The 72,089-nt window shown below is 38.1% G+C and overlaps 2 protein-coding genes and 1 long non-coding RNA gene across 12 annotated transcripts; 1 reads left to right on the top strand and 2 right to left on the bottom strand.

Moving 5' to 3' along the window:
• Positions 1-16,923: 16,923 nt before the first annotated feature.
• On the bottom strand, positions 16,924-21,753 carry LOC104085591 (uncharacterized). Of its 2 annotated transcripts, none has more exons than XR_683885.3 (12): positions 21,600-21,753; positions 20,520-20,682; positions 19,870-19,941; positions 19,686-19,754; positions 19,532-19,603; positions 19,038-19,147; positions 18,874-18,953; positions 18,723-18,794; positions 18,547-18,618; positions 18,369-18,440; positions 17,360-17,478; positions 16,924-17,243 (listed from the first exon to the last, which is right to left on the bottom strand). It is a non-coding gene; the product is annotated as an uncharacterized lncRNA (long non-coding RNA). The 2 variants fall into 2 exon arrangements; XR_683886.3 differs by having other exon boundaries at positions 17,360-17,435.
• A 71-nt stretch (positions 21,754-21,824) lies between these two features.
• LOC104085592 (histidinol dehydrogenase, chloroplastic-like) lies at positions 21,825-32,626 on the top strand. 8 transcript variants are annotated; one of them, XM_070197453.1, is made up of 16 exons: positions 21,825-22,033; positions 22,321-22,396; positions 23,787-23,905; positions 24,118-24,239; positions 24,352-24,404; positions 25,391-25,463; positions 25,655-25,756; positions 25,867-25,968; positions 26,072-26,143; positions 26,220-26,282; positions 26,424-26,465; positions 27,559-27,618; positions 27,757-27,867; positions 28,105-28,275; positions 28,462-28,552; positions 31,925-32,626. In XM_070197453.1, the coding sequence occupies exons 3-16, from the start codon at positions 23,794-23,796 to the stop codon at positions 32,206-32,208; spliced, it is 1,458 nt and encodes a 485-aa protein (XP_070053554.1). In that variant the 5' UTR covers positions 21,825-22,033; positions 22,321-22,396; positions 23,787-23,793; the 3' UTR covers positions 32,209-32,626. The 8 variants fall into 8 exon arrangements, 7 of the variants coding, with proteins under 7 accessions (XP_070053554.1, XP_009587960.1, XP_009587961.1 ...); XM_009589665.4 differs by having other exon boundaries at positions 22,321-22,403; XM_033653253.2 differs by lacking the exon at positions 22,321-22,396 and having other exon boundaries at positions 21,844-21,861; positions 21,980-22,033.
• Positions 32,627-49,989: 17,363 nt separating this feature from the next.
• Positions 49,990-54,161, bottom strand: LOC104106806 (plant intracellular Ras-group-related LRR protein 1-like). Of its 2 annotated transcripts, XM_009615437.4 has the most exons (4): positions 53,116-54,161; positions 51,025-51,191; positions 50,262-50,916; positions 49,990-50,180 (listed from the first exon to the last, which is right to left on the bottom strand). In XM_009615437.4, exons 1-3 carry the CDS (start codon positions 53,875-53,877, stop codon positions 50,268-50,270), a joined length of 1,578 nt encoding a protein of 525 aa, XP_009613732.1. In that variant the 5' UTR covers positions 53,878-54,161; the 3' UTR covers positions 49,990-50,180; positions 50,262-50,267. The 2 variants fall into 2 exon arrangements, with proteins under 2 accessions (XP_009613732.1, XP_009613731.1); XM_009615436.4 differs by having other exon boundaries at positions 49,990-50,916.
• Positions 54,162-72,089: the final 17,928 nt, after the last annotated feature.

Raw genomic sequence — 72,089 nt, 5'->3', positions numbered from 1 at the left:
CGACGTCTCTTGTGGGATTTACGATCCAATTCCAAATTGGATACTTTATTAATATTTATATATCATATTTATATCTATCTATCTATATTATTATAAAAGTACGAATATTTTATACTAAATATTGACCGACAAATATATCCCTGAAATATTGATCGACTTTTATACCCTTTAAAAATTAAAATATATTTTGGAAAAGATAATTGGCTTTTGGATAAAACCTTCACCCCAAAATACTTATCCTAATACGAATTCACTTGGAATTCTTATACGAATTAAGTGTCCTACTCATTTTTGAAGTTCTAAAGCTATACCAATCCCATATCCACGGAGGCGGACCCAGGATTTGAGTATGACGGGGGCACCATTATCATTAGAGTGTATTATCTAAAACTTTATTATATTAGCCAGTAAAATAAGTACATATAAACTCTAGGATAGACCAACAAATAAGTAGCATATTCCACTATATAATATAAACTTGCTAAGCAAAAAACTACAATAAAGTAAAAAGAACTTACGCTTTAATTTCATCGGACTCCCCAATTGACCCGCGATCACAAGCTCCAACTTCATCGTACTCCCAAATTGACCTACGAACACAAATTTTAAAATAAGTATTCCAAAAAAAAATTATTGCACATCCTTGCGCACACATGAACTAAACTGGAATAAACTTTAAAATGTAAAACAAGCTTAGTGGCCTTAATAGCAATTCGCGACATACAAACCATAATCTACTATTGTCCCAAAAAGAGAACTAAAGAATGCACAACTTAAATCAAAATACAAACTTCAATATTATAGAATATCTTTAATTGATACTAATATAACAAAAGTACATCATCCACTTATACTTGAACTCGACGCGTTCTCATACTCTGAAAATGGTCAATAATAACATCATTGCTTATATTTGTAAATACTTCTTTTTCAAAGTAACAAACTAAACAATCATTTAAAAATGCATCACCAATACTACTACGCAATTCATCTTTGATGTACTTCATGGATAAGAATGCTCTTTCTACCGTTGCAGTCACGATTTCTTGTGCACAGGCACTCACAATGTGCACAAGCACTCACAATATCCTTTTGAATTTAATCACACCCCTTTTATCAAGAATAAAATAAATACAAGTATACAACTTATTGAATACTAATACTACAACTCTATAAAAGGACCACTTGATATCTTCACTAACATTTACTTGTAAATTTTAGCTATGTTGCATAATTTAATTATATTTTAATACTTGATATTTTCACTAACCTTTAAATATAGTGTTGGTTGCTAGCACAGTATAATTGAAATTGCTTCTCAAAATACTTAATTGATTTCTTTTTGTATATCAACTTATCAAGAATCAGAAACTTAAACATAAATTGAAAAACATGGAGACAGTCATTCTTAAACAACCATTCTTAAACAATTTGGAGCGTCTGAAAAATAGAAAGAGAAGTCATTCTTAAAGTTAAATAGCAAAAAATTAAGAGACCACTAAATTTCAGAAAAAATAGAAGCTCAACCTAAATAAAATTATTTGAATAATAGATTTGGGGTTTACCAAGAATACCTTTACTGGATATTCTTGAACCAAAAATTTTAAACCAATTGCCGCTCATTACATGATAACTCTGCACTATTACACTATATATATCTTTATGAATATATAACTCGTTATTCTCGCCGGAAAGCTTTAAGCTTTCTACAGACTACAGTTTTACTTTAATATCTTTGAAGAGGTCAAGTTGGTGGACTGGCTGTAAATTAACATCCATCTCCAATTCTCCATGCTCTTAATTTCTTATAATTTATAAATAAAAATAAGTTTCAAAGTAAAAGAAGCACTAATCAAAGATTTGATGCCTACTACTTTTTCAAAGTAATGAGAGGAATTGAGATTGAGGAAGAAGGGTTCTCTATTTTAAAGTGAGAAGTGACGGTCTGAGAGATGAGTTAACGGGAGGCGAGCTTTGATTTTTGATTGAGGAAGAACCGAAGAAATGAAGAACTGGAGAAGGGTTTAGTCTTTAGGAAATTGACATTTGGGGCTTTTGATTGGGGTATTGACTATTATCTATAACTATTAAAAAATTAAAATATAATTGAATTGAGAAAGGGTGAAATAAAAAATTATAAATTAGTGAACTGTTGAAAAGAAACTTAAAAAGAAAAGTAAAAGGCGGGTTTCGAACCCACATCGTATGACAAGAAGCAGAGCTTATGCTTAGAGGCGGACCATTGCTCCAGGCGTAATTTCGTTAATGAGGGGGCCAAGAAGATTATTTAAGGGGTGCCCAAAGTATATACAGCTATACATAGAATATATATATATATACAGGGTCTTTGTCAAAGTTAACGGGTTCACGTGACCCCTCAAGGACTGGTGTAGGTCCGCCTATGCACATATATAAGAATACCTTTTTACCAATATAAAAAGGGTTATAGCATGCCTATTTGCCCCGTATCTTTTCAGATCACGTAAAGCCGATATAGTAAACTTCATATTTGAATGCATTCCTTTACTATGCTATAAGCATATGTCCAAATCTTCTTCTCTTTAAGGTGCATCCCAATAACGTTTTTTAATTTGCCAACTAAAGATAATTTTTCTAACATGGTTTGATTTTGCTTTTTCTTTATTCCTGTATTTCTTAATGCTAAAAATTTTCAGTTATGTTTGTTTTGGCTTTACTTTTTAGTGAATTTTGTTTTTAATGATATACTTGATTAGTAATCATTATGGTAAATAAAATAACCCAGTATACATATTTCTTGTAAGTAGCTACATGGTTGCACGGTAGAGGTAGAAAAAGTAGTTCATGAAAATTTGTTATGTCACCTTATATCTTGCATACATAAAAGATGATTTTTATATCTTTCATCAATTATGATTAGTAATATAGTTTCCTATATCATGGTGCATATTAGGGCTTAACCTAATAATTGAGACTTTATATCAACTAAGATTTTTTCTGCTGGATTTTAGTAAATCACCGCCGCCACAAACGTTATTTGACAATGCTAGATAGCCTGCTTTGTAAGGACAGTGCTACGTGAACATTGATTTTGATAATTGAGATGAATTTGTTTAATATGAAGCATAGAGCAACTTGCAAATAGAAAGCTTGAAGATCGAGAGCTATATCAATTCCTGGTTATTCGTTCAATATATTCTGTTGGATAAAATTGTAATACTTTTTAAATACGTGTTTGAACTAAATCCAGAATTACCCAAAATAAAATCTAACTAACTAAATTAAATTGATCAACTGTGTCGGTTCAAGAGACATGCAATCATTTTATGAATAATGTATTAGCACTAATTTTCAACATCCTAAATAGTGTTAATGTCAATTGCTTCATAATTGTTTTGAAAATAATTTTTTTGATTGAGGTGATTTACTCGTGCAACACACGTATATAGAAACTAGTATATAAATAAATATCAATTATGACTATAAAGTATATATCATATATATATTTCAACTAAGAGAAATAATTTAATTTCTATTCCAAATAGAAAACTTCAATTTGTTCACAATATTAATTATATCCTTTGCATTATCAAAGAATATAATACTATATTTCATTTGGACTAATAACTAAATCTATATGACTAATTAAATTCTTTAATTTAATTATCAAATAATAAAGTAACTAATCCTTTAGCAAAGATCAGAACACTCGTTAGTGTGCGACCCCATAGGTTCAATACTAATCCGGTAGTAAATTGATCATATCAATATACTAATCAAGGTTGGCGTCTAGCAGCACTCCTTAACGACCAAATATCGTGAAGTATACAATTTAATCTCAAGAACCAGTAGAAGAATAAAGTAGTATTTTCTTATGTCCTTATAACTCTGAGTCACCCTAAGATATGGTTCAACTGTCAAATCTCAATAGGCGACCAACTATATATTCATGTCAAATATAATCGACCATTGAATGACCCAAGAGACTCTTTCATTCAATTGCCCTGGCCAAGGTTTTAGTTTGGTCGTTTATAATTCATGACAACATGGAGCTTAAACTCATTACCAAGAGTTGACAGATTCCATCTTGATCAATCATTAATTCTACAAGTGTTTAATCGTACCCAATATTCTTTCAATTATCGCCCTAGGGCCATATGTGTCTAGTATCAAAGTAAAATAAATAACTTGTCAATTACTATGCTGATCGCAGGTCAAAGGAAACTCTTACATCACATTCTTCAAGAGAATATCCTATTGGCAGTTTATGATAATTCTAACAATTAGGAATTATCCAATGAGTCGGTTCAATGATCATATCTCTACGTGCATCATCTATCTATGTGATTTAGTTAATGAGATCAACTAATCTTTATATCATAAAGACGGTCACATAAATATTGACCTAACGGGATTATTAATGTCCAAATTAATAATCCTACGATCAAGAACAAATTTAGATTAAATTATAAGAAACTTCACTCTTATTATCACGATCTCCATCATAATGTCAAGTCTCAAAATTTAATCAATGACCTTATCAAGTTAATCAAATAATTAATAATAACTATGATAAAAGAATATCAGATGCCATATATGTTTTATATCAAATAACGTTCATAAAATATGTTCAAATCATCAAATGTGGGATTGGATCTAGGGCACATCTACTATATCCCAACAGAGGTGACACCCCTTCCAATAAGATGGCTCCGCCAGTATGTACAGGTACTTCCGTTAAAGGCTAAACTAATAGGAGTACCATTTACCTCAACACTAGGTAACAATGGACAGCAGAACTATTTGTTACTCCTATTTTTAAAACTGATTACCATAGTTTGGCTTAGATATTTTAAGGAGAATAATGATTTAATATCTACTACTTTATACTTTATAGCTGAAATATATAACATGGATTATCAAACGACGAGTAGCTTCGAAGAAAAATGTGAAATGATAGATTACCTTTTTTTATTCTGTTTAAGTCTTGGGATCAGTAAAGTGCTAGACATAACATTTTGGAATTATAAGCTAGGAGTAAAGGTTACATTCAGGAAAAAGTGAAGTAACCTCGAGACGACCTAAAATGGGAAGGATGACATTCAAAAGGCAGTATTTTGAAGAACTAAAATTTGATTAATCATTTAGAGTAGTTTAGAAGCTCACAGTCCCAGTGAGCTTCTCAGTCACTAAAATGCGCACTCAAACATAGTTCGCACTAAAATGCGCACTGTGTTTTCTCCTCGTCATGAAGTTTAGCCAGACCAAAGTCAGATCTTTGCATTTAGGTCTTTGTCAAGGAGTACATTGGTTCCTTTGATGTCTTTGTTAACGATTTTTAGGGGTTATTCTTCATGTAGGTAAGCCAAGCCTTTAGCTATGCCAAACACATATCTTTTGCTTAGTTGACCAGTCTAGTTTTGGTGGACATTCTTCCCGACCTGCAATTTACTGTAAAATTGAAACTAGGCACATATTCACACACAGTGACACACACACACACACATATATATATATATATATATATATATTTATCCCAAAATTGGGTAACAATTAAATTTATATATGGTTTTAAGGATATGTGATTTAATCTAACACGAACAATTAAGAATATCAACTAAATGAGTTAGAAGTGATATAAACGTTCAAACCAGTTGCAATACTATGATCAAGCCTTGAATTTAGATTGATAAATGACCTCGTCCACAGTCAGACCCTTGGTTCAAGTCCGGCCGTGAATGAAGAATAGAACAAATGAGCAAAACTTTAACAATAGCGGAAAGGCAGAAAATGAACTTGTATTGCTTTGATTCACGTGTTACAATGTTTCTTACAAAGAAAAACTTTTCCTTTATATAGTAGGAGAGTTTAATCCCTAGTATAAGTCTAAAAAGGTAAAAATCTTCCCTTCCCAGTAATTACTGATCCATAATCGACATCGAGCGAGATCCGCGTCGTGATATCCAATTGGGTGCGAATATCACGGCCCTCTATCCATCATGCGTAACCATTTACCGTATTTTCCGAAGTCTTAGAACTCATTCTTGACCTGGGATGCGTCGCTTTACCATACCCGACGGCAAGCACATCGTTCATTCTCCCAGGATCCCGATACAAAGGGTCTTTAACCTCGATTACAATCTCGTGCGTTTGTACCCTTCCCCTATTTTCTCACCGGGAAATCAGGGTAGACGTAACCCTCGATTTTACTTGTACAAAGATAGCCCCCTTGTTTTTCGGAGAGTAGGTTTACCGAAACGATGGGAAGCGATAGATGAACCCAGGTTCCTTCCTTCGTACGTTACAACCGGGATGACGGGTTAATCGAAAATATCCCATCAGTCGCGTCGTTCTGACCTCAGACACGTGTCAGCCGCCGGTTGACTTTTCTCGAATGCTAAACGTCGCACATTGATTGTTCTTACTCTATAAAAGGCTCTGACCCTTTTTCACTTCTTCCACTTTCTAATTCCAGAATTTACCCTCGAACTCTCTAATTGCTTTCAACTCCTCCAAATCTTCATTCATTGCTCCTTAAACCTTCATATCTTCATCTTCAATACCCATACATTCTCTTTGGATCTTCAACCTAGACCTTCACACCTTCATCCCATCTTCAAATCTTCATATTATTTCTTCAAACCTTCATATTTTTTCTTCAAATCTTCATATTTTTCCAGATTACGATGACAAAAACTTCCAAGTTCGTGCCTCAGCAAACTGCTCATTCATCTTCCAACCTGGCCATGGATGCCAAGGTGGCCCAAGATCCCCCCATGAAGAGCTTCGTACCTAGGGGCTGCTTTATCAGGAACGACTTCCACGCCGAGAAGGACTCTAGTCAACAGGACCGAGGTGAGGGAGCATTGAGATACATATGCTCCATTACTGAGGAAATACTACCCATAGTCCGAACGGACTGTAATTGGGAGGGTAAGGAAGTGGTCATCCCCGGCCCCCATGACGACATCACTACTTACGTGGATGTGTACTTAAGTGTTTACACTAACCCTTTCACGCTCACCCCAATGGATCCCATAGTCCTTGCCTTCTGCAAAAGGTACGACGTATGTATTGGGCAAATCCACTGCCCTTTTGAAGGATCGTGATCCTCTTACGACATTTCGTGAACAATACTGAAGCCCCTTGGTTCACCCTCGACCACCTGCTTCGCCTATACAGTCCACGTATCTTTCGAGGGGGCTGATCAAGCTCGTCCGCCGAGCAAGCAAAGCTCCATTCTCGAGCATCGATGAGGACCGAGATGAGGATGGCAGGGGAGGTTCGTTCGGGTGAAAACCGAAGATCTCATCCCTTCCGAGTTTCCGCCGTTCCCAAAGAAGTGGAGTGCATCCCGTAAGTATTTTCCTTCTCGGGTATTTTTCATTTCCTTTTGTTGTTTCTCGCATTGCTTATGTTTGTCGTCGTGTAGCTGTTGCACAAGTTCCCAATGCAGTTCCCCGCTTCAAGGAGTGGATCGAGGGGATCTACAAACAGATGCCATACTCTGAGCGCGCATGACGCAAGCTTTCAAAGGGCAAATAGGAAGCCCGTTCCCATGGTGAGGTCCTTTCCCGAATAGTTACTTTTGTACTTTTAGCTTACGCATTGATAAGTCTCCTTCCTTTCTTACAGGTTTGCCTGAGTTCGGTGGTTTTAGGCAAACCGGTGTCTTTGACATCGTAAAGACACCCTCCTACACCAAGTCCATGCTGGAGGAGGCTCAAGCAGGCAAAGAGAAATCGAGCAAGATGTCGTAGGGCCCGGATGATGCCCTCAACACGTTCTTCGATGGCATGGATATGGCTGCACTGGAGGACTTTTCCGGGCTTGGTCACCTGGAGGTCCTGAAAAAAGGATGTGCCATTGGGAGCAGGCAGGCTGAGTTCGAGCTCAAAACTAATGAAGCATTTCCCTGCTTCGAGAGTGGACCCCGAGTGCAAGGGAACAGTCGTTCTCACAATCCCGGCGGACACCCGGGTACTGTCCGCTCCGGTGGGCATAGCCAGCTACCTTCGATGTCTGGTGACTGAGGAGGATCAGGCAAAGATGAACGAATGGGCACGTTGAGCCTCTTCAACGAGGCGCAACAGGCGCTAAATCGAGTAAGGAGTTTACCATTCGTACCCCTTTGTGAACCTTGCTTAGTTTTAAACTTGTTCTAATAACTTCATTATTTTTTAGGATTTAGTGCTCCATCATGAAATCTTTCTTCGTTGCCGCTTGGAGATCAACCAACTCGAGTTCGAGCTCAAAGAGCAAGTACGGAAGAAGGGCATATACAGGGCTCTCAGTGAGCAACAAGACGAGGCCCTCAAGGACCTCCCGATTCTACAAACTGAGCTGGAAAAGGCTCAGAAGGAGGCTTCATCCTTGAAGCGGGATCACGATGACCTGGTAAAAAAGGTAAGGATCTTTGAGGCTAAAAATGAAAAGCTAGTCATGGTGACTAACAACACAACTTCGCAGGTCCAATAGAAGATAGACCTGATCGACCAGCTTCGGGCTGAGATGGATGAGGTCAAGGCCACGACCGAGGTGTAGAAGGGTAGGATGGACCTACTGGCTTCGGAGAAATAAGCTGCAAAAGTAGAGCTGGCATCGGCCGAGAACCAACTCCGGATGGCAAAGAACAAAGCTGATAAATGGTCTCGGCTAAATGACGATCTCCGGGCACAACTGAGCTCGGCCGTCACGGAACATGATGCCCTGGACAAGAATAAACCGCACTGAGGTCCAAGTTGGATGCAACCTCTTCTGACGTCGAGGAAATATTGGCCCAGTATAAGGTTGATGTGGAGGTAGCCGGGGCCCACTTAAAGTCGAAGACCGAGTACGTAAAGCGGCTAACCCAGAGAGAGACCCTCAAAGAGATTCATGCCCGAGGTTTTGACCTGTCGGTCGAGATTGAAGATTCCAAGAGACTTGAGGTCGAGGCAAAGGAACTCTATGATCCGGAGGGTCCCGAAGGCTACGAGGTTTCCAAGGGTGTCGATGACTCTGGTGATGAGTCGGGTCCCGGTGAGGACCAGGTGTAAACGTCTTAGTTATTTTCTAGTTTTTCTTTGTGTATTTTCTTTTTTGTTTATTTTGAGGCCGCTTTGTCGTGTCTTTGTAAATATTTTCTGGAATATATAAAATTTTCCCTTTTTTAGCAATATCGTATCTTTACTTTACAGCATCTATCTGTAATTTTTTTATTTGCGTATTGTTTTTAATGCCTTCGCATAAAATCAAATGTAGCCTAAAGCGTTCGTTCTTCGGAGGCCCAAATGATTTCGATGGCGACTTCGAATTACTTGTGGCTTCAAGTGTTTGATAAAGTCGAAGACCTTTAAGATGCTTAAGTATTTTCGACAATGTCTATGCAAGGGTAACCTTTTAATAGGTTTCGATTTTTCATAAGGGCCTTACTTTCTTAGTACGGACTCCGGACGTCTCCGAGCCATTTTTGGGGTGGCCTGGGTCGTCCGAATTTTTATCGGACGACAGTCCCCGAGTAGGGGTAGCCCGTGGACTTCAGGATCGAAGGAGCAAAATGTGCAATAATAAAGTGTAAGAGAAGTAGAATTTTTTTTCTTTGCTTTAATATGTAAGGTACATGATCGGAGGCGCAAAAACCTTGTGTTGTGGCTAGAGTGGACTACGTGGGCACGATTTGCATGACTGTTTAACCCTTACAACGAATCATAACCACCAACCCTTAGCTTTTGACACATAAAATTTTCTTTCCCCTTGCTGACGATCTTAATCTAAGGGTAATAGCACCCAGTATTCGAGGTCGAACTTGTGAGGGCTCAAATACTTTTGATCTGATGACAATTATCACTAATTCCAGCTTACAGCCGGTCTTCAAATCTAAGGTAGCATGTTTTACCGTTGCCTCATTAAAAACCTTGCCGAAAAACCTATTTCGGGACAAAATCGATTCAAGGAAAAAAGAGTGCAACTCGTGCTTTAAGTCCTAATAGGCACATATGCCCATGGAAGAGTATCTGCATACGTTAGTCAGTAATGTAACAAAATTAAAAGGGATTTAAGTCCGTACTTTAACAGTAGTACCATTTTAGGTATGCCACGTTCCAGTTTTTTGGTAGTTGTACATTATTTCCCGCTTCGAGTTTATATGAGCCTTTGTCGGTTATCTCGATAACTCGGTATGGTCCTTCTCAATTCGGGCTCAGTTTTCCATCGTTTGGGTTCCTGGGGTGTAGTGTTACCTTTCTCAATACCAAGTCCCCGACTTGAAAGTGTTAGAGGCTGGCTCTTCGGTTGTAATACATTTCTATTCGTTGTTTGTGGGCGGCCAATCGGACCAGGGCGGCCTCCCGCCTTTCATCCAATAGTTCTAGGCTCGTGATCATGGCCTCATCGTTTGACTCTTCGGTAGCATACTGTGCCTGAGGCTCGGTTCCCCTACCTCAACTGGTATTAAGGCTTCAACTTCGTAGACCAAAGAAACTGGGGTGGCCTCGGTGCTTGATTTCGAAGTCGTACGCTATGCCCATAAGACTTCGGGCATGATTTCCTTCCATTTCCCTTTCGAACCGGTCAATCTCCTTTTTAGGTTTTGGAGTATAGTTTTGTTCGTCGATTCCGCCTGCCCACTCCCATTAGGGTGATAAGGCGTCAATAGTATCTTCTTGATCTTGTGATCTTTGAAAAAACTTACTCACCTTGCTGCCAATGAATTATTTTGGGTTATCGCAAATGATCTCGGCTGGTATCTTGACTCGACATATTATGTGATCCCAGATGAAGTCAATGACTTCTTTCTCTCGTACCTTCTCGAATGTCTGGGCCTCGACCCATTTAGAAAAATAATCGGTCATAAATAGTATGAATTGAGATTTACCGGGTGCCCATGGCAGGGGACCGACGATGTCCATTCCCCATTTCATAAATGACCACGGAGACATGACCGAGTGGAGCATTTCTCCCGATTGATGGATCATCGGGGAGTGTCTTTGGCACTAGTCACACTTCCGTACGAAGTCTTTCGCATCCTTCTCCATTTCGGTCCAGTAATAGCCAGCTCTGATTAGCTTCCGAACCAGTGATTCTTCCCCCGAATGGTTTCCGCAAGCGCCTTTGTGAACTTATCTCATGGCGTATTCGGTCTCTCCCGGTGGCTAGTGGGCCAAAGAAATATCTCCTGAACAATGCCCCTTCGACCAAGCTAAATCTGGCAGCTTTGGTGCACATGGCTCTCGATTAAGTAATCTATGTATTTATTTCTCCAATCCCAACTTAAACTCGTTGGGTTCACTTCGGCGTGACCTTCTTCTACCACCGAATTCATTAATTGCACTACTGCTCCCGAGTTGAATTCATCAGAATCAACCGACGACCCCAAGTTAGCCCGTGCATCGGCCTCACTATTTTGATCTCGGGGTACATGTTGTAGGGTCCATTCCCTGAATTGGTGTAGGGTTACCTGTAATTTGTCCATGTACCTCTGCATCCGTTCTTTTTTTTTTTACTTCGAATGCTCTGTTGACTTGATTGACCACGAGGAGGGAGTCACACTTGGCTTCGATCACTTCGGCCCCAAGGCTCTTAGCCAATTCTAGACCTGCAATCACGGCCTCATACTTGGCCTCATTGTTAGTCAATTTCACAGTTCTAATAGACTGCCTAATTATACTTCCCGTATGTGGTTTCAATACGATACCAAGCCCGGACCCCTTCGCGTTGGAGGCACTACCCGTGAAGAGGGTCCGAATTTCCGAAGTAGTCCCCGAGGTGAGTAGTAGTTCCCTTTCGACTTTGGGTATTATGGTCGGCGTAAAGTCGACCACGAAGTCTGCCAAAATCTGAGATTTTATGGTGGTTCGGGGTCGGTACTCGATGTCGTACCCGCTAATATCCACGGCCCATTTGGCCAACCTACCCGAGAGCTCAGCCTTATGCATGATATTACTCATCGGGTAAAAGGTTACGGCACATATAGGGTGGCATTGAAACTATGGCTTCAGCTTCGTGGAAGCGCTTAGTAAAGGGGGTGCTAACTTTTCCAAGTGAAGATACCTTGATTCGTCCTTGCCTAGAGTTCTACTAACATAGTAAATAGGATATTGCGTACCTTCTTCCTCCCGGACTAAGACGCCACTTAACGCTACCTCGAAAATCGCCAAGTAGAGGTACAACTACTCGTCCGCTTTTGGAGTATGTAGCAGTGGGGCTCGACAGGTACCGTTTGAGTTCTTCCAAAGCTTGATGGCATTCCGGGGTCCAGGAGAAGTTATTCTTCTTCTTCAATAGCGAGAAGAATTAATGGCTTTTGTCCGAGGACCTCGAGATGAACCGGCCCAGTGCGGCGATACGACCGGTCAGCCTTAGAACTGCCTTGAAGTTGTCCACCACGGTGATGTCCTCTATGGCCTTTATTTTGTCGGGGTTGATCTCGATCCCCCGATTAGATACCATGAACCCGAGGAATTTGCCTAATCTGACTTCCGAATGCGCACTTCTTCGACTTTAGCTTCATGTTGTATTTTCTTAATATGTCGAAGGTTTCCTGCAAATGTTTCAAATGGTCCTCTTCTCGCAGGGACTTGACCAGCATATCGTCTATATAAACCTCCATTCATTTCCCTATTTGTTCTTCGAACATCCGGTTTACCAGACATTGGTAGGTGGCACCGGCGTTCTTTAATCCAAATTGCATTACGTTATAACAGTAGGTGCCGAATTTGGTAATGAAAGAAGTATTTTCATGATCGTTCGGGTCCATTCGAATTTGGTTGTACCTGGAGTAGGCGTCGAGAAAGCTGAGTATCTCGTGCCCGGCTGACGCGTCGATCATTCGATCGATGTTAGGCAAAGGGAAAGAATCCTTAGGGCATGCTTTGTTTAAGTCCTTGTAATCCACACACATTCTTACGTTATCTAACCAGTCCGGGTATTTAACCTCCTAGATGGATCCTATTTTTACAAGTTTGGATACCTCATCCTTAATTAACCCATGTTTGATCTCAGATTGTGGCCTCCTCTTCCGCTTAACCAGATGGAACTTCGGGTCCAAACTCAGCTTGTGAGTGGTTACCTCCGGTGGAATCTCTGTCATGTCAAGATGGGACCAAGCGAAACCATCGACGTTAGCTTTAAGAAAATTAATAAGTTTTTTCCTGAGCTCGGGGGTTAACCCCGTGCCCAGGTATACCTTTCGATCTGGTAGGTGCTCGATTAATACGACTTGCTCCAACTCTTCAATAGTCGATTTGGTGGCGTCGGTGTCATCAAGAGCTATGAAGGATCTCGGGACGTCGTACTCGTTCTCTTCGTCTGCTCCTCGTTCCTCCAGTTTCTCCGGCTCGACCGAGGCCGGTATTAGTGATTCCTATTTAACCCCTGCCTTTCTGGTAGGTTCCGCATTCCTCGATGTTGAAACCGCGGGCACCGGAACTACCCCATCGACAACAAATATCTTATTTGCAATTGGCTGTTCTCCGTAGACAGTCTTGACTCCCCCCGGTGTGGAAATTTCAACGCCTAGCGCAAGGTCGAGGGTACCGCCCTCATATTGTGAACCCATGGCCTTCCGAACAGAGAGTTATACCTCATGTTCCCCTCGATCACGTAGAACTTTGTTTCTTGGATTGTCCCGGCGGTGCTCACCGGTAAGGTTATTTCTCCTTTAGTGGTCTCACATGCCATGTTAAATGCGTTCAACACCCGGACTGCTGGTACAATTTGGTCCGGTAATCCCAATTGCTCTATGACCTTCGATCTGATGATGTTGGCCGAGCTACGTGAATCAATCAGCACACATTTAACTTGAGATTTATTGATAAGTATGGATATTACCAACGCATCATTTTGAGGCTAACGATGCCCTCGGCATCTTCGTCGCTTAACGAAATGGCTCCTTCCGGGACATAATCCCGGGTGCATTTTTTCCTTGTGATAGATACTTTAATGCGCTTCATCATTGGCCTTTGGGGGACATCGACTCCTCCAATGATCATGTTGATTGTGATGAGGCTCCTCTTGTTCGACCTGTTTGTTGGCGTCCCTGCTCCTGAAGTGGTTTTTGGCTCGATCACTCAGAAATTCTCGGAGGTATCCGTTGTTGAATAACCGGACAACTTCTTCTCTTAACTTTCGGCAATCTTCGGTCCTGTGGCCGTGAGTACCGTGATATTTACACATCAAATTGGGATCTCTCTGGGTCGGATCGGACTGCAAAGGTCGGGGCCACTTGGTCTCTTTAACACGTGCTATGGCTGACACGATGCTAGCGGCGTCCACATTGAAGTTGTATTCTGACAATCTCGGTGGTTCCCTTCTCCCGAGCGGCCTATCGAACACATTTCTACTCATCAGGCCTCGACCATCGATCCCTCGATCGCTCTCTTCTCATGACGCCCAGACCCATTTCCCCTTCGGTCCGTTGTATGGTTGATACGATCTCGGACTGGTCTTGGCTCTTGATCAATGGCCCTCTTAGACCTATCGTCGGCCCTGATGGGGTAAACAGAACCAGAAGGGTCCCCGAGTTGGTTGTCCTCGACCCTGATCTTTAACTGATACCTGTTGTGGATGTCCGCCCAGGTTACCGCCGGGTACTCCACCAAATTTTATTTTAGCTGTTGAGAGGCCAAGGAACTTCGGGGGTTGAACCCCTGAGTGAACGCCTGAACGGCCCAATCATCTGCAACTGGAGGTAGGTCCATCCGTTCTATCTGGAACCTTGACACGAACTCCCTGAGCATCTCGTTGTCCCTCTGTTTGACCTTGAAAAGGTTTGACTTCTTGGTCTCGACCTTGATGGCCCCGACATGGGCTTTTACGAAAGCATATGCAAGCATAGCAAACGAATCAATGGAATTTAGGGGCGAGTTGTGATACCATATCATTGCGCTCTTGGACAAAGTCTCCCCAAACTTCTTTAGTAATACCGACTCGATCTCATCGTCTTCCAGATCATTCCCCTTGATTGCGCATATATAGGAGGTCATGTGCTCATTTGGATCCTTGGCCCTGTTATATTTGGGGATGTCGGGCATACGAAACCTCTTTGGGATCGGCTTTGGTGCCGCGCTCAGGGAAAAAGGCTTTTGGATAAATTTTTTGCAGTTTGGTCCTTTCAATATCGGGGGTGCCCCCGGGATCTGATCGACCCTGGAGTTGTATGTTTCCACCTTCTTGTTATTAGCCTCAATCTTTTTCTCGCCTGACTCCACTCGTTTTGTCAACTCCTCGAACATCTTCATCACTTCAGTGTTTACCCCGGGCTCGGCTTCACTCGGTCTCTCGATAATTTGCTCATCTCTTCGAGTGCTTTTCCGGGATCGTTCGGGCTCGACCCTGTTGGGGCGTGACTTTGATTCTGCAGTTGTGCTATCGTCGCCTGCAAAGCCTGCAACATTTCAAAGATTAGTCGCAGGCTTACCCCCATCACCTTCGCCTTCGGGCGCTTCTCGAGCCGTTGGTCGAGGTCACACGAACATTATTTTCGAGATTAGTTGGCAAATTGATGTTGATGTCCACCTGCGAGTTAGCATCGACCGGATCAAAAATTGGGACACCGTTGGGATCGGCAGGGGGCACCTCGTTACTGGGCACCAAATTATTATTTTCGTCGTGATGGCCAGACTTAGCGTCAACGTTCAAGTGAGAAGACAGAGAGCTTGACATTTTTGGGCTGACCTGAAATTAAGACTTCAAATAACAAGCGTAAAATAGGGTGTGTTATGAAGGTTCCTATCGAATTACCACTATTATCCTTATCCCCACGGTGAGCGCCAAACTGTTTACCCCAAAATTGGGTAACAATTAAATTTATATGTGGTTTTAAGGATATGTGATTTAATCTAACACGAACAATTAAGAATATCAAATAAATGAGTTAGAAGTGATATAAACGTTCAAACCAGTTGCAATACTATGATCAAGTCTGAATTTAGATTGATAAATGACCTCGTCCTCGGTCAGATCCTCGATTCAAATCCAGTCGTGAATGAAGAACATAACACCTAGCGCCACGGTCCGGCAAGCCTCCCATGACCCCTTGGACGCGCCCCGTGGCGTCCCGGCAAGCCTCCCAACGCCTAGCGCCACGGTCGGCCCCGTGGTCTCGGCAGCGCCAAGTGACAAGCGAGCATGCGCCTCTGTCGCCCCACCGATAATCAGTGCCAGCGCCCAGCGGCTGGCGAATTCCATCAGCGTCGCGCGCACCGACAATGTCGCGCGCGCAGACCCAATGCCAAGCACCAGCGCCCCGCCGCTAGCAGATTCAAATAGTGCCGCGCGCGCCCACAACAATGCGCGCGCAGACCCTGATGCTCAAGACAAAGTTGCTGCCATCGGACTTGCTTCCATAGAAGACTAAGTCCTTTTCATTGTAATTATAGAGTAGTTTTACTTCATTCATTTTCAGTGTGCTTCTACAGCTTTCTTAGGTCAACTCATGTAACTTTGGTTTATTTTTTTAAGCATTATTAAGGGGGACCAAAGCATTCAAACATTCAAGCATTCAAACAATTCTCTGTACTGGTGTCTCTCCCCCCCGACACCGCATTCCGCATTGCATCTTGTAATAGCTTTCATCATCATCAATACAATCATCAGCTTTCATCATCAATTGCTCATTTTTCGCGGCTCAATTGCTCACGACATTGGTTTTCCCGTACGGCACTGACAATCTAGTCTAGCGTACGGCGAGGACCTCGGTTGGCGCATAGCAACCGCACTGACATCGGTTGCTTAGCCTTACGTCGCCCTTCCAAGGAATTTCAGGAAGGCGCCGCGTAACAGTTACAATGTGTCTTACAAAAGAAAAACTTCTCTTTTATAAAGTATGAGAGTTTCATCTCTAGTATAAGTCTAAAAAAGGTAAAACTCTTCACTTCCCATAAAAAAAAAAAAAAAAAAAAAAAGGCAAAACTTTAACATATATGCATGTACATATTCACACAGATGAATATATAAACTTGAGAATTATGCCCAGTTACTTGGGATTACCAAACTTTATTTTTCTTTCATTTTTTGGCTTAGTGTCCTTTATGAGTTGTACCTTAAGTAATCCATCAAGAATACTACTTACCAAATAATACATGGGAAAGGTTATTGTTCTCCATGTACTCATAAACTAGTAAAAGTTGGTTTCGTTCAACACATCCGTAGAGTCGAATGAAATTTGGGTGACGTAAACCTGACATCATGCCTATTAATACTTCATTTACAAATTCATGGTTCCCTTGTCTTGACTTGGATGAAAGCTGCTTGACAGCAATTATAGTACCATCCGCTAGTGTACCCTGAGCATTAACAAAAAATGGATGAAGTTCATAGATGATTTGCGATATTAATCAATTAGGAATTCCACAGGGAGGTGTAAGAAGGAAGAAGTATGAGATTTCTTATGCATATTCACCATTTAGACAGATCCAAATCCACCTTCACCAAGCTTACTTGCAGCATCAAAGTTACTTGTGGTAGCTTTAATTTGTCTGAAAGTAAATACACCAGTTTACAGATCTAGTCCTCTTAATTCTACACAACAGTACAAGAACATGTTTAGAATGTTAGTTTACCACAAGATAAATAAAAGAAAATTTTACCTCGAAAAGCATACAAAAAGTAACGGAGAGTTTGCACTTTCAAACCCATAACCGCCACCCTTGTCTTTCCCACACTTTAACTAGTGAAAGCATGAATTATGTTTAATGTGGCGGGGAAGTCTTCCCTATATGTTGTGGTTTCCCTAGAAAATTTTAATTACACCTAGTATTTCATAAGTTATAACGATTCCAGTGCACTTCAATTTGCAAAAACCACTCCAGTTGTCACTTGATTTTGCAACTTCAAGAATTACACAGAATGTAACAGATGAAGGTTTTAGATGCAGCGTTAGTCATTAACTAATGGAGAAAAAGAGAGTGGAAAGCAACTAGAGGAAATGGCATTGTATTGAGGGGTTCATCCTATTAGCTTATATTTTGGGTTTATCTACACTTGTTGTGTATGGAAACACCCTCATTTGGATTCTTTCTACTTACCATATTGGTGGAAGGAAGGAAGTACTTGCTTGTACGCTAAATACTTATGCAACTCCAAGTAGAAGGACCAACTATAAGTGCACTGACCCCGAGTCTTTCAAAGTTGACAGTCAGTATTTTTCAAGGCTATTGCAATTGGACACAAGGTTTAACATCAGATATGTAATGATAATGAATGTAACACAGAATATTGAATTTGCCAAATTGCATGTGAAACTACTTGCAATGCTTGTATAGTTTTCAATTGCCAAATATATTCAGGAATTACTCCAGAAAGGTTGCAGTTTCTCAATATCATGAATCCGATGATAGTACAGCATTCAGAAGAGATCCATCAAAATTTAGATGCCAATGTTAATTGGCATTAACTACTAAGTAACTTACAGTATCACTAGGCCTGTCATGTTAATTGGAGGAGGAAATTCCTGCATTGGTCCATTTATGTCGCTAATCCTCCTGAACAGGAGACTCAACATTAGAAGTCTTCACAATGTAATGAGATCCATAAACTAAAATAAAGAAGCAGATTAGTGATCTCAATATTTCAGAGTTCCGTACTCACAGGTCGGTTAGTATATTGAGGAGAGATATGCCTGATGGAATGGGACCCTCTAGACGGGAGGCATGCTGCTCTCTTCATTGATTATCCAAAATAAGTAATAAATACTTGAGATTACAAAATCATTGTGCTAGCAAAGATATCTCAAGATCCTCTGGCATAAGAAGAGAGATTCTTACAATTTTGCAAGTTGTTTCCAATTCTGTATAAAATCTGGAATTGGCTCACTGAGATTGTTATCACTTATCCTACTGCATTATGAAACAAAATAGTGTCAAAAAAAGTTTTTAGATGCTAGCTAAATGGATAATGGAAGAACCATGTGCTTACAAATCTATTGAATTTACAAGTCCAGACAGTGATGTTGGCTTAGCTCTCCCTCCAGTTGGTTGGAGGACAATAGCCTGAAACTGTGATCCATTGCATATTCAGGAATTTAAATCACAACTCATGTCCAAAGGCCCAAAAGAGAAAAAGGAAAAGAACGGTCTTACAGTGTCTTTAAGTTTATCAGTTTTCCTACTTCAGGAAGAATAATGCCTGAGAATTGGTTCCCTGCGAAGTTGCTGATGAAAGATTGACATATAGATTCGTGCACTGCTGACTTTTTGGGAAAATAATTGAAAAACATGAAAAACAGAAACAGAAAATGAGATGATTCTTATTGTAATGAAGAAGAGCATGTCCAACACTGCATCAAGGGGAAAAAAAAACTGTAGCATAAAAGCTGGTAAGCTTGCATTGATCATATAAGAAAGACAATTTTATTAACTTAGAAATACAACAACAACAACAAACCGAGTAGTTTCCCACAAGTGGGGTCGGGGAGGGTAAGATGTACCCAGTAGTTTCTAATAATTTTATTAATTTAGAAATGATTGTGCAAAAATATTATTTTTAAAAAAGCTATTTTCCAAAAGCTGTCCAAACAGCTACATCAGCAATGAAGAAAAGAAATCAGATCAGATAATCAATATTTGATACATACATATAGGTAAGGTTGATAATGTTTCCCAGTTCCTTCGGCATTTCTCCTGACAACCGGTTCACAAGAACAGAGCTGGATAAAACATTTGCAGTTACAATTGATGATTGAGAACATCCATAACAGCTGGTTTAGTAAGATAATAGATGAGGCTTACATAGAGTTTATCTGGGTTGACGACCATTCGGCTGGTATACTACCACTGAGGTAATTGTATGCAAAATCACTGAAATTCGAGAAAAGTTGAACTCAGTTAATGGTGTTCATCAACATTTGGGCATTGAATAAGATTCTAATGGGATATAAAAGGAATGTGATAATGGAATTCAAAAGGTGCTTACATTGGTTGAATCTAAGGAACCTTTACCAGTTCAGGTGGAAGAACTCCAGGAAGACTTATGCCCTTAAGAGTACTGCATAAGTAATTTCAAGAGTCAACAATGTAATTTAATTATCTAAAATAGTTTGAATAAGATATTATACTCACTTAGATAAAACGAAACCAAGTACAGTCACAACAGAAAGCATCAATAGGAACCGCTCTATGATGGTGATGTAAATCACTACTTTTTACTCAAGTGAAAAAGCCAATGATGTCAAGCTGCAATTCATACATCTCAGGAAGCCTAAGATTTAATCAAATATAATACAATCTCAATCCATAAAGATAAAAGAGGTCTTCGGCAAAGGCACAGCTTATATATGGCAGAATGAAACTCCCTCCATTCTTTTTGTTTGATCAGTAATTTCCTCCTATAATCTTGTTTCTTTTAATTGTCCGAGAATATATATATATATATATATAAGGATGTTGTGAAGATGTAGGAAATGGATACAACTTAATTAAACATGGTTATGGGTTCTCTAGCAGTAAAGACAAGACATCAGTAACTTAGAACTTAGTAGCTGTATTCTCTAAATCATCTATGCTGCTCTTCAAACAACACGAAGTACTAAAGAACTGAAATCGAGCAAGAGGACGAAAGATTACATAGCTACTACGTGGCAGAGAGTATCCTTTCCTATACTGCAGTTGCATTTAACATCAGTTTCGGACCAACTTGGTCAATCAGTTGTCACTCTGACTGCTTCAATCTGGCACAATTCACCATTGAACTTCCAGAGTGTCGCTCCCATTGTAACGGCAATTTGTTCTAGAATGTCAACAGAGACAAATTGCCAAAAGAAGATGTCAAACAACAGATTGTTGGTAAATGATGCAAACCTTAGTAGCAAGACAATTCAAAGTGGAGATAACTGCAAGTCTAATGCAAAGGCAGGAAGCAGAATTCCTACATTTGCTCAGCACCAGCATAAACCCCAAAATATGACCAAACAAAATTCATTTTCAAACACTGCAAACCCCACTTCCCCACCAACAATTTGGAATTGGTGAGCAATTTGCTAGAAAAACCTCTAATATCCCTTTTTAATATATTCTCATCCTGTAATTGACCCCATAAGGTTCAACATTTTTGAGTTAGGCTATAGAGTTGCAGAAAGTTCCCCTAGCAAACTTGCAGAATCCATGTGAAATTCTGCATCATTTAAAGAACCAAATTCACCAGATTGTATTAATTCCTAACATAATAGTACTAAATTTCCAGCCTTTTCTTTTTTGTAAGTCCAAAACTTCAAGCCCTAAGTAAGATTCTATCTCAAGGAAGCTTTTTTAAGTAACGCAGTGCAATTGAATTATGACGGCCCACAAAATCCTTACTCCAACAAGATACTATCGTTAGAGTCATTTAAAGACTAGTATCACTTCACAGCAAAACTAACAGTGATACTGCTCAAACCTAGTCCTCCCAAAATCATGTAAAAAATGTACTGCGAACCAAAAAACTCAACTTTTTCTTTTAGCATACAAAATTTTAACAGGTCCTAGCCTTCTACAGTTCTACTCTTTTAGAGACTCATATTGATATTTTCTCAATAAACTTTGCTGAATAGGTGGGTGAAAAAGTAATAAGCTCAGTATTTCAGAATTCTTGATTTATTGCACAACTTTGTAGACTGTAGTTAAATCTCACCCCAGCTCAACAACTATAAAAAAGGAGCAAGAATTTACCTTCTTTTTGGGCAACTCTTGACTCACCCAAATTTAACAACATGAAGTAGTTCACTGCAAGAATCCGTGAAAGAACACCTATTTTTGCAGGCAACATTTTTTTTCAAGCTCCAAACATGTACATGTGGTGCGGGTTAGAGAGTTCACGGTGCAGGTCGGGCGGGTTCAATTTTTTTTAAAAAGAATTTCATGCGGGTCGGATAAAGAAAAGATAAAATCCAAGTCTAAAGACCTAAAACGCTAAAAGCTACTGAACTAAAACGTAAGAACGTAAAAGCTAGAATCAAATGTTCTTTCTGCCTCTCTCAAATCTCATCTCTCAAAACTCAATCTCAATCTCAATCTTAATCTCTGACTGACGAACTCAAGCTGCACCACAGGTCCACAGTAGAAGCTTTCTCCTTTCGTGGGACAATCTCATCTCTCCATCCCTGGTACACTCTCACTTTTCACTTAATTTTAAAGATTACGGACATCAGATAACACTTTCTTTCTCTCTTTTCTTTCTTTTTGGATAAGATTCGAACTTAATTTTGAATCTTAGCCTTGCAAGTTATGAATTCTATTGAGTTTTTGTTTTTCTATCCTTCCCCTGCTTCCTGAGTTCTTGTAATGTTATCTGTCATTATTGCTATTTTGGATTAATTATTGGCTGTTTGTTGAATGGTTTTTAATAGAAGTTATTTTAGATTTTCAATACTTGTTGTGATAAAACTTTCAGGTAAATATGAACAATTAAGTCACCGGACAACCATTTGTGATTTACTGCCTTGGATCATTGATGACTGCATATGAGAGTTACTGGTTTCTATTCAATTCATTCTATTTAGGAAAACAGTGATGTTTGTCCTTAAATTCGCTTTAGTTTTATTTTGGTCTTTCTGTTATTTGCCACTAGCACATTTGAACTTCAATTAAAAAATATGTGCTATTTAGTCTAATCACCTAGTGAAGCTAATGTTTATGCATTGGTGATGTGAGACTGGCGTATATATTATAGTAAGTTAAAGCTAACAAGTACAGATTGTTAGAAAAATAAAATTGTTACTTCAATACTGGCATTGTAATTATAAGATGCTCCATCAACTCTATGTTCTCATAAAGGAACCAAAAATAGTTTGTAAGAAACACAACTTTAATTTATAATAGACAGCTACATGAAAATTTGAAAATATGAGGTAACATAGAATTACTCCATATGCACAAAAGTGAGTGGAGTTAGCGTCAACGAAAGAAGAAAAATCAAGAAAAATTGCATAAAATTTCTCTAAAATGAAAATATAATGCATCGTAATATGGTATCTTTTGATAATATTCTAAAATTAGAAAAAATTTAAAAATATTATGCGGGGCGGGTTTAAAAACAGTAAATAATTTTTTGGGGGTGGGGCTGGTTGAAGTCTTCGCGGGTTTACCCCGCAACCGCACCGCTCCGCCTCGTTTAACAAACAACAACAACAAACCCAGTATAATCCCACATAGTGGGATTTGGGGAGGGTAGTATGTACGCAGACCTTACCCTACCTTGCGGAGATAGAGAGGTTGTTCCAATAAGACCCTCGGCTCAGTAAAGTATAAGCACCACATTAATAAAAAGAAAAACAAGTGACAGAAGCGAGAAGCCATGTAAAAGCATGATAAGTAACAACAAGATAGTAGGAAGACCAAAATGAGCCCCGCACTGGTTGCCATCCCTAAATTTATGTTGACTAAGAATAATTGGACATGATGAAGAATAGAGCATATTTTACAGTAAGATACACATGCATACCAACCAGCTAGTTGGAGTGTTGTCGTTTCTAACCCAAAAGATATTAGTACTAACACATTCCTGTGACTTGGGATTTGAAATGACTTGGGCTTGTAATTTGAATATTACATGGCCCAATCTTACAATAATTACTGTTTATTTTCGTACTTCAGCTTTACTCTGAAAATAAGATTGGTATGGACTATCCGCTTCCACTGGATAAAGAAAGCTTTTTCATTTTTCCTCCCAAATGGACATTTGAGTGAATATAGGTATCTTATTAGTTGTAGAAGATAATAAGTAGAGTATTGTTTATTAGAAGTAGACTCTATGTTGAGTTTGTTTTAGTGCATTGGCTCTAATAAAAGAATTTATCTTTAATTTACCGAGATTATTGATTTGTTAGAGAGAAGAGTCTAATTTTGGTTTGTTGTCAGAACATAGATGGACTGCAGAATTCTATCATTGAATAGGTCCTGTAGCTTGGCTAGTAATCTTCGGGCCATTCCTACACGCAATACTGTATATTATCGGAAATGTTCTTATCTGCCTGCAGGTATTACTTTCAGTAATTCCTTTTGCAATAAGTTAATAGACCAATGAAATTGTTATTTAGCATTTTTACACATGAAATTTTTCCATCAATTGCTTGTAGTTGTTCTTATTAGTGAAAACCATCACAAAGTGCTATACTTTAAATTAAATGTGTCTTCGTAGGGATTTACTGTTGGGTTAATGTGTCATGTTGTTTTTGATGGTTATTAACAGGGTTATTTCATAAGTCAATTAGGTGCTCGATGAAGTCATATAGGTTATCAGAGCTTAGCAGTTCTGAGGTTGACAGCCTCAAAGCTCGTCCACGCATTGATTTCTCCTCCATTTTCAACATAGTGAGTTTATAGTGCTTTTTGAACTAATTTGTATTTTCCTTTTTCCTTCTAATTACTTACTTTTCAGTTTAATCAAGTAGACTTATTTTGAATGTTGAATGAATCGCATCAGGTTCAACCCATTGTTGATGATGTCCGTAATAGAGGTGATGCAGCAGTTAAAGAGTTAGTGCCTGTTTGATATTATGCCTTAGTTGCAGTGTTTGGTTCATCAACAATTCTTACCCTGTAGCTGTTATGTGAAAATTCCCTTATTTTCCGCCTTCCTTACCATAAGAATGCAGAACATGTGTTTACCTTTAACGATTTAAGGGGGAATTTAAGGGGGGAAAATAGAATGCGGAACATGTGTTATTGATCCACATCAAAGGCCAAAGATATGCTCCAAATGGAGGTGTTAGACTGTATAATATTAATGAATAGTGTAAAGGGCATCTCTCCTAACATATTATATTGTAGAAAACTATGTTAGGTTCTCATTCCTCTTGCATGGACCAAAATGATCTAAATATTAATTGACATTAAGATGAGCTTTATCACATATTCACACTCCACATTTCAATCTCTGATCCAGTGCTCTTAAAAGCGAAAAGAAGCGACAAGGTTTCGTATAGCAGATCCAACTTGGTGACCTTTGTGTCTTTGCAACTATAAACCTAAACATAAAATATGATTCTATTGTGCCTATTATCAGATGCTCTCTCTCCCTCTCTTTTTTTAATTCGTTTGGGAAACATTGTACCAACATTTCAAACTACTTCCCGTTGTATCGACTTTTTAGATATGCTTTTATTAATTAAAGCTAATAATCTAGTTTCAACCAAAGATGAAGGTTTGCTACCGTGCTTTTGCAGCTTGTTTTTACTCTTTCTGTAATTGATTCTTATCAACTTTAGTTGCCACTTTTTTAATTTGCTGGACAAACTAAGTTCAAACTTTCAAACCTTCATACTATCCCTAAGTTTAGATTAAATAGTTATAGAACTTACAAAAATCTTCAGTTTTTTTTCTCCTTGTCGGCTTGTCCATCACTTATCATTCTTTAAGAGTTAATAGTTCCGTTTGAAAGTAAAAGATGCCACTATAGAAAAGTTAACCTGTCTTTTTGTCTTGATGTTACTTTGGTATGATGTCTATAACTTCCTGGGCAGTTACACGTCGCGGTTTGACAAAGTTGTACTGGATAAGATAGTTGAAGATGTCAATGAACTTCCAGATCCTGAGGTATATATTTAAATACACATTTTCTAATTGATGAGGGGGATGGGGATTAAAGAGTGACATTTTAGAGTTTGAATTATGTTTAGGATTTTTTTGTCCCCTTTCCTATTCCTCTTTCTTTAATTTTTGTCTTGAAAGACAATTGACTTCAGTTTGTCTTATTTCCAATCTAACTGCTTCTTCCTTTGACTCAGCTTGATTCAGCTGTTCGAGAAGCATTTGATGTGGCATATAACAACATATATGCCTTTCATGCTGCTCAAAAGCCTGTTGAGAAAGTTGTGGAGAACATGCATGTAGGTTATGGATATTGTATAGGATTGATCTCAGTTGTGTGGGTTTGTTTAGCAGCATTGTGTTGGCACTCTTACTTCTCCTTTAACTTCCATAGTTCCTACTTTGTCAGGGTGTCAGATGTAAACGTGTGGCTAGGAGCATTGCCTCTGTAGGGCTTTATGTTCCTGGTGGAACTGCTATTTTACCTTCTACAGCTCTGATGCTTTCAGTTGTACGGTGATTCAATTTTCCATGTTAATTTCATGCTCTCGTTAATCATTTCTTTCAATGCTAATTCCCTGAGTACAAAATAATCAATTTTTCCCTTTGGCCAGCCAGCACAAATTGCTGGGTGTAAAACTGTTGTACTTGCAACTCCACCGTCTCGGGATGGCAGTATTTGCAAGGTATTTGTTTACAATCTCACTTTGTTGGTATAAGTTTAAGTATCAATGGCCATTTATTTGGATGCATTTCTTGTAGGAAGTGCTTTATTGTGCCAAGAAAGCAGGTGTGACCCACATCCTTAAAGCTGGAGGTGCTCAGGTATAAGATGATATGCTTCCGTGGTCTTGCGTTCATGAGTGGACATTGCATCTGACTCATTTCACTTAATTTCTTACTTTTTTTCCGAATTTAAACTTTTTACTTCATGGTCCATTTACTGTGACTTTTTAAAATCCACAGGCAATTTCTGCTATGGCCTGGGGCACTGAATCCTGCCCAAAGGTACAACTTTCACCTTAAAAGTTGAAGCCTGCATATTGTATCATACAAGCACTAGTATACTTCTATTGCTTTGCTGAGTTTACGCACACAACACAGAATAAATGTTATTAACATGAGTACTTTCAGGCAATTAATCCTGGCTTAAGTAGACGTGCATGTATTATTTATAGAGTACTCTTGCAATGGCACACAAATAATGAACCTTCATATAGATGATCCTAATTAGTTTAGGATTGAGGCATAGTTGTTTTATTCATGCAAAAAGTATAACTTTAATAATTGGACAAGGGTTGATGGAAAAGAAACTATGCATCCCTTTCTTCTATTCATTTTTCCTTTAAAACATGATGTCTTTGCTATTGCTTCAAATAGGGAAGGTGATGTCTAAGCATGTGCTGATTTGATATTACTAAAGGAACCAATCTCGCTTCAGGCCTTTGGTTTAGTGATAAGGACACAACCGTGAAGTGTGGGTTAGGTGCATGTTACGAGTTCGAACCATGTTATTGACTGAAGTCTGGTATTTCGGTAGAAGCAGGGTGTATGGATGAGTCCATACTTCCCTTATTTTCAAACCTGTGAGCCCAATTGGATGGGTTAGATAACTCACTGGAGATTTCTCGGTTAGGAGGCCCAAATAGGACTGAGAATAGAAAGAGGGCAAAGATTTTCTATAGAAAAGATAACATGGACTTAGTTTCTTAACTATTTTCTTAAAAGAAGTTTTGTGATACTTGACTGAAAATTTATATTTTTATAATGATTGCAATCACTAATCAGAATATATATCAAGTAAGATCCCCCTGTATACAGTGAATGTTAATCCTTATTGGTTCATTGGCTATATTTCTTACAATGGAAAGTAATTATGGCATGTTTTAGCAGACACATTGCATCTGTTCCTTGTACGTCTGTAAGGCTACTGCCCTGGTTGTCCTTGAAACCTGTGGTTAACTTGTAGATATCTTAATGAAGTGGGTTTTCTTTCATATTGGCCTTTGGATTTTTGTTTTCCTAAATATGGCAAACTCTCCTTTTCTTTCATTGATAATATATAAAGGGGAAGAATTATATATGTTACCATCTATGCCAGGTTGAGAAGATATATGGGCCTGGGAATCAGTATGTCACCGCTGCAAAAATGATTCTGCAGGTATTGGTTTCAAGTAAGAGGCAATCTTAGGTTGATATTAGCAATGTAAATAAATTTCACTTGAAACAAATATGCTGCCAAAAGACTATTTTCCTCGCCTCTAGTTGTCTTTTGCTAAGTAGTATTCTCTCTCAACAGAACAGCGAAGCTATGGTTTCAATCGACATGCCGGCTGGGCCTTCAGAAGTCCTTGTTATAGCTGACAAGCATTCCAGTCCTATCCATGTGGCAGCAGATTTACTTTCACAGGTATTAGCTCCACTTTTCACTGCTTGATTAAGTTTTCATTCCTACATTCTGTGTCTGAATCTGGTGCTCTTGTTATTTCACATTGGTAGTGCTTATGTCTCTTCTGAGACCAAAATAGGAAGATTTAATGTTTTCGGAGTGAAGGAGATTAACTGTTAACACAGGCTGAACTGAAACTTACAATAATTCCCGTCATTCATTGAGGCAAAAGCTTATCACCTCTAATGCAATTTTCAGGCAGAGCATGGGCCAGATAGCCAAGTCGTACTGGTTATTGCCGGGGATGGTGTTGATCTATATGCTATTCAAGAGGAAATAAGGAAGCAGTGCCAAGCCCTTCCAAGGGAAGAAATTGCACTTCAGGCACTTAGCCACAGCTTCACTGTGTTAGCACAGGATATGCTTGAGGTATGTTTGTCGATCTTGGCTGGCAGCAATTTGCATACAGTTTGATGTATGCTTGCTGTCATTATATAATTCTGCCTGAAACATATTTAAAAAAACTGAATTATCATTAACGTGAACACAATTTCCTTATAAATTTCTGTCAGCTATAGCCTTTATCTCGTGGACTTAAATCACGACCTTTTTCAGGCAATTTCCTTCTCAAACATGTATGCACCTGAGCATCTGATAATCAATGTGAATGAAGCTGAGAAGTGGGAAAGTTTAATTGAGAATGCAGGTACTTTAAATCTCTGTGTTTGCTAAGTTTTACCTTACTTTTCCATTTAGCATATCTACTCTTCTGTTAGTTTGTTTTGGCAATTGGGGCTGCTGATTGTGATGTATCCATGAAATATTTTCCTCAAGCTTCTCTTGATTTTAGCAATGTTAAAGTGTGATATACAGTGGGTAATATATTCATCTTTATTCTTCTTATCTTTATATTCCTTTGAGTGAGTTTTCTGTCCTGCCCTTTGTGATCCTCCATATAACACAACTTTTCCATACAATTTAACAGCATTTTTACCAGAGATTTCTGTTTCATTTTCTATTTTCCCTTGTCTTCATCATCCAGGTGGTTAATACTTTAGTCTTGTGGTATTTTTTGTCTATTGACGTCTTTAATCTCTATGCCTAATTTTAGTGGTTTAAGGGTGTGTATGTGTATTGAACACGTAATGTTATTATCTCAGCTCTTGACTGTATAAGGTTGATAGTTTCTTCCCTTTTATTCCTTTAAACTGTATGATTAGCTCTGCAAGATGTCAAATAGAAGGTTCAGGTTCGCTGGCCATTGGCAAGGCGGACAAGTTTCTTCACTAGTGATCTATGCCATCTCCTTTTCCGGTAGGGAGTTGAATATACCGTCATTTTTCTATTAGATGACGTAGTTGACTAGCCTTCTGTTTTCTTCTTTGGCATGGTTATTTCAGTCCGCTTGGGTTCCTAGGAGAAGCTCTTAACATATTTCACTACTGATGGTGGCTGGAACCTAAGTTGCTCCGACATGGCAGTTTAGGTGCCGCACCCGTGTCAACACGACACTAGTGTGGGCAGTGTTTTGAAAAGCGAGCGTTTCGTCGCTTTAAGCGAGAAGCGAGGCGAAGCGAGAAGCTGTCGCTTTTTCCTTACCGAGGCGACACGACCAGCAGAAGCGATCGCTTCAGCCAAGAAAGCGAGAAGCGACCCAGAAGCGAAAAGCGCAGAAGCGAGCGCTTCTGCCCAAAGGGGTCATTTTGAAAAAAAAAAAAGTTTGGGTCTTTGTTTTTGTTATACAAAACAGACCCAAAGTGAAAAGACCTTTCTTTGTCTTGCCAAAAATTGAACGTTAGCAGCAGCAGCAGCCAACTAGGGTTCCAGCCTCCGGGTAATTTTTCTTCTTTTATTCTTCTTTCTTCTTCTTCTTTTCTCCTTTTCTCTTCTCTTTTTTAGTTTTTCTCGTCCAGTGTCTGCGCTAGGGTTCTTCTTCTTTTCTCCTTTTCTCTTCTCTTTTTTAGTTTTTCTCGTCCAGTGTCTGCGCTAGGGTAGGCGTTGGTTCTTCCCCCCCTCCCTTTATTCTTCTTATTTATTAATTTTAATATGTATTTTAGTTTGTAAAATTAATTATTATATATATGTTATATTTTCAGTTTATTTGATTTGTTTAAGGTGTATTTCAGTTTATAAAAATAATTATTATATATATGTTATATTTTCAGTTTATTTGATTAATTTTATATGTATTTCAGTTTATAAAATTATATATATATATTAATTATTATATATATATATGTTATATTTTCAGTTTATTTGATTTTTTTAATGTGTATTTCAGTTTATAAAATTAATTATTATATATATGTTATATTTTCAGTTTATTTGATTTTTTAATGTGTATTTCAGTTTATAAAATTAATTATTATATATATATATATATATACATATATGTTATATTTTCAGTTTATTTGATTAATATTATATGTATTTTTAGTTTATAAAATTAATTATTATATATATGTTATTTTTCAGTTATTTTCATTAATTTTATATGCATTTTCAGTTTATAAAATTAATTATTATATATATGTTATATTTTCAGTTTATTTGATTAATTTTATATGTATTTTCAGTTTATTTGATTATGTATTTTCTTATATTAATAGGGATTTAAAAATGTCCCAAAGTTTTTAAATTGAATTTTGTGATTATTTATATTGTGTCTTTGCAAGGTTTACATTATGTTTTTTTAAAATTGCGCTTCACTTCAATGAAGCGTGCGCTTCGCTTTGCGCTTCGCTTTTGAAGCGAGGCAAGTCCCTGTCGCTTTTTTGCGCTTCTCGCTCTCAAAAACACTGAGTGTGGGTGTGGGTTTGGGATCCGTACCGGATTTGGTCAAACGATTTTGGGTACTTTGACCATAACGGACGGAAAAATTCGAGACGAGATACAATTTGATTCCCAAAATCAGAACCAAAAGTAGAGTAAATTTGAAGAAAATAGCATATCTTATCTAGAAAATCAATCATTTACTAATCTACAACTTGAGAATAAAAAATAAATCACACTTTACAAGCTATACGTAAGTATTCCACAAAATTTCAAAAGATAATTTTATATTTTTATTTTTTTGAAATAATTTTAGCCAGATCCCCGCACCGTATCCGTACTAGGATCCGTATCCCCGAATCTTACAATTTACATCTCGAAGGATTTGACCTCTAGATCCGCACCCGTGTCGGACGCCCGCACCCGTGTCCAAGCAACTTAGGCTGGAACTGCTGGTTCCATTTGTAATATGGTTCTTATGATAGCTATGGCATATTTTTTTTACTTCTGGGCTTAAAGAAATCTGGATTTACAACGTTTAAGGTAAGGCAAAAAAACAAAAGTACTCCCTGCAGTACTCAACTTCCACACACTAATAACCTAACTACATCAGAAAGAAGGCTCCTCTTTTTATATGGCTTACAGTTAGCTGAAAGTATATTTTATTGAGGGAGCCTGGTTTTTCAGACAGACAGATCTATATTTCAATTCTTGAGAGATTGGACAATGCTACTTCCTCAAGTTAAAAGTGACAGACTTCCATTTCTCCACAAAAAAAAAAGGTGATAGACTTAGCAAGTATTATATAAGCAAACTCATTTATTATAAAATCAACTGTATGTTCATTGTTGTTAAAACCGGAGAACAATCTCAAAATATCAAGAGAAATTTCAGAAACTAGAAGAGGGTATGATGAATATTGAATTACTGACCTTTCGATCTGTGTTTTTGTGTGTGTCTATTTGTGTAACTTTGTTTGTTCCCCTTACGACGTTGACACACTACCAAACACCAACTATTTGTGTTGATCAGTGGTGACAATTGCTTTTTCCAGAACTTCTTTATCAAAGTGGTTTGTCTGACTTGTGGAAGCTGTCTAATGTTTGTCCCGACTTGGGCTCTTTAGTATACAGCTCAAAAATATGCATGTTCATGTGTTATTTCTGAAGTCTTCTGTGTTCATATAGATACCGGGAAAGTTAGGTTGTAGGTTCATATTTTACCATCAATAGCAACTTACTGCTAATCAATCATGTCTCTCTTTGGCAAATCTAACTTATAAATAATCTACTCTGAATACTTGCAGGTTCTGTATTTATGGGACAGTGGACACCTGAGAGTATAGGAGATTATGCAAGTGGAACTAACCATGTTCTGCCAACTTACGGGTATGCACGTATGTATGGTGGGGTCTCTTTAGACTCTTTCTTGAAATACATTACCGTGCAGTCTTTGACAGAAGAAGGGCTGAGGAATCTTGGCCCCTACGTGGAGAAAATGGCCGAAGTTGAGGGTTTGGATGCCCACAAGAGGGCTGTAACCCTCAGACTGCAGGACATAGAAGCGAGGCAAGTATCACACTCAAGATGATACCATATGTGGATTCCATTTGTATTCGTAAAAGAATAAATATTGAGCAATTCAAATCTAAGGCAGTTTATAGTTTGTTGCGGCTTGAGCTCTATATTTCCTGCACTCTGATTTTTATCCTTAAAGTGTTGAACTGAAAGCACACCTGGAAGACAAACGGTAATGGGTACCAATGGATGAGCGAGTTCATCTGCTGTATTTGTTGGAATAAATTTAAACCAGATATCTTTAAAGATGTTTTCATCAAATCTAGCAGTACCAGATTTGACAGTTGTATCTTAATTGGGCTTTTGCCATGTTTTGTAACAAAAGTTGTAAACTTGTAATGTTTTGATTAGATGTAATTATAGTGGTGACAAAAGGTTGCTTTTGCTACAGATAATGAAGAGCTAAAGTCTCTGATATCATTTATTAGTAATTCTTATCTTGTAATTGCTTGAATTTTAATATCATTCAATATTAGTAACGTTTACTCATTATTCAATTGAATTAAAAGAGAAAGATGTAAAATTCAAGTCATGCATTTTGTTGAAATTGAATCATAGACTCGTGCATGTTTAGATTCAACAAAAGGGGTCTTGCTTCACCCTCTTAAAGACTTGAACCTCTTTTAGTTCATACTCCAGTCTAAATTACCTTCCCAAATTCCAAGTCAGTAAAGCACGTACAGATTCCTAAGTGGACGGTCCAAGACTCCAAGTCGTCTATTTGCACTAAATTAGGGGCACCTACTCAAAGTGTACATTGGGAAGCAATATTGAAACTTGATACAACATAACACCTTGGAATGTAGTGATTTTTTAGATATCCCGGTATCTGAAAGACATTATCCTTATTGTTATAAAATATAACTCAAAGTAACAATATGAAATAAGGAAAAACAAGTTAAGAAATATATGGAGAAAGAGAAAAGAGATTCTTATTTCTTCTTTAATTGTGTGTATTTTCCTATCTATTACAAGGCCTTTATATAAGCATGAAAAGTGAAGAAAATATGTCATTGAATATGTCATTAAACATAGAAAATATGTCATTAAGCATTTGAGATGAAGATCATGGAAGAAGAGTAGACATCCACCATAATTTGATATTTCTTATAACACTCCCCCTTGGATGTCCATAGATAATGTACCTCGTTAAAATCTTATTAGGAAAAAAAAATCTTAGTGAAGGAAAAAGAGTACACATGTTTAGGAATACGCTTTTTGGTTACCTCATTAAAAACCTTATAAAGAAAATCCAGTGGGACAAAACCTTGTAAGGAAAAAAGAGTACACCGCATATTAACTCCCCCCGATAAGAGCGTCAATTCACATCTTTGAGCATTCGCATCCCAATATTGTACACTAGTTTCTCGAAGGTTGACGTCGGTAGAGATTTGGTGAACAAATTAGCCATATTATCACTTGAACGGATCTGTTGCACACTGATATCACCATTCTTTTGAAGATCATGCCTTTTATGAATCCTCCCTTCAATTGAGCTATGCATGCTGCATTGTCTTCATATAAAATTGTGGGTAGTTTGTCACACTTCAAACCACATTTGTCTCGAATAATATGTATTACAGACCTCAACCATACACATTCTCGACTTGCTTCATGAATAGCAATTATTTCAGCATGATTAGATGAAGTAGCTACAATTGATTGTTTAGTCGATCGCCAAGATATTGCAGTGCCTCCACATGTAAACACATAACCTATTTGAGATCAAGCCTTGTGTGGGTCAGATAAATACCCAGTATCGGCATAACCAATAAGATCGGGACTAAAATCATTGCCATAAAATAAACCCATATCGGTAGTCCCTTTTAGATACCGCAATATGTGTTTGATTCCATTCCAATGTCTCTTTGTAGGAGCAGAGCTATATCTTGCTAAGACATTAACTGAAAAAGTTATGTCAGGCCTTGTAGTGTTAGCAAGATACATTAGTGCACCAATTGCACTAAGATATGGTACTTCAGTACCAAGAAACTCTTCATTCTTTTCTTGAGGTCGGAACGGGTCCTTATTCACATCAAGTGATCGAATAACCATCGGAGTACTTAATGGATATGCTTCATCCATGTAAAACTGTTTCAATACCTTTTCTATGTAGGCAAATTGATGAACAAAAATCTCGTCTGCCAAATGTTCAATTTGTAAACCGAGACATAATTTTGTCTTTTCGAGATCTTTCATCTCGAATTCCTTCTTCAAATAATAAATTTCCTTTTGGAGTTATGTAGGAGTTACAATAAGGTTTATGTCATCAACATATACGGCAAGTACAACAAACTCCGATGTTATTTTCTTTATAAAAACACATGGACAAATGACATCATTTATATAACCTTCCTTTAATAAATATTCACTAAGGCGGTTATACCACATTCTTACTGATTTCTTTAGAACATACAAAGATCTTTGCAATTTGATTGAAAATATTTCCCTAGACTTTGAATTATGTGCGTCAAGCATTTTAAATCCCTCAGAAATTTTCATGTATATCTCATTATCAAGTGAGCCGTAAAGGTAAGTTGTAACCACATCCATTAAATGCATGTCAAGATTTTCATGGGCATCAAAACTAATGAGATAACAGAACGTTATAGCATCCATAACAGGAGAATACGTCTCTTCATAATTGACGCCAGACCTTTGTGAAAATCCTTGTGCAACAAAGCGTGCCTTATATCTTTGTACCTCATTTTTCTCATTCCTTTTACGTACAAAGACTCATTTATAGCCAAGAGTCTTAACACCATTAGGTTTTTGGATTACATGCCCAAATATTTCACGTTTCGCAAGTGAATCCAACTCATATTGGATTGCTTCTTGCCATTTTGGCCAATCACGTCTTTGTCGACATTCTCCAACAGATTGAGGTTCAAGATCCTCATTATCTTGCATAATACTATATGAAACATTGTATGCAAAGACATAATTGTTACAACCCATGTTTTCGTACGTACGAGTACGTCGTAAGTCAATTGATGTAAGCTCAGAAATAAAATCATATTTGAAAAGTTTACAAATTAAGTTAATCATATTACCTCTGAGGTTACAAATATTGAAGGTCATGAACAACAAGTACAAAGATGATTGGAAGGTTCAGAAGCTAAAGGAATTGAAAAAAAAATGTTTCGTCGAAAGTCGACAAATTGGGAATGTTATAACATGTAATTTTGGAGTGAGACCAGGGTGTTTAAATTGATAAAGAGGTTATGTTATTAGTTATGTTAGTCGTACGATAGTCGTGTGTTGTGTTTTAAAGTCAAGCGAGTGGTGGAACAAAAGTCGATGAAAGTCATCACAAGTTACGTTCATAAGTTTTACTGAAACTTTGGGTCAAATGTAACTGCCATTTTCTCCCAATATATGTAGAGTTATGAGGTGTTACACTCATAAAATTAAATATCTATTAGTCTATTTTTCAACTCATTAAAACGTTTGTCAATACGATATCGGAGTAGAGAGATATGGGCATTTTTCCGAGACTGCGCAAACTGTCACCTACTTGCTTAAACGAGAATCCAAAACTGGGCATGTTCGGGTCGTCCAAAAATGGGCCAGTTCGGGTCGTTCAAAGAGGCATTTTTAAAGGCCTATTCCCTTCATATATTAGGATGATAATAGGGTAAAATAATCAGACTTAATCTCTGCAAAACTCCACCCAAAAATTTCTCCCAAAACCCCAATTGATTTTCTCTCCCTTTCAAGTTTTAATTGGAGGTAAAGCCTAGAGTTTGAAGAACCAAGATAGGATCCGAGTTATCCAACAAATAAGGTAAGTTTACTGCTCTCTTTCATCCATTTTTTTCTGTTGTAGATACATAGTAAGTCGTTTTATATTTGTAAGAACTCAAGGGACGGTAATCGGAAGCCGTGAGTTCGAGTTATTCACTTGTAGCGGACTGTTTTATGGACTGTTTTGTGGTGCTGTTGGGCTGCGTGTTTTACTACTATTTTGTAGAGTTTTGGAGGAGTAAGGGTGTGGAGAAACACCACATAAATACAGGATGTTGAGCTGGTCGTTCGTCGTAACATTTTCGGGTTCTTGACACTACTACGGTGGTCGTTTTGTGTATGAGAGATTGGGGTATGTTGGGTTGTTTTATAGTATTGTGTGGTGTTCATAAGGTTGGAAAATAATGTATATATATGTTATTATTGTTATTTTTGGTGTTGTTGGTGTCATCTTGAATTTGGAGGAAGTAAGGATTATAGGGGAGATGTTGTCCGTTTTAATACAAAATAAGCTTGTTGTGCATTAGTTGAACCTTTCGTAATTTAATGATAGTATTATTATCGTTGTTGTATATTAAGGTAAGAACATGCGAGTTCAAGTTGGTGATTGAAAAGATTGTGATAAGGTATGTTAAGGCTAATCCCTTCCTTCATTTTGGCATGATCCCGTAGCTACATGTGTTAATAATGAGACATAAAGAGAAGTTCGTATTCATGAATTTATTCACATTATTCTAGTCTTATAAGTTACAGTATTATTCCTTATCGAGACTCTATATTCAATTTAGTATTGTCTTCTTCCAGTCAAGAGAGCAGAGGGCCTATACATATACAGTATAACAGTATTTTCACCACCATCGAGCTATAATCGGTGGGCAGGCCCCTATTGGGCAACCTCTGATCAGATGGTAAGTTATATACCGAGCCTACTGTGGTCGAGCGCCTATGAGCGAGCCTACTACGGCAGGGCAGTTACACATACCGAGCCTTATTGGGTCGGACATCTATTTTACATACTATATGGAGAGAGTTGAGCCAGTATCAGCAGGTAAGCATATCTTCAGATTATTTTTGACTCCCAGTTACATTCAGTTATTATATCATCAGTTCAGTTTCAGCTTTCAGTTATTTTGTTGCCTTACATACTCAGTACATTATTTGTACTAACGTCCCTTTGCTGGGGACACTGCATTTCATGCTTGCAGGTCCTGATAGACAGCTGGATAGACCTTCCCAGTAGACAGAGTCAAATATCAACTTGGTTGGTAAGCTCCACTTCCCCGGAGTTACCAGGTCTAGACCTTGGAGTCCGTTTTATATATATACAGGTTTGATGAGTAGGTCGAGACCCTGTCCCGACCATGGTACAGTTCAACTATCTCTAGAGACTTGTAGACAAGTCCTGTATAGTTTGTTTATTAGTAGATGTTCATGGCGGCCTCGTCACCTGCACATTTATATATATATATATATATATATATATAAATATAAATTTATATGAGTTTTTGGGCATGTTTACCCCTCAGATGAGAGAGACGATATTTTTAGATGATTCAAAATATGGCCTCATCGGCCTAGGTTGAGGTTTACCCCTCTAGAGTTCACAGTTACAGAGTGGTACGCTCGGGCCGAATATGGTACCGGGTGCCGGCCACACCCCTTCAGGTTTGGGGCGTGACAATAATCCACCACTATATTCAATTGATTCAAATTTATCTCAATATTGATAGTTCCTTATTTTCTTGAGTCTCAGGCTCAATGATATCCTCATGAATCTTAGGATTGGTTAAATCATGGGTTTCTTTATGAGACCCTTTCGTAGTGTCATTTTGATCATTTATTTTCCTTTTTCTAAGATTTCGATCCTTAGAACCCAATGGCCTACCAAGTTTTAGGCGTGCTTTTGACTCATTATCTATGACATTAGAAGATTGTCCAACAGAGACATCAATACGGATTGGAACATTCTCTGCAGGATATGTGATTTCGTTATCCTTTTCAGATCCATAAATGCATCTGGCATTTGATTTGCTATTTTCTGCAAATGGATAATCTTTTGCACCTCTTTTTCACAAATAGAGGCATGTGGATCAAGATAAGACAATGATGTATTTTTTCACAAAACTTCACGTTTGGTTTCAATAATTTCTCCCCCTAATTTTGGAAAAAATGCCTCATCGAATCGACAATCTGCAAATTGAGCAGTGAACAAATCTCCCGTTAATGTTTCAAGGTAGCGAATAATGGAGGGCGATTCAAACCCAACATATATTCCTAACCTTCTTTGGGGACCCATCTTGGTGCGATATGGCGGTGCTACAGGCACATATACAGCGCATCCAAAAATTCTTAGATAGGATATATTAAGTTCATGACCCAAAACTAATTGCACCGGGGAATATTTATGATAATTTGTCGGTCTGAGACGAATTAGCATTGCTGCATGCAAAATAGCATGACCTCAAACTGAAGTGGGTAACTTGGTTTTCATGAGTAATGGTCTTGCTATCAATTGCATATTGTTTAATCAAATATTCTGCAAGGCCATTTGAGTGTGAACATGAGATACAAAATGTTTCACTTTTATCCCAATTGATAAGCAATAATTATTAAATGCTTGGGATAAAAACTCAGTGGCATTATCAAGTCTGATAGACTTAATCGGATTATTGGAAAATTGTGTCCGTAATCGGATTATCTGTACCATTAATTTTGCAAATGTCAGGTTGCGAGATGACAATAGGCATACATGAGACCATCTAGAAGATGCATCTATTAAGACCATAAAATATCTAAACGACCCACTGGGTGGGTGAATAAGTCCACAAATATCCCCTTGTATATGTTCCAAAAATGCAGGGGACTCAATCCCAACCTTTATTGGTGATGGTCTAATAATCAACTTGCCTTGATAACAAGAAGTGCAAGAAAATTCATTATTTAAAAAAATCTTTAAATTCTTTAATGGATACTCATTTGAGTTCTCTATAATTCGTCTCATCATAATTGATCTGGAATGTCCCAATCGATCATGCCAAGTAAAAAAGAATTGGAATTAGTAACCTTTTGGTTTACGATAGAATGTGCCTCAATTGCACTAATTCTTGTCCAATACAAGCCACGAGATAAAGATGGGAACTTCTAATAACTCTTTTCTGGAAAGTAACATTCTGGGTAACGATGAGATATTCGAGATTATTCTCATCTATTGTCTCAATATGAAATTCATTTCGGCGGATATCTTTAAAACTCAACAAGTTCCTCTTGGACTTGGAGGAAAATATTGCATTTTTTATGATAAGTATTTTTCCCTTAGGCAGAGTTATAGTAGCTCTTCCAGAACCTTCAATTAATTTTGTACTACCATATATTCATCAACATCTGTATGGTGAATATCTCTTTTAAAGAGAAAGTTATACCATTATGGTCATGGTCAAAATCAGATGCAAAATTTATTTCTTGCATTATTGTTATCCTTTAATATTCACATTGCCAAAATATTTTAGCGTACAATAGGTACGTGACCAATGACCATTCATGCCATAATAATGGCATTATTCTCTTATTTCATCTCAAACCCCTTCTCGAGGTGAGTGTGTTATATTTACTACCACTAGCACGTTCATATTCTTGCAAGAATGAATATGTATTCATAATGATTATCACATTGTTTTCACATTCACTTCAGGAATGGAACATAATAATCCATGCGTGCTTTATAAAATCTCATGCCATATCAATGAAAAATATCACTTTCACAAAGTGAAGGATTATTTTGAGAGCCATTATTGTTCTTATTACCATAATGATGACGATTATAATTTCGTCCATTACCACATCCACATCCATTCATACCTCCACGGTAACATCATGTCTTATTTTAGACTTATAGGACTGGTTGCCACTATTGGTGGCGATTGAATTTAATTTGCATATGCGAACTTTCATTAACCGAACTCAATCAAATAAAAAGTATCAAGCAAATATAGAAAAACACATAATCAATTAAAATCTACGTGTCCTTTGTGATAATTATCCCACTTTAAGATGGAAGAAATATGTCATAAAATAGAAAGGAAAAATATGTGCTCTCTCAAAAGTCTTCACTTCGTGTTTCTTAATATTAACACATAGGAATATAATACTTGTTATAGGAAAAATATTTATCGTTCTTTACACCAAAAATCCTTACATGATTTGATGAATTTTCAAGAAAAACTTTTCCGTAAAGCAAGTTTGTTCATGTATGGAAACATAAATAGCAAAGTGTAAAGAAACTTGAAAACTAATTAGAAAAGGCTAGCCGTGATGGGCCAATACATGTTGGGGTTGTACACCTTATATCGTCATCGTTGTTACTATATTATTAATATTAAATGATGCTACCGGCACTGGCCGCATCATAACAACTCAGTTGGCTAGAACTTCGTGTTGATAATGTGTTATAAAATATAACCCAAAGTAACAATATGAAACAAGGAAAAACAAACTAAGAGATATATGGAGAAAGAGAGAAGAGATTCTTATTTCTTCTTCAATTGTGTGTATTTTCCTATCTATTACAAGGCTTTTATATAGGTATGAAAAGTGAAAAAAATATGTCATTGAATATGTTATTAAACATAAAAAATATGTCATTGAATATGTCATTAAGCATTTGAGATGAAGATCATGGAGGAAGAGTAGACATCCACCATAATTTGATATTTCTTATAACACCTACTAATTTAAATTCACACTGAATTATAGCTTGTTTGGTCAAGTTTTTAGAAGAAAAAAATATTTTTGATAGAAGTAGAAGTTGTTTATGAGAATCGGAAAAAAATAGGGTCACGATCCAAAATCCAACTAGTCGTGATGGCACCTAACCCAACCCGCTAGGTAAGCCAACTTTCAACTATCCAATTCCAAAAATAATTATTTAAAGTAATTTAAGTGAATAAACATCTTAATCTTATACATCCCCCAAGAACTGGTAGTACAAATCATGAGCTTCTAAGAATAGAGTATACAAAGCGGAAATGAAATAAATACATAGTCTGTTTGAATAATACATAAACAGATCTTTTATAAATCTAAGGCTACCATGAACAAAACGCAGCTACAACATGAACGCAGGTACATCTTCAAGTCCCGCAACCATCGAGCACAGCAACAATAACAGCCAACATCTGCACGCAATGTGCAGAAGTGTAGTATCACTACAACTGACCCCATGTACTGAGTAAGTAACAAACCTAGCCGTAGGTTGAAAGTAGTGACGAGCTTCCACCAAGTCGGGTCCAAAATCAATAGTCCACAACAATCCATAACAACATGAAGCAAATAATACCAGAAATAACTCAGGGATAAAATACTCAGCCAAATAATGATTTCAAAAATTATAGTTCTTCCTTTCAAATATTTCAGTGAAAACCCAAATCGTATGCTGAAGTTTCCAATAATATAAATAGTTTGAAAACAATAAATTTCTCCCAAAATCTTGTCAATAATAAATAAGATGTTTCATTTTCCTTCCGAATAACCCGTGTAAAAACAAATGCATCACTATGCCCATCTGTCAAAAATATGTTAGAAATCATGAATGATGTGATGTTGTACAGCATGAGAAAAAATACATCTATATGCCTGTATATCATGTGTGCATGCCAATGCGATGCAATTCAGTGATAAAATCATAAATAGCCCCTTGGGCAGAACATCACTCATATACAGCCCCTCGGGCAACCTCACAGTCACTCGTGCCACTCGGGCATACCTCACAATCACTCTTGCCACTCGGGCATACCTCACAATCACTCATGCCTCCCAATCACTCAGCACTCGGCACTCGCACTCATTAGGTACCTGCGCTCACTGGGGGTGTGTACAGACTCCGGAGGGGATCCTTCATCCCAAGCGCTATAATCTGCACTGACAACTCACGTGCGATAATAATAAAGTATGCTGCAGGTGGGCAGCCCCGATCCACACTCATCCTCACCAATCAGGCCCTCGACCTCACTCAGTCATAAGTATGTTGCAGGCGGGCAGCCCCGATCCACACTTATCCTCACCAATCAGGCCCTCGGCCGATATCAAACATGTTGCGGCGTGCAGCCCGATCCCATGAATATGCAACATAAATCAGGCCCTTAGCCTTACTCAGTCATAAACCTCTCAAGCCACTCGGGCATCTTAGTAAAACAGGGCATTCGGCCCAAAATATTTTTATGCATCAAAATAGAGTCATAAAACTGAGTTATGATATGCAATGAAATGAATATGACTAAGTATGAATTTTCAGTTTAACACAATAATTCATAGCAATATGACCTCTGTGGGTCCCAATAATACTGGCACATAGCCTCAATATGATTATTAATATGCTTTTCAGCTCAATTTCTTTAACACATAAAATCGCATGGAAAATGCCAAGATTTTTTAACTATAAAATTCCACAGAAATAATTATGTCACAATTTCTATAGTTCACGGCCACACGCCTGTCACCTAGCATGTGCGTCACCTCCCAACAATTCACAAAAATACATATATTCAGGGTTCATACCCTCAACTCCAAGATTAGAAGAGTTACTTACCTCGAACAAGCTGAATCCAATATCGAGCAAGCTAAACAATGCTCCAGAAATCCCATTATGTGCGTATCAACTTCCAAACGGCTCGAATCTAGTCACAATTAATTTGATTCAGCCCACAAAATTTATAGGAATTAATTCCATATCAAAATACTAATATTTTCACAAAATTCGAAATTACGCCCCAAAAATCACCTACGAAACTCACAAAATATGACAACCCATCCAATTACAAGTTCAACCATACTAATTTCACTCAAATCCGACTCCAAATCGGTATTCAAACTTGAAAACTTCGATTTGTGACATTATAGAAATTTCCTTCTATTTCTCTTGAAGATTCAAAAATCTTACACCAAAAATGAAAATGAATTCATGGAATATAATCTCAAGGGAGTTAAGAACACTTACCCCAAGTTGTTTGGAAAATTTCATCTCCAAAATCGCCCAAACCGAGCTCCAAAATGAGAAAACTTCTCGGAACCCTCGTTTTTAAACACTGCCCAGGCATTTCCGCACCTGCGGTGCCTGGGCTCGCACCTGCGCATCAGCATTTGCGGACAAGAATGCGCGCCTGCGAAAAATAGCCGGCCCTCTAAAAACTCACATCTGCGGTCTTCGCAGATGCGCATTCCCCTTCGCACCTGCGGCCTCGCAGATGCGGCAAATTCCTCGCACCTGCGAGCACTGCCCAGTCCCACTCTTGGCCTCTTGTGCGGCTTATTTCACGCACATGCGGCTTCGCACCTGCGATCAAAATCTTCGCAGGTGAGATCACACCAGTAGGCAGCAGTTCCAGCATTTTCTTAAGTCCAAATTTGATCCGTTAACCGTCCGAAATTCACCTGAGGCCCCGGGACCTCAACCAATTGTATCAACAAGTCCCATAACATAACACAGACCTACTCGAGGCCTCAAATAACACCTAACGACATCGAAACGACGAATTACTCCTCAATCCGAAATCATTGAACCTTGAAGCTTCAAATTCTATAACTTACGTCGAAACACATCAAATCACGTCCGATTGACCTCAAAATTTACACACAAGTCACATTTCACATTACGGACATATTCAAATTTCCAGAATCGGATTCCGACCCCGATATCAAAAAGTCAACTCCCCGGTCAAACTTTCCAAAAATTCGACTTTCGGCAATTCACGCCAAATTCCACTACGGACCTCCAAAATAATTCCGGATACGCTCCTAAGTCCAAAATTACCATACGGAGCTATTGGAATTATCAGAATTAAATTCCGAGGTCATTTACACATAAGTCGACATTCGATCACTATTTTAACTTAAGCTTTAACCCTTGGAACTAAGTGTTCCAATTCATTCCAAAACCTCACCGGACCCGAACCAATTACCCCGGCAATTCACACAACAGCTGTAAAGTACAATTTGAGCAGTAAAGGGGAAAGCAAGGTTGTAATACTCAAAACGACCGGTCAGGACGTTACAAATAGTTTTTTCCCAAAAATACTTTTTTGAAAAGTACTTTTGAGAAAAATACACATGGAAATACTTTTTTAAAGCTCGGCCAAATACTAATTGATACTCAAAAGTACTTTTTAAATTAACTAGTTTTAGTGTACGTGCATTACACGTGTTTACTGCGTCAATAAATAAAATTTATATACAGAAACAACAACTTGTTGTGTGTGTACCCCATACATGAAGTACATGACTTTAACAACAACAGCAACATACCCAGTAAAATCCCACTAGTGGGGTGTGGGGAGAGTGGAGTGTACGCAGACCTTACCCCTACCCCAAAAAGGGTAGAGAGGCTATTTTCGGGAGACTCTCGGCTCAACAGAAGAGACAATAATATCATAAAAGAAACAAAAGAAAAGGCATGTAACAACAAAAGATGCCAGAAAGATAATAACAGCAACGAATAAGTGAAAGGACAATAACACAAAACTATGCAAAACAACAATATGAACACAATATAGGCCGCTAACAAACCTAAACAAAACTCTATCAGACTACTCGGTACAAAGAGGGAAGAACTCTCGACTACCCCCTGGCCTACTACTCTAATGCTCGAACTCCACATGTTACTATCAAGATCCATGTCCTCGGTGATCTGAAGCCGCGCCATGTCCTGCCTGATCACCTCGCCCCAATACTTCTTAGGCCGCCCTCTGCCTCTTGTCGTACCTGCCAAAACCAACCGCTCACACCTCCTAATCGGGGCATCTATGGTTCTCCTTTGCACGTACCCGAACCACCTAAGCCTCGCTTCCCGCATCTTGTCGTCCACGGGGGCAACGCCCACCCTCTCTCGAATATCTTCATTCTTTATCTTATCTAGTTTAGTATGCCCGCACATCCATTTCAACATCCTCATTTCGGCTACTTTTATCTTCTGGATATGTGAATTCTTTACTGCCCAACACTCAACCCCATACAACATAGCTGGTCTAACCACCGCTTTGTAAAACTTACCTTTGAGTTTCGGCGACACATTCTTGTCACACAAGACTCCAGACGCTAACCGCCATTTCATCCACCCCACCCTAATATGATGCGTGACATACTCGTCGATCTCCTCATCTCCCTGGATGATTGACCCTAGGTACTTGAAACTTTCTCTCTTGGGGATGACTTGTGAGCCGAGCCTCACTACCATGTCCGCTTCCCCCGTCACGCTGCTGAACTTACACTCCAGATATTCCGTCTTTGTCCTACTCAACTTGAAACCTTTGGACTCCAGGGTCTGCCTCTAAACCTCTAGTCTCTCATTCACGCCTCCTCGCGTCTCATCAATCAGAACTAAATTATCAGCGAACAACATACACCATGGCACCTCCCCTTGAATATGGTGTGCCAGGGCGTCCATCGCCAGGGCAAATAAGAACGGGCTAAGCGCAGATCCTTGGTGTAACCCCATAACCACCGAAAATAGCTCCGAGTCACCTCCCGCGGTCCTAACCCGTGTCCTAACTCTATCATACATATCTTTTATCGATCATACATATCTTTCACAACATAGGTATCGAAGAAAATGCATAAAAAATTTCATTTAGCAAGAGTGCCATTTTATATAAAAAGGAGAAAGGTATATAGTAAGACCCCATATAGGATTATGCATAGGAAGTACATGACTTTAAGAATTACATAAATACTTATAAAATAAATATCATAGAAAAAAGTGTAAATTCTTTAAAATGATCAATTTCAAAGGATGAGGAGAATTTATTTTATATTTATCCTAATATAAAGATATCTTCTTTTTAAAGTCATTATATTCGGATTTCCTCCATAGTTTAACTAAAGAAATTAAGGAATTAGTAAAAAAATTTTTAGCTGAATTCAAAGTTATAATGTTAAGATTTAGTTTATCTTTAAGCATAACTTTTTGTATCGAAGATTGCCGATGACCAAAGAAAAAGAAGGAAGATATCAAACAGATTTAGAACGTAAGAATTGAACCCAACACAAAAAAGAAGCAAAAGAAAACTTACCTAGATAATTAACGGTTGGGTTTTGAAGACCAAGTAGGCTATCCTCCCTATAATAACTAAGAAAGAATACAACAGTTGTCCCATAATATGCATACAAAACAAAACTTAGATTTTCATAAAAAAACAAAAACTCTATTACGTAATATGAAACAAAGAAACAAACTCACATGTGATTAATCAATCATGTCAGTACTTATAAAAGTTTAAGAAAAATAGAGCCTATTTTGTATTTTAATTCGATATAATATTTGAGTGTCTTTTTTGAAGGAAGTATAAACCGTTCTTTTTAGGACAGGTAGTGGAAGTATTCTAAGTCTAGGACAGTTTAGAAGGGCTCTGGGAAGTATAATTCACTTAGCATTAGAAGGTGAAATCTAAAAGTTATAGTTCAACTCAGATATAAATGCTGTAAATTTATTTAGCTTATTATTAAAAGGACAAAATTGAAAAAAAAAAAAAAAAGAAAGCATTACGACTAAAAATGGTTGCCCACCAGAAACCAGAAAATCATGCTCTCTTTGATTTAAGAATAGAGTTTTGAACGTTATTTCTGAGATTATAGCCTATTATCAATAAAAAAAATAAAGTGACCTCGAAATTAAATATTCATCTTAATCATAAAATAATAATTCAATTTTTGTCTACCTAGATCTCTCTTTTTTTCTTTACTTCCATATCTACACCTTTTTATTCTATTTTACTGTTCTCTCTCAACCACAAATTTGGCTTCACGTGAAGACATGACAAAGAATGAGAATTTCAAACACCTACTCTCAAACTTTTATATACACGGGTTATGGGTACATTGTATATAACAAAATGGCTTCTTCTCATTTACCTACGCATGGTTATTCGATATTTGTACTGGTCCGAGATAATTGATTCGACAAACTATTTGAAATACGCGAACAAAAAATATTAGATCAATTAATAATTTTTCTATAGAATAGATCATAGGCATGACATGGAGAAAATCATCAGTATTAACAGAACAAAAATCATACCGATAATACTTCTCAAATAAATAAACAGCCTTAGATCTAGACTTGCCAGAATAACTCAGGTTGAACTCAAACTTCTTGTCAAAGCAAAAATAGGGGATAGCTCCAATATTTTTCTCCAAAAAATAAAATATTTATTAAATAATTACAAGTATATTGTTGAAGTACAAAATTACAAACTTGATCCATTTTTGAAATACATAGAAATATGGAATCAGTTTATACAAAGAATTCATGTTACAGAAGGATACAAATAATTTCAAACTTGGTCCATTCTTTAAATACATGAAATCAATCTCCACGAAAGAATTTATGTGGAACCTCCTTAATTTATTGGTGTAAGAAAATAAACAAAATTAAAGAATACACCTAAACCTGCAAGGAATTCAATGTGTCGAAATAAAATTGATTGGTTAATATTTAATAACAAACAAAGAGCCTCCTAAACATAAACCTACAATTTTATAACCAAAAAAAAAAGATTATTACTCCTAAACCTAAAAGGAGTTCAAAGTGCACAAAATAGATTGTTTGGTTACAGTTCAATTATAAATTTGTTATTTTATATAGTTTAAACAAGGAAGAATTTGATACACAAAATATAAGTTATTTTAAAGGTCTAAATATTAGGAAAATATTTAAATAAAGTCCTAAATATTAGAAAAATATCTTAAATTATAATTTTGCCTAATGTGAAATATGTTTTTAAAGGGTAAAAAAGGCAAACAACATTTCGATACGGGCTTCGTGCTTTTAATATAGTATATAGAGTATAGATTAGATATTTTTAAAGAGTAAAAAGGCAAACAACATTTCGATAGGGGTTTCGTGCTTTTAATATAGTATATAGAGTATAGATTAGCTAAACTCAAACTGCTTGTAACTAAAAGTACTTTTCTGAAAAATACTTTTTGAGAAAAACTCTTTTCAAAATAAGCTAATTTTAGAAGTTTGGCCAAACAAACTATTAATTTACGTAGGAATTAACAAGGTTTCTACTATCCAACAATTAGTTAAACAACATTTTGATACCAATAACAATGATTTATCTTTGTAAGACAACCAGAAATATTTATTCACCGTGTGATAAGCCATATTTTCTAATTGAATTATTGAGTTAAAGTAACATCTTCTTTGCAAATGTATTGCATGACTTTCTTTTTCTTCAAGTATTGCATAACTCAAAATTAAGAATTACATAATCTCACGTGAACTCCACCGTCACACCAAAACCAATTCTACCATCTTTCCCCCAAATGGCCCTAAATTTATCCGAAATACTCCCGAGCCCTCGGGACCCTGTCCGATCATATCAACTAGTCCCAAAATATAACACGAACTTGCTTGAGGTCTCAAATCACACAAAATAATATCCAAATCACAAATCGCACTTCATTCCAAACTTAATGAACAAATCAAACTTCCAATTTCAAATTCTCATGTCGAACCACGTCTAACCAACCCGGAATGACCTCAAATTTTACACACAAACCCCAAATAACCTAACGAATCTATTTCAGCTCCCGAAACAACAATCCGAGTCCGATAACATCAAAGTCAACTCCCGGTCAAACCTATGAACTTTCCAAACCTTCAACTTTCTAACTTTCGACAATTAGAGCCAAAACATCTTAGGAACATCTAAATCCAAACCCGTACATACGCATATGTCCAAAATCGCCATACAAACCTATTGCAACCATCAAAATACGAACCCGATTTACTCAAAAGTCAAACTTTGGTCAACTCTTCCAACTTAAAGCTTCCAAATTGGAACTTACTCTCCCAAATCAACTCTGAACCGCTCGAGGTTAGACTAGATACTTAGTGGGTACGCGTTGATTTACGTATTCATACTACACTTCTGCACTAATTGTGCAAGTAGTGAGACAGGTCATCTAAGCATGTAGGCGCAACTGTTGAGAAGACTTTGTGGTGAGCTGCATTCCATGTTACGATCCGTAGCACACTAAGTCTCGTCCTATTCATTTACTGTATTCTGTCTATTTTCTATTACAGATAGTTGTTGTAACAGTATTCTGTATTCCAGTAGATGCTCGTGCACTTGCAACATCAAATTTTGAGGATCTAGACTATTGTTCTCGGTTGCATTTCTTATATGACATGCGATTTTATATTATCATATTTAATCATGAAGATAATATCAATATTTTACTACGAAAATGAGATGATTTCGCTTATTTATTTCATTTCTTGTTTTGAAAAGTGTTATGAAATATCGTTCGTTCATTGTATTGATTTACTTTGGCTTGCCTAACGGCGGCATTGGGCACCATCACGACCTATGGTGGGAATGGGATCGTGATACGAACTAAGTGATAAATCTCAAAACGATCGATCGGTCGTTACATTCTCTCCCATTTAAACATATGTTCTTACTCGAACGTGCCAAGAGTCATTCCCAAAGCTGGCAAATAACTAAATAACTCACCATACAAATACCCATGTATGAATATACTATCACCAAATTGTAAAATTTTATAGTCGAACATTCCACCGATTTGAACGTCAATTAGTCTCTAGTCTTTTGTCCCAACGCTGATAACTTGGAACGTCAATTAGTCTCATTAGTAGTTCTGTACCTCCGTTGGCATGATTTGATATATGAGAAAAATATCAATTTCGAGGTGCAACAACTACTCATTCATTTGAGAGATATTATTGAGTAATTCCCAAAACATTTTTACGCTTGAGGGGAAACGGAATTGGTATAGCACTTCCATCAATTAGACATCGCTGCCTGCCAATTGGAAAACTTATCTTTCTCTTGTCCAGATTATTACTCGAGCTATGGGCCTTAAGGACATGACTTTACCAAAAGATCTCCACATCTCATATAGTAAACTAGGATTTAATGCGTCTCAATCATGAGAAATCATATAATGAAGAGGAAACGACATAGTAGTTCTGCAGTCGGAACTTAAAGCGCATAATTCATGATGTTAAACACAGGCATTTTTAGAGTCTAGAGAGCAAAACAAACTTGTTTGTATTATTGTATATCAACATTCTCTCTGACAAGTCACAATTTCTAAACATCTTCGGGAAGCAGACGGCAAAACACCAGCATCCTTCACTTCTCTTCACACATCAAACTGGAAAAGACATGCTGAGGAAGCAGAAAGGTGCAGGTGGCCCGATATCAGCCATATTCCTTCAGACTTCATTGGAAAAGCATGAAAACTTTAAACGGTAAACAACAGAGACAAGTGAAAAAGCTTAAAGGAAGACCTCATTCGCACCATAAGTCATAACTGCTGGTTGAGATAATGGTCTGCATCTGACTTTCCTCCACCGCCCAAATACCCTGCAACAGTCCCAAAAACATTTGAAACAGCACCACTCAACCAGGAGGTACTTCGAGTTACTAAGCCGGTCGGTGTCTGTCCCATCTCTTCAAGCATAATCTGTGGCTCTTCTGCCATCAATATGTCTAGCCGTCGCTTAATCATATAAGCCTTTATGGCTTCGGCCCCTTCAACTATAACTTCCTTTGGAGGTATCACAAGAGGGTTCTCGTCCAACTTAAGCACAGTCAGGTTGTCAAGGCGGCCAAATGTATCAGGCAGTTCATGGATCTGGTTGTTGCTCAGATCAAGTTCCTTTAGATTTATCAAATCACCAATTGTGTCAGGAAGCTCAGTTAGGTCACTGAAATTGTTACTCAGGTTGAGGATCTCAAGATTTGTCAAGTTCCCAAATGAACGTGGAAGCCCATGTAGTTCATTGAAGCGCACATCTAAAAGGCGCAGGGACTTTATCTCACCAATGGAAGTGGGTAAGGAACGGAGCTTGTTAAGAGAAAGTGAAAGCCTTTTTAGATTTACCAGTTCAAACCCAATATTTGTTGGCAAATAAGAAAGCTTGTTTAGGCTTGCATCCAACTCCACTAACGACCTGCAAATCAGGCACAATAAAGAGTAGTCTGAGAGAACTGACAAGTCTAAATTAGTGTCTTCGGGATGGGTGAAGGGCTAAATAAGCTCATTTCTGAACGACTATTACCTGCAATGACAAATGCTATCCGGCAAAGTGATAAGCTTATTTCCAGAGACATCTAAGATCTTCAAACTAAACAGCAGACCAATGGAGTCTGGCAGCGATTCCAAGAGATTAGAAGAGAGATGAAGCTCCTCAAGGTTTTCCAAGCTCGCAATTGAATCAGGAATAACCTGTTTTCCCCAGAATTTTAGAAGCAAACAATTGCAAAAATTTGACATTCCAAACAACGTGCTTTTGTTCTCATTCAACCATCACAAACAACAATGCATATGCATTTTATTAATATATGTTACAGTGGCATAAATATTATGCAATTGGCAGATACAAGAAGCATGAAGAGGATACCCAGGAGGGAAATGATGCACTTAATTGGCAGTTTCAGAGAAGCATCGGGACATTATCCATATTGTTAAGCAGAAGCAAAGTCTAACAACATGGCATCTGTATCCACTGAACAGGAAACTGTATGGTACCATATATAGCAACGGAACTAGCTTCAAAGATCAAGTACCCACTGGTTCTCTAAATAGAATAGCTTTGTTGTGACACATCACAATGGACATCGTTCCACATTTAACTTTTAAGGTAGTCAACAGTATTACTTCAAGTGATCCATATGACCCCTACTAGGTACAGATGGAGTAATTGATTGATTGAGCACCTATACTATGATGAATTGACAAGCAATAATTATAGAGCTCTAAACTTGCTATGAACTTCTTAATTAAGGTAACAGCAATGGAATTTTCTGCCGATTCAAATGGTTGACAATATGACAATCATATTCATTACCACCTCTACCAAAACTAGCTGTCCATATTTGTTTCCCTATAGTCAAACAAAGTGATCTTTGACTAAGACTTCTAAATGTATTCTTTCATCACTTTCATACAACAAAAACTGCAACCTCTATCATTCTTCAATATATGAATTGATCTATATCAGATTTAACTTTGAAATTGGTCAAATTGACCAGCAGAAAGCAAAAACTGACAGATAAAATGGAGTGGAGAGAATACAATATTACCTTTTTGGGGGGACTTGGATACTAAAAGACAACTATCAGGGAGACGAGAGTGGAGACGAGAGTGCAGAATAATATTATCCTTTAGTTATTCTTCAAGAAGCGCAGTGGACCCAGGAATGATAATGGTGTGATGAGTAATGTTCTCCTAGAAGGGACAAGAAGAGTAACTGGGTGCTCAATTCAAGTTTACCATAATCAGATGTGAGGTTCTCAAGCTTCTTGCACCTTCACCAGTTCAAAGAAACCTAATCCCCTTTAATGATGCCCACTGGTTCCATTGTTTGATCTCTTCGTAGTGAAGATACAAAATTACTACTTCTTCCTTCCTAAATAAGAAGACTGGCCGGGTTCAAAGTACCAGGTCAGTCCACTTGATTTCTATGTGATTAAGTTTTAAAAAAATTTAAAATAAAACTCGCATACTTAGAAGCTATACGAAACTAATATAATTATGATTTTTTTATATTCAAAAGTATTGAAATTTTGTAAAAATATCCTACTCAAAGCAGAAATTGTTTGACTCCCAAGTAGCGTAGTGTCATTCTCTTTAAGATGGACTCTTATTATTCAAAAGAAAAAGTGTCTCAAAAGCCACAGGATGATCAGCTTACAATAGTAAAAAGCAGTAAACCATGTAACAGAGTTACTAATAAAGCGCGGAAAAGGTGCAGAAATAGAGATAGAGACCCTCTAAACCCATCAGCCCCAGAAATTGAAATGACATTCATGGTACTCAAATCCAGAATTACATTTTATCTAGCACTTTGGCCCACTTTCAGCTACTACCAATAGGTATAGCATAAAAAAAACAAAAAGACACCAGAAAAAGTCGTGCATGATTGCTGCAGCTCTCACCTTACCATATTTCAGCCATCTAGCTATAGACACATCCGGTTAAACGTATGGCTAGGAGTTTGATATACAGTATATAACTTGCCACGAAATGCAACAAGTCATCATGTAGTTGACATTTTAATACAGACCACAAGTTAAAACCCAAGAAATGAAGTCGAGAACAAGCAGTATGAAATGTAACTTCAAGTAGGGATTTTGGAACTAGGGCATACCGCGAGTTGGTTATTGGACAAATTAAGCACGATTAAGGAGCGAATCTTCCCAAAAGCTTCAGGCAGCATCCTCAGCTGCCTGCCGGATAAATCAACCCTTTCTACACTCTTCCCTGGCGCCTCCTGCAAAATAGCAATAACTTCCTCATTCACTTCCTCTTTGAACTCAGAACTCTTCTCACCAAACGCCTGTTCAAGTGCTTCCGCATCACCACCAGCAACGGCGGTCTCATAAATCTTCTCCAACCTTCGCTCCGCGTCCTTCAACATCTTCTCATACGCCTCGTGCAACTCATCCAAAGCTATCAACGCCTTATACTCCTCTTTCTCCTGTTCCGCAGCCTTTCGACACTCGTCCTCTTTAACCGCCAAGTCCGATCTCCAATCCTCCCTCTCCATCTCCGGCGGACGTGGCGAAAGGACAACCTCCTCGAGACGCTTGGACAAGTTGGCTTCAATCTCGGCTAGCTTCATCCTGGAAGTGTCGACAAGCTCGTGATCAGGCCGCTCGCCTAGGGTTTTGAGCATTGATCTGGTCTGTGCCACGTCAGCAACGGCTGAGTTCATTGCGGCGACGACCTTAGGGTCGGTGAGATGAGGCATACGCTCGGTGATGTCGAAGTGAGGTTCTTTGGGAGGTTGAGGGAGGGGTTGGGGCTGTTCGATGTCGAATTCATCGGCGGCGGTGCGTTTAGGGCCAATACTGGGAAGCTTGGACATGACGTAGGAGAGAATTGGGAATTTGGTAGGGTTTGGATCCATGGCTGCTGCTACTACCGGGAGATTTGAGATCAGAGATTATCTTCTGAAATTGAGAAGGGATTTTCGGGTTTTAGAGTTGAAAAAGAGTAGTGTGATAACTGATAGTGTGAAAGTATGCGTCAACTCGTGAGCAGGCAAGGCCGGCTGACGAACTAATCCATGATAACCGTTTTCTACGGTTCGATCGCATCTAAAAGATAAAGATAAAGATAAAATATAAAAAGAGATCGCATCTCGATTTTTTAGGAAGAAAAAGAAAGGAGTATTAGTTTGGGGGTGTAGATCCAATCTTTTACTCTTCACTAGTAGAATTTTCTAAAATTTGAATGTGACATTAATCTGTGTTTTGTCATAAAATTGATAACTTTTTAGCGTTAGTGCCAACCAATAATAAGTATTAGATCACCTCATTTTTACTATCCAACTTTTTTCCTAAGGTATTGACACAAATTAAATGATAAGGCTGAAATGAAATGTAGATAATACTCTATCAAGCTTTCGAGCAGTCTTGATGTTTAACTGACACTCAATCTATAAACATACTCAAGCAGTTGGCACTTGGCAGATATATAGGGACCAGACCTGTTGAGAAAGCTTGCTAATAGAAAGAAATATACTCTTAAAACAAAGCGGACAAGTCTAGAAATGTCGAATCCGAATTTTTTTATGCCGAATTATTGATCCAAACTTTATTTGATCTTGAACATCTATTCGTAAAAAGTTATTATACCCTAAAACCTTAAACTTAAAAATTATTGAAGAAATGTTCAATTTTAAGATTTTTAACATTGAACCCATTATATTTTTAAAGTTATGGGTTAATATTTACTATTTTTATAATTTTAATGAATTTTTACATACAAATTTTTAATTCGCGTCAAAAGTTATGGGTTCAATTGAACCCGCAGCCACTAAATTACGTCCGCCTCAGAGGATGATTCTAGTAGAACTAGAATAAATAAACAAACGCAAACAACAATCAAAGGCATTAAAGCTGGTGAACAACGAGTGAGTAGTACTTTAACCACATTTTGTACGTTTTATTTTGTCTTCCATTGACAATTCATAGTTTACATGAGAGATCCTTGAGCAGTGCAGCTCATCCAAAAGAGACTTGCTATCATCAAGTTACTTGTGTAGAGACCGAAATTTTAACGGATCAAGTTAAATCATAAATTTAAGATAATATAAGACTCTTGAAATCCTAGGAGCTTATTAGGATTGTTTGGAAGTTAGTCTACCCTAAACCTTAACTCACACCTCTATAAAGGGATACATATTCCCTTGAAGAGGCGTCTCAAAAATCCCATAAACTCTTGGGATATTTGCGAAGAGATCAAAATATGGCCGGATACTTCTTGACAATCAAATAGTTCAAGAAGCTGGAGATCAAATACATCCCAGGAGGTCTGTATCATCCTACATTCGAGAAATACGCTATCATTTAAGTTAACATCTCCAGAGTATAAACAGGGGCGGAGCTACAAACCCAGCTATGAGTTCGCCTCATCCTATAACTTTTGTTCAAATAGTGTACATGTTAAAAAATTCATTAAATATATACAGATAATACCTGCTCGTAGAATTGAATGACACAAATGAATGAAAACAGAAATGCAGTCGACCTTCTTCATCTTGACACCTAGCACCGTGCCTAGCATCAACCCCTCGACCTTTGCGCAAAATTATTATAAGTGAGGGTTCCACATGGTTGACCTGTTAGAACATGTGCAGCGGAAGCAAGCAAACAATTCAGGTATCAAATACATGTAAACTAGACAATGCTATAATTGCTAGATTAGAAGCACTAACCTCTTGAAATCATTGCACAAATCCTCCACACAGCTAGAATCCAGGGCTGCAGTCTTCTGCTATATGCCTAGTAAAACCTTGGACGAATTTGCTTTGAGTGGGCAAGAACAATACAACTCTAAAAAGTAAGTTATTGGGTGAAATTAGTCTTCCTTAAGTAGACTAGTTTTTGGCCGAAAATCAGCTCCAAAAACGTGTAGGATTCTACTTGCACCAGTAGAATCATGCTCTAACTCTACCGGATGACTTTTTTTCCAAGTCACTTTTTACCCAAGTTAAGTCCAGATTTTTACTAGGTATAGCAGGGACCACAGAAATAATAAGATGCTGTTAATTATAGCATTAATTCGAAATTAGCATGAATTAATTCTTACTATAATTAATTACAGTTTATTCCACCAAAAAAACAGCAATTGAACTCCTCAATATGAATTTTAAAAATACAGTAACACTTATTTTAACTCCCCATGTTAAGATCTCAAATACCAGTTAATTAAATTAAATCACTGAAAATTTAATTTAATCAACTAATTAAATCATTTATACTTCCGCTTAAATCATTTTATGTGACGGATACAAAATCCACCGGCCGGGTTTTCATATGAAAACTTATGAGCTCACATAAAGGGGTATCGTCAAACTCAAACCAAGTCATGGATTCTATCAACTAATTATTATTTCACAAATGTTATTCGTTATTGTCCAATCTATTAGGCATACACTAACTCTGAATAGAGTCGTACCTTTTGATAAATCAAAACAATAAACAAATTACATTGATCATAATAATTATATCAAGATTAGGAGTATAAGCTCATTTAATGAATTAGAGAAAATGTTTTATATATATATTCAGTACAAAAACATCTTTTCTCTACTTGGTCCGTTCAATATACATTATGTATACTAGCACAAGAAGTCGGAGTAAAACCACTCCCATAATCAAGACAAATTATACCATAATCTTGTGCTACAATCATCAAGATATTTTGTCCAATAATATCTTTGATTGTGAACATAGTTTATTAATTATGTGAATAATTATGTGAACCGATAATTTAATCTTTTGTGCATGAGCTAAGACTCCATACACTAAATTGTCTACTACATAACTAAAAGGACACACATGTAACAAATGATCTATTTAAAATAGTACTTTATTGAAGCGAATAAATTAAATAAATAATTATTCTATAATGAATAAAATAAAATACTATGTCTAAACCGCATGGTTAATAGTATATCCCAACAATCTCTCACTTAGACTCATAACCATGCGTCTACTACTCTAATACTCATTCCTTCTACATGCTTGTCAAAAATCTTGTGTGTCAAGCTCTTTGTAAACGGGTCTGCCAAATTGTCCTCTGACGCAATATTCAACACTCTTGCATCACCTCTCTGAGTTATGTCCCGAATTAAGTGATATGTACGCTCAATATGCTTACTCATTTTATGTCTTTTTGGTTCCTTCGAGTTTGCAACTGCACCACTATTGTCACAATAAAGTACAATCGGTGCTTGAAGCGAAGGAACTACATTAAGCTCTTTTAGAAAGTTCCTGAGCCAAATAACCTCTTTAGTTGTCTCACATGCAGCCACATATTCGGCTTCCATGGTGGAATCAGCAACACATGATTGCTTGATGCTCCTCCAACTTATGACTCCACCTCCTAAGGTAAAAACATATCCTGAGGTAGATTTTTAGAATCTCTATCTGACTGGAATTCTGAATCAGTATAGCCAATGGGTGCACACCTGAGTGATACACCAACATATAATCTCAAGTCCTTTTCAAGTACTTGATTATATGCTTAACGACAGTCCAGTGTTCTCGTCCAGGGTTAGACTGAAATCTACTAACCATGCCAACAGCAAAGCAGATATCAGGTCTAGTACATAGCATAGCATACATGAGACTCCCTACAGCAGAAGCATAAGGGATCGCCTTCATCTTTTCTATCTTACTAGTCATTTTTGGGGACTGATCTTTCGACAGAGAGATTCCATATCTAAAAGGGAGAAAGCCTTTCTTGAAATCTTGCATGCTAAACCTGGTGAGAATAGTATCAATATAAAGTGCTTGGGATAAGCCTAATATCCTTCGCTTGCGATCTCGCATAAGCTTGATCCCAAGGATATGTGCCACCTGCCCCAAGTCTTTCATATCGAAACGTGAGGATAACCATTCCTTTATTGAATTCAACATGCTCACATTATTTCCTATGAGCAAAATATTATCTACGTACAAAACCAAAAATGTAACTTTATCTCCATCCCACTTCTTATAGACACAAGACTCATTTTCACATTGATCAAAATCGAAGGTTTTAATCAATGCCTCAAAACAAGTGTTCCATGATCTAGAAGGTTGTTTCAATCCATAAATAGATTTCTTTAATTTACACAACATGTGCTCATTGCCACTTTTTATGAAACCAACTGGTTGTGCCATATAGATGCACTCATCAAGACTTCCATTTAGAAAAGCCGTCTTGACATCCATTTGCCAAATCTCATAATCGTAACGAGCAGCAATGGATAAGAGAATTCTAATGGATTTAATCACGGCTACTGGCGAAAAGCTTTCCTCATAATCGATCCCTTCTTTTTGAGTAAGCCCTTTTGCAACAAGCCTAGCTTTAAAAGTTTGCACTTTTCCATCCACTCCTCTCTTTTTCTTATAGATCCATCTACAACCAATGTGTTTGACTCCAGTAGGTGGTTCTACAAGATCCCATACTTGATTGGAGTACATGGACTCCATTTCAGATTTCATAGCAGCAACCCATTTATCAGCATCTGTATCATGTAGTGCTTCGTCGTAATTAATAGGTTCCGTGTTGGGTTCTTCAGGGATTCTATCATAAGATTCTCCCAAGAGCGCAAAACGGAGAGGTTTTCTTATAATTCTCCCACTACGACTAGTCACTACAGGTGCAGTATTTTGTTGTTGAATTACAACATCATTTTCCGGAACTCAACCGTCAATGTTATCCTCCATACCTTGCGGTGTTGGGATATCATTAACTTCTTCCTGGAGTGCAGGCTGCATAACAATTTCAGGTTGCTCAATAATCTGAGGTTGCTCAATAATCTGAGGTTGCTCAACATTACCCCTACTACTTTGGGATAGTGAGATGTCAGGCAATTGCTCTTGTGCATTCTGCTGCCTATTAGCATTTCTCCCACTACGATAATGCAGTGGTATGTCAATACTGGCTTCCGAAATACGTTCCATAGATGAGTCATTAGTTACTCCATTACTTAATTCCTGTAAAACTAGTTTACTTCTAGGAATATGGTTCATTAAATAGTCCTCTTCTAAAAATATGGCATTTGTCGTAACAATTACCTTCTTTTCTTTGGGACAATAAAATAAACCGCCTTTAGTTCCTTTTGGATATCCAATAAAAATGCATACTTCTATCCTCGATTCTAATTTATCCGCTTTCCCATTCAGCACATGTGCTGGACAACCCCAAACCCGAATGTGCCGTAAACTTGGCTTGCACCCAGTCCACAATTCTACTGGAGTTGAATGTATTGACTTTGAAGGAACTAAATTTAGAATGTAATTTGTTGTTTCTAAAGCATATCCCCAAAAGGAATAAGGCAAATCTGAATAACTTAACATTGATCTAACTATTTCCATAAGGCTCATATTTCTTCTTTCTGCCACACCATTTTGTTGTGGTGTTACTGGAGCAGATAATTGAGATGTAATTCCGGAATCTGATAAGTATTTAATGAATTCCGCATAAAGGTATTCACCACCACGATCAGATCGTAATGTTTTGATATATTTATCATGTCATTTCTGTCACGGCCCGAAATTTCCACCTTCGGACCGTGATGGCGCCTAATATTTCACTTGCTAGGCAAGCCAGCGTTAGAATAATATTGTCCATTTTTAAAATAATTTTTAAATTTATTAATAATAGAGAACAATTGCGGAAGTAACGTCTGAAATATAGTGAATAATCCATAAAAACAACGGTGTCTAAATATCATCCCAGAATTTGGTGTCACAAGTGCATGAGCTTCTAGAATAAATACAAATAAATATCTGAATAAATAAAGTTGTCTGTAAATAAACACACAGCTAAAGTAAAATAGACAGGGACTTCAGAACTGCGGACGCCATGCAGTTATACCTCAAGTCTCCTCTGGTAGCTGAAATCCGAGCAAGTCTATGGTGCGCTGCTGGGACCAACTCTGAAATCTGCACAAGAAGTGCAGAGTATAGTATCACTACAACTGACCCCATGTACTGGTAAGTACTGAGCCTAACCTCGACGACGTAGTGACGAGACTAAGGCGACTCACTTACATTAACCTGTGCGCAATATTAGTAACAACAACAATAATAAAAATAAATCAGGTAATTCATTTATAATAATTGAAGCCAACTCAGCAGTCATAACCAATTGTCATTTCCATCAATTCTGTTGCAGCGTGCAACCCGCTCTCACAACATATTCATATTCAATTATATTGCAGCGTGCAACCCGCTCTCACAATATATTCACATTCAATTCTGTTGCGGCGTGCAACCCGCTCCTCCAATATATTCACATTCAATTTTGTTGCGGCGTGCAACCCGATCCATCAATATATATATATATATATATATATATATATATATATATATATATATATATATATATATATGTCGACTTTTAAATAAGTCTGTTGTGGCATGCAACCCGATCCTCCAATATGGACTTTTAATAAGTCTGTTGCGGCGTGCAACCTGATCCTCCAATATGGATTATTAATAAGTCTGTTGTATATTTATTTCAATCAAATATATATATAAACTTTTAAGTAAGTCTATTGTATATTTATTTCAATCAAGTATATATATATATATATAGACTTTTAAATAAGTCTGTTGCGGCGTGCAACGCGATCCTCCAATATGGACTTTTAATACGTCTGTTGCGGCGTGCAATCCGATCCTCCAATATGTTCATTATAATCAATTCTTATAGAAGAAATTTCCCAAATAAATGCAACAGATGATATAAAATTATAAGACAACAAGCATACAATAATTATGATTTAATTATGAAACAAACAATGACAAATAGCAATTTATTATGGAAATCAGAGAGAAAATATACAGTTTAATATTTAATATTAAATGTCAAATAAAAATTAAGGCACATAATTCAAATAGCATGTAGCAATTAATGCAAGAATTCAAGAATTAATATTTGACAAAGAATAGGAGGGAAACAATTATTATAATAATTAATTCATGATTTAAAACAATTTTTGATTTTTCAAGTAAGCAGGCAAACAATTAATTTGACGACGTATAGACACTCGTCACCTCGCCTATACGTCGTTCACATGCAATTCACATAACAAATAATTTAAGGGTTTTATTTCCTCAAGTCAAGGTTAACCACGACACTTACCTCGCTTTGCAATTTCCAATCAATTATTCAACCACAACTTTTCCTTTTAAATTTGTCTCCAAAAGCTTCAAATCTATTCATAAACAATTCGATATATTCAATACAAATAATAGGAATTAATTCCATATGAATTTACTAATTTTTCGGATAAAAATCCGAAATTCATTAAAATATTCGGCAGTGGGACCCACGTCTCAAATCTCGGAAAAACTTACGAAATCCGAACACCCATTCCGAGACGAGTCCAACCATATAGATAATATCCAATTCCGATATCAAATGGACTTTCAAATCTTAAATTTTCGTTTTTGGAAGATTTTAGAAAATTTTGATTTTTCTTCCATAAATTCACGGATTCATGATATAAACGAGTATGGAATCATGAAATATAATCAATATAGGATAAGGAACACTTACCCCAATATTTTTCCGTGAAAATCTCCCAAAAATCGCCTTACCTGAGCTCAAAAATGGAAAAGGGTTGAAAATGGGACGAATCCCATTTTCCAGAACTTAAGTTCTGTTTCTGGAACTTTTACCCTTCGCGAACACGGTTAGTGCCTCGTGTTCGCGAAGAACAAATTCCTGCTGACCAATTTTGCTCTTCGCGAACACGAGGGCTACTTCGCGAACGCGAAGCTTGTTTGGCTTGGCCTTCGCGAACGCGAGATGCCCTTCGCAAACGCGAAGGCCATTTTCCTAGCCATCCCCTTTCCCTTCGTGAATGCGAAGCTTTCGCACCTCAAGCCTTCGGAAACGCGTTCTCTCTGTCGCGAACGCGAAGTACAAAATATGCCAGCCCCAATTTGCTCTTCGCGAACGCGAGACTCCCCTCGCGAACGCGAAGAAGAAAACCATAAGCAGGTTTCTGCAGTTTTCTCAAGTCCAAAAATGATCCGTTAACCACCCAAAACCAACCCGAGCCCTCGGAGATCCAAACCAAATATGTACCCAAGTCCTAAAATATCATAAAAACTTGCTCGCATGATCAATTGCCAAAATAACACCTAGAACTACGAATCGAACACCAAATCAAAGAAAATTTTAAAAAAAACTTTAAAACTTATATTTTTACAATCGGACGTCTGAATCACATCAAATCAACTTCGATTCTCACCACATTCGGCACACAAGTCATAAATATTATAGTGGACCTACATCGGGCTCCGGAACCAAAATACGGACCCGAGGTCAATAAATCCAACATCAATAATTTCTTAAAAATCATTAAGCTTTCAAGCTTTTAATTTTTCATCAAAATTTCATATCTCGGGCTAGGGACCTCGGAATTCGATTCCAGGCATACGCCTAAGTCCCAAATCGCGATACGTACCTACCGGAATTGTCAAAATACTGATCTGGGTCCGTTTTCTAAAAATGTTGACTAAAGTCAACTCAATTGAGTTTTAAAGCTCTATTTCATATTTTAATCCATTTTTCACATGAAAACTTTCTGAAAATTTTACGGACTGTGCACGCAAGTCGAGGAATGATAAATGGTGCTATTTGAGGTCTTAGAACACCGAATTACTTATTAAATTTAAAGATGATATGTTGGGTCATCACATTCTCCACCTCTAAAACAAACGTTCGTCCTCGAACGGAGTTAGAAAAAGTACCTGAGCTGGAGAAAAGGTGTAGATATTTACTCCGTATGTCCGACTCGGACTCCCAAGTATATGCCTCTACCGGCTGACCTCTCCATTGCACCCGAACTGAAGGATAACTCTTAGACCTCAACTGTCGGACCTGCCGGGCTAGAATAGCTACCGGCTCTTCCTCGTAGGTCAAATCTTTGTCCAATTGGACTGAGCTTAAATCTAACACATGGGACTGATCACCATGATATTTTCGGAGCATAGACACATGGAACAACTGATGAACCACTAATAAAGTAGGTGGTAATGCAAGCTTGTAGGCTACTTCACCCACCCTTTCAAGAATTTCAAAGGGTCCGATATACCTAGGACTCAACGTGCCCTTCTTTCCGAACCTTATTACACCTTTCATAGGTGAAAACCAGAGCAATATTCTTTCTCCAACCATGAATGCAATATCACGAACTTTACGGTCGGCATAACCCTTTTGCCTAGACTGAGCTGTGCGAAGTCGATCCTGAATAATCTTGACCTTATCCAAGGCATCATGTACCAAATCGGTACCTAACAACCGAGCCTCTCGCGGTTCAAACTAACCAACGGGCGATCGACATCGCCTTCCGTATAATGCCTCAAATGGAGCCATCTAAATACTCGTCTGGTAGCTATTATTATAAGCAAACTCCGCAAGTGACAAGAAATGATCCCAAGGACCTCCAAAGTCTATAACACAAGCGCGGAGCATATCTTCCGATATCTGAATAGTGCGCTCTGACTGTCCGTCTGTCTGTGGATGAAATGTTGTACTCAACTCTACCCACGTGCCTAACTCATGCTGTACAGCCCTCCAGAAATGTGAGGTAAACTGTGTGCCTCGATATGAAATAATAGACACGGGCACACCGTGAAAGTGGACAATCTCACGAATGTAAATTTCAGCTAACCTCTCTGAAGAATAGGTAACTGCCACTGGAATGAAATGTGCTGACTTGGTCAACCTATCCACAATGACCCAAACTGCGTCAAATTTTCTCTAAGTCCGTGGGAGCCCAACAACAAAATCCATAGTGATACGCTCCCACTTCCACTCAGGAATTTCTAACTTCTGAAGAAAACCACCAGGTCTCTGATGCTCGTACTTAACTTGCTGACAATTCAGACACCGAGCTACATATGTAACTATATCCTTTTTTATTCTCCTCCACCAATAATATTGCCGCAAATCTTGATACATTTGGCGGTACCTGGAAGAATAGAATACCTGGAACTGTGTGCTTCTTCGAGAATTAATTCATGAAGCCCATCCACATTAGGCACACAAATACGACCCTGCATTCGCAGAACCCCATCTTCCCCCACAACAACCTGTTTGGCATCACCGTGCCGCACCGCGTCCTTAAGGACAAGTAAATGAGGATCATCATATTGCCTCTCTATGATGCGCTCATATAAAGAAGACCGAGCGACTGTGCAAGCTAGAACCCTACTGGGTTTTGAAACATCTAATCTCACGAACTGATTAGCCAAAGTCTGAACATCTGCAGCTAATGGCCTCTCACCAACCGGAATATACACAAGACTGCCCATACTCACATCCTTTCTACTCAAAGCATCGGCCACCACATTGGCCTTTCCGGGGTGATACAAAATGGTAATATCATAGTCTTTCAACAACTCCAACCATCTCCTCTGCCTCAAATTAAGATCCTTTTGTTTGAACAGATACTGAAGTCTACGATGATCAGTAAATACCTCACATGAGACACCGTAGAGGTAATGCCTCCAAATCTTCAGCGCATGAACAATGGCTGCCAATTCTATGTCATGAACAGGATAATTCTTCTCGTGAACTTTCAACTACCGTGACGCATATGCAATTACCTTGCCATCTTGCATTAATACTGCACCAAGCCCAATGTGAGATGCGTCATAATATACCGTATACGATCCTGAACTTGTGGGTAATACCAACATTGGCGCCGTAGTCAAAGCGGTCTTGAGCTTCTAAAAGCTCAACTCACACTCGTCTGACCATCTGAATGGGACACCTTTCTGGGTCAATCCGGTCAATGGGCTTGCTATAGATGAAAACCCATCCATGAATCGACGATAATAGCCTGCTAAACCCAGGAAACTCCGTATCTCTGTAACTGAAGTAGGTCTAGGCCAATTCTGAACAGCCTCAATCTTTTTAGGATCCACCTTTATGCCTTCTGCCGATACAACATGCCCCTAAAAGGCAACTAAGTTTAACCAAAACTCATATTTTGAAAACATGGCATATAACTGATTATTCTTCAAGGTGTGAAACACACTTCGAAGATGCTGCTCATGCTCCTCTCGACTGCCGGAGTAAATCAAGATATCATTAATGAATACAACTACAAAAGAATCCAAATAAGGCTTGAACAGCCGATTCATCAAATCCATAAATACTGCTGGGGCATTTGTCAACCCAAATGACATTACTAGGAATTCGTAATGCCCATACCGAGTTCGAAAAGCTATTTTAGGGACATCAGATGACCTAATCTTCAACTAATGGTAGCCAGACCTTAAATCAATCTTTGAAAATACCTTGGCACCCTGAAGCTGATAAAATAAGTCATCAATTCTTGGCAACGGATATTTATTTTTGATAGTGGCCTTGTTCAACTGCCGATAATCTATACACATCCGCATAGAGCCATCTTTCCTCTTCACAAATAATACTGGTGCACCCAGGGCGAGACACTGGGTCTAATGAATCCTTGATCAAGCAAGTCTTGTAACTGCTCTTTCAATTCTTTCAACTCCGGCGGGGCCATACGATATGGTGGGATAGAAATGGGCTAAGTGCCTGGAGCCAAATCAATACAATCTCTGTCGGGTGGCATCCCCGGCAAATCTACAAGAAATACTTCTGAAAATTCACGAACAACGGATACTGAGTCCATAGAAGGGACATCTGCACTGGGATCGCGAATATAAGCCAAATAGGTTAGACACCCTTTCTCTACTATACGCCGAGCTTTCATATAAGAAATAACCCTGCTGGCAGAATGACCAGTAGTTCCTTTCCACTCTAACCAAGGTAACCCCGGCATGGCTAGGATTACTGTCTTAGCATGAACATCCAATATAGCATGATAAGGTGACAACCAATCCATACCCAAGATAACATCAAAATCTACCAGATCAAGAAGTAGAAGATCCACACTAGTCTCAAGATTACCAATAGTAACCACACACAAACGATAGACATGATCTACTATAATAGAGTCTCCCACCGGTGTAGATACACACACAGAAGCACTCAGAGAATCACAAAGCACAACCAAATATAAAGCAAAATAGGAGGACACATAGGAATAAGTAGATCCTGGATGAAATAGAACTAAAGCATCGCTATGGAAACCGGAATAATACCTGTGATCACAGCATCAGATGACTCGGCCTCAGGCCTAGCTGGGAAAGCATAAAATTAGGGTTGGGCCTCACCACTCTGAACTGCGTCCCTAGGACGGCCTCTGACTGGCTGGCCTCCACCTCTAACAGTCTGACCTCCACCTCTAATGGCCTGACCTCCACCTCTAATAGCATGACCTCCACCTCTAGCTGCCTGACCCCTACCTCTAGCTGGCTGAACAGGAGGTGAAGCAACCAGTGCCGGTATGATGGCACGAGAATCTTGCCGAGATCTGTTACTGCCTGACCCCTATATATGTATGTCGACTTTTAAATAAGTTTGTTGTGGCATGCAACCCGATCCTCCAATATGGACTTTTAATAAGTCTGTTGCGGCGTGCAACCCGATCCTCCAATATGGACTTTTAATAAGTCTGTTGTATATTTATTTCAATCAAGTATATATATATATATAGACTTTTAAATAAGTCTGTTGCGGCATGCAACCCGATCCTCCAATATGGACTTTTAATACGTCTGTTGCGGCGTGCAACCCGATCCTCCAATATGTTCATTATAATCAATTCTTATAGAATAAATTTTCCAAATAAATGCAACAGTTGATATAAAATTATAAGACAACAAGCATACAATAATAATGATTTAATTATGAAACAAACAATGACAAATAGCAATTATTATGGAAATCAGAGAGAAAATATGCAGTTTAATATTTAATATGCTAAATGTAAAATAACAATTAAGGCACATAATTCAAATAGCATGTAACAATTAATGCAGGAATTCAAGAATTAATATTTGACAAAGAATAGGAGGGAAACAAATAATTAATTCATGATTTAAAATAATTTATGATTTTTCAAGTAAGCAGGCAAACAATTAATTTGATGACGTATAGACACTCGTCACCTCGCCTATACGTCGTTCACATGCAATTCACATAACAAATAATTTAAGGGTTCTATTTCCACAAGTCAAGGTTAACCACGACACTTACCTTGCTTTGCAATTTCCAATCAATTATTCAACCACAGCTTTTCCTTTTAAATTTGTCTCCAAAAGCTTCAAATCTATTCATAAACAATTTGATATATTCAATACAAATAATAGGAATTAATTCTATATGAATTTACTAATTTTTCGGATAAAAATCCGAAATTCTTTAAAATATTTGGCAGTGGGACCCATGTCTCAAATCTCGAAAAAACTTACGAAATCCAAATACCCATTCCGAGACGAGTCCAACCATATAGAAATTATCCAATTCCGATGTCAAATGGACCTTCAAATCTTAAATTTTTGTTTTTAGAAGATTTTAGAAAAATCTTATTTTTCTTCAATAAATTCACGGATTCATGATATAAACGAGTATAGAATCATGAAATATAATCAATATAGGATAAGAAACACTTATCCTGATGTTTTCTCGTGAAAATCTCCCAAAAATCGCCTTACCCGAGCTCAAAAATGGAAAAGGGTTGAAAATGGGACGAATCCCATTTTCTAGAACTTTAGTTCTTTTTTCGGAACTTTTACCCTTCACGAATGCGGTTAGTGCCTCGCGTTCGCGAAGAACAAATTCCTGCTGACCAATTTTACTCTTCGCGAACGCGAAGCTTGTCTGGCTTGGCCTTCGCGAACGCGAAGGCCATTTTCCTAGCCAGCCCATTTCCCTTCGCGAACGCGTTCTCTCTATCGCGAACACAAAGCACAAAATATGTCATCCCCAATTTGCTCTTCGCGAATGCGAGACTCCCCTCGCGAACACGAAGAAGGAAACCAGAAGCAGGTTTCTGAAGTTTCTTCAAGTCCAAAAATGATCTGTTAACCACCCGAAACCAACCCGAGCCCTCGGAGCTCCAAACCAAATATGCACCCAAGTCCCAAAATATCATACGAACTTGCTCGCGTGATAAAATCACCAAAATAACACCTAGAACTACGAATCGGACACCAAATCAAAGGAAATTTTCAAAAAAACTTTAAAACTTATATTTTTACAACCGGACGTCTAAATCACGTCAAATCAACTCTGATTCTCACCAAATTCGGCATATAAGTCATAAATATTATAGTGGACCTACACCGGGCTCCGGAACCAAAATACGGACCCGAGGTCAATAAATCCAACATTAATAATTTCTTAAAAATCATTAAGCTTTCAAGCTTTTAATTTTTCATCAAAATTCCATATCTCGGGCTAAGGACCTCGGAATTTGATTTCGGGCATACGCCCAAGTCCCAAATCGCGATACGAACTACCGGAATTGTCAAAATACTGATCTGGGTCTGTTTGCTAAAAATGTTGACTAAAGTCAACTCAGTTGAGTTTTAAAGCTTTATTTTACATTTTAATCCATTTTTTACATGAAAACTTTCCGGAAAATTTTGTGGACTGCGCATGCAAGTGGAGGAATAATAAATGGTACTTTTTGAGGTCTTAGAATACTGAATTAATTATTAAATTTAAAGATGATATTTTGGATCATCACATTCTCCATCTCTAAAACAAACATTCGTCCTCGAACGGAGTTAGAAAAAGTACCTGAGATGGAGAAAAGGTGTGGATATTTACTCCGCATGTCCGACTCGGACTCCCACGTAGATGCCTCTATCGTCTGATCTCTCCATTGCACCCGAACTGAAGGATAACTCTTGGACCTCAAATGTCGGACCTGTCGGGCTAGAATAGCCACTGACTCTTCCTCGTAAGTCAAATCTTTGTCCAATTAGACTAAGCTGAAATCTACACATGGGACGGATCACCATGATATTTTCGGAGCATATACACATGGAACACTGGATGAACCACTGATAAACTAGGTGGTAATGCAAGCCTGTAGGCTACTTCACCCACCCTTTCAAAAATTTCAAAGGGTCTGATATACCTAGGGCTCAACTTGCCCTTCTTTCCGAACCTCATTACACCTTTCATAGGTGAAACCCGGAGCAATATTCTTTCTCCAACCATGAATGCAATATCACGAACTTTACGGTCGGCATAACTCTTTTGCCTAAACTGAGCTGTGCGAAGTCGATCCTCAATAATCTTGACCTTATCCAAGGCATCCTGTACCAAATTGGTACCCAACAACCGAGCCTCTCCCGGTTCAAACCAACCAACTGGCGATCGGCATCGCCTTCCATATAATGCCTCATATGGAGCCACCTGAATACTTATCCGGTAGCTATTATTATAAGCAAACTCCGCAAGTGGCAAGAAATGATCCCAAGAACCTCCAAATTCTATAACACAAGCGCGGAGCATATCTTCCAATATCTGAATAATGCGCTCTGACTGTCCGTCTGTCTGTGGATGAAATGTTATACTCAACTCTACCCACGTGCCTAACTTACGCTGTACAGCCCTCCAAAAATATGAGGTAAACTGCGGGCCTCGATCTAAAATAATAGACACGGGCACACCGTGAAGGCGGGCAATCTCACGAATATAAATTTCAGCTAACCTCTCTGAAGAATAGGTAATGCCACTGGAATGAAATGTGCTGACTTGGTCAACCTATGCACAATGACCCAAACTGCGTCAAATTTTCTCTGAGTCCATGGGAGCCCAACAACAAAATCCATATTGATACTCCAACTTCCACTCAGGAATTTCTAAGTTCTGAAGCAAACCACCAGGTCTCTGATGCTCGTACTTAACTTGCTGACAATTCAGACACCGAGCTACCTATATAACTATATCCTTTTTCATTCTCCTCCACCAATAATATTGCCGCAAATCTTGATAAATTTTGGCGGTACCTCGATGAATAGAATACCTGGAACTGTGTGATTTTTCAAGAATTAATTCACGAAGCCCATCCACATTAGGCACACAAATACGACCTTGCATTAGCAGAACCTCATCTTCCCCCACAACAATCTGTTTGGCATCACCGTGCCGCACCGTGTCCTTAAAGACAAGTAAATAAGGATCATCATACTGCCTCTCTTTGATGCGCTCAAATAAAGAAGACCGAGCGATTGTGCAAGCTAGAACCTGACTGGGTTCTGAAACATCTAATCTCACGAACTGATTAGCCAAAGTCTGAACATCTTTAGCGAATGGCCTCTCACCAACCGGAATATACGCAAGACTGCCTATACTCACAACCTTTCTACTCAAAGCATCGACCACCATATTGGCTTTTCCAGGGTGATACAAAATAGTGATATCATAGTCTTTCAAAAGCTCCATCCATCTTCTCTGCCTCAAATTAATATCCTTTTATTTGAACAGATATTGAAGTCTACGATGATCAGTAAATACCTCACACGATACACCGTAGAGGTAATGCCTCCAAATCTTTAGCGCATGAACAATGGCTGCCAATTAAGTCATGAACAGGATAATTCTTCTCATGAACTTTCAACTGCCGTGACACATATGCAATTACCTTGCCATCTTGCATTAATACTGTACCAAGCCCAATGTGAGATGCGTCACAATATACCGTATACAATCCTGAACCTGTGGGTAATACCAACATTGGCGCCGTAGTCAAAGCGGTCTTGAGCTTCTGAAATCTCAACTCACACTCGTCTGACCATCTGAATGGGACACCTTTCTGGGTCAATCTGGTCAATGGGCTTGCTATAGATGAAAACCCTTCCACGAACCGACGATAATAGCCTGGTAAACCCAGAAAACTCCGGATATCTGACACTGAAGTAGGTCTAGGCCAATTCTGAATAGCCTCAATCTTTTTAGGATCCACCTTTATGCCTTCTGCCGATACAACATGCCCCAAAAAAGCAATAGAGTCTAACCAAAACTCACATTTTGAAAACTTGGCATATAACTAATTATTCTTCAAGGTGTGAAACACACTTCGAAGATGCTGCTTATGTTCCTCTCGACTGCTGGAGTAAATCAAGATATCATTAATGAATACAATCACAAAACAATCCAAATAAGGCTTGAACACCCAATTCATCAAATCCATAAATGCTGCTGGGGCATTTGACAACCCAAATGACATCACTAGGAATTCGTAATGCCCATACCGAGTTTAAAAAGCTATTTTAGGGACATCAGATGCCCTAATCTTTAACTGATGGTAGCTAGACCTTAAATCAATCTTCGAAAATACCTTGGCACCCTAAAGCTGATCAAATAAGTTATTAATTCTTGGCAGCGGATATTTGTTTTTGATAGTGGCCTTGTTCAACTGCCGATAATCTATACACATCCGCATAAAGCCATCTTTGTTCTTCACAAGTAATACTGGTGCACCCCAGGGCGAGACACTGGGTCTAATGAATCCTTGATCAAGCAAGTCTTGTAACTGCTCTTTCAATTCTTTCAACTCCAGCGGGGCCATACGATATGGTGGGATAGAAATGGGCTGAGTACCCGGAACCAAATCAATACAGAAGTCAATATCTCTGTCGGGTGGCATCCCCGACAAATCTGTAGGAAATACTTCTGAAAATTCACGAACAACTGATACTGAGTCCATAGAAGGGACATCCGCACTGGGATCGCGAATATAAGCCAAATAGTCTAGACACCCTTTCTCTACCATACGCCGAGCTTTCATATAAGAAATAACCCTGCTGGCAGAATGACCAGGAGTTCCTTTCCACTCTAACCGAGGTAACCCCGGCATGGCTAGGGTTACTATCTTGGCATGACAATCCAATATAGCATGATAAGGTGACAACCAATTCATACCCAAGATGACATCAAAATCTACCATATCAAGAAGTAGACATGATCTACTACAACAGAGTCTCCCACCAGTGTAGATACACATAGAAGCACTCAGAGAGTCACACAGCACAACCAAATATGAAGCAAAATAGGAGGACACATAGGAATAAGTAGATCCTGGATCAAATAGAACTAACGCATCTCTATGACAAACTGGAATAGTACCTGTGATTACAGCATCAGATGACTTGGCCTCAGGCCTAGCTGGGAAAGCATAAAATCGAGGCTGGGCCCTACCACTCTGAA

Source organism: Nicotiana tomentosiformis, chromosome 3 (assembly GCF_000390325.3).
Source record: "Nicotiana tomentosiformis chromosome 3, ASM39032v3, whole genome shotgun sequence".
NCBI classification, from domain to species: domain Eukaryota; kingdom Viridiplantae; phylum Streptophyta; class Magnoliopsida; order Solanales; family Solanaceae; genus Nicotiana; species Nicotiana tomentosiformis.
This window is presented reverse-complemented; position numbering and strand designations above follow the sequence as displayed.

Coding starts and splice junctions, on each gene's coding strand:
- LOC104085592 (XM_009589666.4), top strand. CDS start 23,794: ATGGACTGCAGAATTCTATCATTGAATAGGTCCTGTAGCTTGGCTAGT. Junction 26,283..26,423: donor TTAAAGCTGGAGGTGCTCAG/GTATAAGATGAT, acceptor TAAAATCCACAG/GCAATTTCTGCTATGGCCTG. Junction 26,466..27,558: donor GCACTGAATCCTGCCCAAAG/GTACAACTTTCA, acceptor CATCTATGCCAG/GTTGAGAAGATATATGGGCC.
- LOC104106806 (XM_009615436.4), bottom strand. CDS start 53,877: ATGGATCCAAACCCTACCAAATTCCCAATTCTCTCCTACGTCATGTCC. Junction 51,192..53,115: donor TGTCCAATAACCAACTCGCG/GTATGCCCTAGT, acceptor TGGGGAAAACAG/GTTATTCCTGATTCAATTGC. Junction 50,917..51,024: donor GATAGCATTTGTCATTGCAG/GTAATAGTCGTT, acceptor CCTGATTTGCAG/GTCGTTAGTGGAGTTGGATG.